Below are 72,089 nucleotides of genomic sequence, written 5' to 3'. Positions count from 1 at the left end.
ATACCTTCTTTAGCTTTGTCTAGAATAAACAAATGCACAGATCTAAAGATGTATATGTGTTTACTTTTTAGAACATATGAAAAAACCTGGTATTTAAATTAAATTAATTTTAATAGTGAATATGGCTAATAATATATGTAACTTCTGGCCTAACAATAGTCCCATAGGTGATAATAGAAGAAAAATAGAGGCAAATGTGATGAAAGAAATATACATGACTCCCTTCCAGTTGCTTTTATAGAATTTGATGAAATGAACAGTTCCCCATACGGCCAATTAAAACTGCTGAAGCTTTCAGAAAAATCGCACAAATCATCTTGCACCTACCTTTCGATTTTGGTCTGCACTATTATATTCTTCACAAAATCTCCAGCAATAATCAAATTTTCGTCTTACTGAGAAAAGAAATTTTGCAAGAAGCGGCTCATCTTTCATTTGATGCATGGACTCTATTTCAAGTGTGTGCTCAGTCTCTAGAGAAATCCAACGGCTACTCACCACAGTATCTAACTCTTTCCTTTGTGCCAGTCACCAACGTTCATTTTTTAAATTAAACTTTGTTTCCTTCACATTTTGTACTGTGCAATACGTGCTGGAGAATAAACATTCAATTTTCAACACCATCATTATTATTCTTACCTAACAGTAGAATTTCTACCTAAGAGTAGAAATTACATGAACTTTGACATAAGACAGACTGTGGTTAGAATCCCAAGATCACTGATTCAATATATGACCTTGAGAAAAATTACCGAGTCTGTTTCATTGCCCGTAATATAAGAATAATACTTCACTGGCAAATTTACTGTTAAAATTAGATGTAGTGCATTTAGAAAGTACCTCGCCTCACCAAATAATACAAAGGTTTACTTTAAAGTAGGAAGTTCTCAGTCTCTCTTGCTAACCTCTGTCTTTCTGCGCAGATGTCTTTATTACCTTATTACCGTTTTAATAATCCTAGGAAGGCCTCCATCAATTACTTAACCTCATTCTTCACTCTCCACGTTATCACTGATACATTTGCCACCTCTGCTGCTTTCATTCCCACCAGGTGGATCCTATGAGAACTGGAGTCAGCTCCAGAATTTCTATATAGAAGGAACAATGATCTGGTAAGGAGACATCAGGAAAATTGTCTAAAAGCTGAATTTGCACAACAAGGACACTATTTTCAGTGTAAGTAGAGGGATTTTTGCATTGATGATGGTCCTTACAAGCAAAGCAAGGACCTTGTTTTCACACGTGTTATTTGTTTTAGAGACAGTTTTTCAGGAGGCTGATGTACATACAAAGGGACCTAAAAATCCCCCTCCTTACATTGTGCCCCACCATCACGAGCCCATCATCAACCACTAGCCTCTGTGACATTTGTCAAAATTGCATTCTTAGATCACATTTGTATCTATACTCTGAACCCTCTTCTTTTCTCATAACCTATTTCCTCTTCCATGTTCATGACTATCCTAAGAGATTAGAAAAGTTATAAACTGTTCATTTCCCATCATCTAATTTTGACCAAAATTTCAGTTTTCTTGAATCCCTAAAGCTGCAAATATACTGGCTAATCCTGGAGCCAGAGCACCTGTGCTCAGGCAAGGTGGGACTTTGGAAAAGTTCCTTATCCCCAGTTCCTTCATCTGTAAAATGAAGGTAACAGTGGTAATCCTCCCATAGGATTGTTGCAAGGACTAAATAAGTTAATAATGTAAAGTTCGGAAGTTGGTGAATATGTAAAGGTTAGTTATTATTAACCTTCAACTAAGTTAAAATGGTACCATCTTATGTATACGCAGCATTCATAAGGCACTTACCTATAAGCAACTGCCACATAATCAGGTCCTTCAGATATTTGGTAATTAAGTCCCACTGAATAGTGTCTTGAACTGATTTTTTCCCCTTTTGATCTGTAGCACACTGTCATTTTTTACCACTCATTCTACATATATTTATTGGGTCCTAACTGTGTGCTACACTCTGTGCTGGAAGCTGAGACTAGAACGGTGAATAAAAAGATATTTCCCCTTGTGTTGCTTTGGTACCATGGCGGGGGGAACACCACCATCCCGATAATCATAACAAATAGAGACACACAGAAAAACAAATAGAAAACATTAACTATGAAAAATGGTACAAGGTGAGGCACATGATGCCGTAAGAAGGCCAATTTGCCAAAAATCAATTTGCAGAAAGTCAATTTTCCAAATGACTGATTCACTGAATTCCCTGACAGACGATTCACTGAACGCAAGTTTGCCAAAGGCCAATTTCTAGAAAATCAATTTGATGAAAAGTAGTTTGCCAAATCATCGTTTCACCAAATGACCAATTCGCTGAATTACGGAGAAGTTTTTGAAGTCTTCATTTCACTGAAGTTTCAGTGCAGCCCTTGCATGACAGCTCTCCAGTTCCAAATTTGAGTCTATCTGGGCTGATTACCAGCTCGTGCTTTCACATTCCTGGTGCCAGCCCCTTCTCTAATGCCCAGTGATCTCATGTAAGCAAATGGGGGGCTTCTCTTTAAATGCGTTTTGCTGCCTTCAGACTTAAGCTTCTGCCTGCCTCTACCTCTTCCAGAAAGGCAGCTGCAGGGAACCATCCTAGGCCAGGAAGATGAACCAGTCATCTGCAAACTGGCTTTTGCGAGACTTGCTCCTAGCAAATCGGTCATTCATGGAACTGACTCTCATTTAACTGTTTCTCAGAGAAATTACCAAGAGGCTATGCCTTGAGAGGCTGTAACCGGGGAATCGTAGACAGCTAAAGGAAGGCTGCATGGAGCAAAAAATAACTGATGTCAGAAGGATAACTTTACAAACACCCAAACAAAAGGGAGAGGAAACAAAGGAAACAGAAAATCAGAAACTATTTGGAAGGAAAAAGCACCAGAATTACACCAGTTTGCAAAATGGCCAGAGTGGCTAGGATACGGGGAACAAGGGGGAGCATGGTGTGAATTGAGGCTAGAAAGATATCTGGGAGCTAAACCATGTTGTGCCTCACGGACCTTATTAAGAACAAAGATCCCTTATGTTGGCAAATTGAATTTAAATTAAAAAAAAAAAGAATGAAAATCCTAATATATTTTAGGTGGATTATGACAAGATAAGGTTTTCATTTTGAAAGATCCTTTTGCAAGGGGTGCACAGACCATATTTTAAGAGTGTGATGGCACAGGCTGTGTTCTCAGCTGGAAATTCATTATTGCAATAGTCCAGGAGAGCGGAGATAGTACTCAGACTAGTAGGCAGAGCAAAGTGGAGTAAAATAAGTCACTGACAGAGGTTTTTACAACGTAGAAACAACAGAACTCATCATGGAATATTGGATATGGGGATAAAGAAGGGGAAATACCGTGAACAACTCCTAGATTTCTACTTTGCAGAAGAAACGATACCGCCATTCCTAGGAAAAAAACTAGACGAGGTTTGTGTGATATTCCCAATGTATGGCTATACTTGTGTATATTTTATTTATCTATATGAATATCTTCTGCAAGTATTAAGAAATTAAGTGTAAAAAAAGAAATTAAATGTGAATTTGGTTGAGGATTTTTATGCAATATAGTGCCTCATGCATGTGGGTATTCAATAAACCACAATCTTTGATCCAGGCTCCCTCATTTACTAGTTGGTTGACTTTATGCAACTAACTTAAACTCATTGTCCCTTAATTTCTTCATCCTTAAAATAGGAATAGCACTAGTGCCTGCCTGGGAAGGAACTAGCTAGCACTGTTCCTGTAATCCTCTCTCTCCCTTCACAACAGGGGGGGGGGCCCAGAACAGAAGGAAGTTACCCAATATGATCTCCTTATGAATATGCTAATGACAAAACTGGCAAACTCATTAATTATGCCAAATCATCATTTTACCAAACGATGCTAATGAGAGTCCTTGTTACAGACTGAACTGTGTCCAGGTTAAAGATTAATCTCTAATATAACTATAGTAGAAGACAAGGCCTATAAAAAAAGACAATAAAGATTAAATCACATCGTCAAGGTGGGCCTTAATCCAGTAGGCCTGGCATCCTTGTAAGAAGCCGAGACACACACACACAAAAATTTTTTTTAATTAAATAAAAAAAAATAAAAAAAAAATAAATATATATATATATATATATATATATATAAAAAGAACAGGAGACACAAAAGCAATGTCTGCATCTTTCCATACTGCACACGGGAAGACCACGTGAGGACCCAGTGAGAAGGCTACTACCTACAAACCAGGAACAGAGACCTCGTTGGAAACAAATCCTGATGGCACCTTCATCTTGGACTTTTAGCCTCTAACTCTGAGAAAATAAATTCCTGTCAAGCCACCCAGTCTGTGGTATTTTGTTATGGTGGTTCTAGCAGACTAATACAGTCCTTATTTATGAGAAGCCTTTAGGAGCATGTACGCCATCTGTTTTGATTGCTTATGGTAGATGAATCTAGAATCTAGGGATTTAGGGGTCAGGTACCAACAACTATCTAAGCATGATATGGATATGTGTCATTACTGAAAAAGCTACCTTTTGTGTAAATAATGCAGCAATTTGCATTATTTATTTAGAGACTTCATATGTTAATCTCTGCCCAAGTGATTTCTGATGCAGCAAGAAAGGACATGGAGACCTGTGTTGGTGGTCCCAGACCTCTCCTGTTAAGCCTGTGCTTCAAGATTACTTGTAATAAATATTAGTAATGCTTGATAAAGCTTGATATAATCAATGCTTGATTGATAATGCTTGATGCTTAAAGAGTAAGATCTCTGTTTCTTGAGTGTCTGATCTGATAATGCAATTCTTTGTGTTGAGATCACTCAGAGAATTGTAGTGAGGATTAAAGGAGTCAGTGCTTGTGAAAATGTAGGGCCAAGTCCATAGAAAATACTAAGTATTGTTATTATTATTATATTGTGATCCTAAGGAATAGTAAGAAGCTATCATTAGGGGAAGCCCGGGTGGCTCAGAGGCTTAGCGCTGCCTTCAGCCCAGGGCCTGATTCTGGAGACCCAGGATCGAGACCTAGGATCGAGACCCACATCGGGCTCCCTGCATGGGGCCTGCTTCTCCCTCTGCCTGTGTCTCTGCCTCTCTCTCTCTCTCTCTGTCTGTCTCTCATGAATAAATAAATAAAATCTTAAAAAAATCTTTATTAAAAAAAAGAAGCGGGATCCCTGGGTGGCGCAGCGGTTTGGCGCCTGCCTTTGGCCCAGGGCGCGATCCTGGAGACCCGGGATCGAATCCCACGTCGGGCTCCCGGTGCATGGAGCCTGCTTCTCCCTCCGCCTGTGTCTCTGCCTCTCTCTCTCTCTCTGTGACTATCATAAATAAATAAAAAATTTAAAAAAAAAAAAATAAAATAAAAAAATAAAAAATAAAAAAAAGAAGCTATCATTAATAGAGTGAATATTATGTGATACCACTTGAACTAAATGCCTTCCATGGATTATCTCATTTATTCATCCATAAAGCCCTAAGTTCTCTATTACCATCATATAAGAGGCCTGAAATGTCAAGATTAATTTTTCCAAGGTCATATAGCCAGTAAATTGTAACACTAGGTTTTAAACTCAGACACTAACTGCTCAGATGAGCTTTTATAATAACAGTGCTTCGCTATACTATCCTATCTCTGAAACCCCTTTGGAATATCTGTCTAGATGCTATTTTAGTATGATGAAAGTGTATTTATTAACTAGCACCAAAATGGCCATAAAATATTAATGCAGTTCTAAATAAATGTGATTTCCATCCAGGGAGTTACTAACATTAGGAATAATTTTTTTAAATAATAAACTATTATTTTGACTCCATTTCTCAAAATGCAATGAGCCTTTGATATCCCACTGAGCATAACCTTCCCCCTACCCCATGGTACCCCAAAAAGATACATGGGCTGGTCAATTCTGAAACAATAAAATGAGTTTTAAGAAAATTAACAAGAGGTTTAGTGAGTTTATTTTTCCTGTGTTCACAGATAACGCAAGCTATTTTATCTCCTTGTTGCTTTCTCATATACAATAGGGATAAGCAAAGAAAAAGGAGAGATATAAGTGAACTCTATCAACTTTGTTAATAGCAGTAATAGATCAACATATATGACTAAAATATTATTTTGGAGGATAAAAGAGTATGGATTTGATTTGAAATTATATTTAGAAATGACATAGACAGTCCACAACCTTTATTACATAAATGATAGTTATAAAGTATAGGCACTCAATTTTGTCTTATCCCATTTTATTCATTAAGGACATTCATTTTTTTAAAATAAAACACCTGTAGATTGGATATTGAATCCTATTTCCATGGATTTTTACCAACCCACATAATACTGGGAATAAAATGATTAAACAATAATTATCCTGGAACTGACGCAGGTAACTGAAAGGAGATTATTTAATAATACTCATCAGGAAGCATTATGGTAGCCATGTTTCTGCCCTTTGTGGTCCTGTTTTCAGTCTGGGTATTAAAGAAGAAGGAATTTTTCCTACCAAAGGGAGCAGACCATGGCCTTTGTCATTGCAGAGAACAGGGTAAAGAAAACAAAGTGTACCAACGGTCATTGTAGGAAAAGGCCATATTTCAAGTGAGGTCTAGGAACTTCAGATGCATAGGAAAAGAAATTTCTGCAAATAATAAAGGCTTTGATAACGCCAAAAAATGCCATCATTCCATGGAAGATTTGCATGGAAACTTCAAAAAGAATATTTAGGAAGACTAGGAGGAAAATAAATTTAGATTGGACCACAACAGAAAAGAATGCTCATTAAGAAATGGAAATTGACATCAATATTCCATTTGTGAAGAATTTATACTTAATTTTATATACATATACATATGTCAACTGCACATGAAAATGCATATTTATTGTTTTAAAAAATCCTAATGTATATTTATTGTTTTAAGAAATCCTAATTTCTTTCCCTAAGCATTGTTAGAAAGAGATACCATAACTAAAAGGACCTATTGGGAGAGGTGATCCGCCACAGGTAGTTAGCACCGTGCACATTCTTACAGAGTGTGCCAAGAATGCAAAGCCCTAACCACTCTTGGCCTAGGCCATTTCTCAAGTTTGCATTTAAAGTGAGCGATCTTGAGAAGCAGGGTAATGCCCTCATCCAAAGAGCAGGCTTGCTTCTTGCTTGCTATAAAAACAGTGGATTCCCACGTTTGGCGTTCATTCCTGGTAACAAAACCAACTGCAACTAGGCCCTCTGTATCACCCCGTGTGAATGAGGGGCAAAGGGATCTGATGCAAATATACTGACGCTCATGCATTGATGAAACGGTACCAGGCTAACTTACTAGTTTGCAAGCATGGTAAAATCAAGTCACAGAACCAACAAATGCTGCTTCATCTGTAATAAAGATTCCAGGGCCCAGAAGAGACAAATAAGAAACAGCACCTTTCATAATGTGATTTTTAATGGATTTTATTTTTTAGAGCCGTTTTAGGTTTACAGAGAAATTCCCCAGAAAGTTTAAAATTTTCATATGCCCCCAACCTTCAATTTTATTATTAAAAACTTGCGTTCATGTTGTACACTTGTTACAACTGACAAATATTAGTACTTTATTATAATAACTAAAGCATAGTTTACATAAGGGTTTACTCTGTTGTACATTCTGTGGGTTTAACAAATGCATAATAGACCCATCATTACAGTATCACATAAAATAGTTTGCCATAAAAATCCCTCTGCTCTATCTTTTCATCTCTTCCTTCCCGTAACCTCTGGCATATGTTGATGTTTTTACTCTCTCCTTAGTTTTGTCTTTTCCAGAATGTCATATAGTTGAGGTCATAAAATATGTAGCTTTTGCAGACTGGCTTCTTTCACTTAGCAACATGCATTTTAGGTTCCTCCATGTTTTTTCATGGCTTGATAGTTCATTTCTTTTTAACTTCATTGCCTTGTGGTGAGAGAAGATACTTACATAATATCTATCTTTTCTAAATTATTGAGACTTAACATGTCACCTAATATATGGCCAATCTTGGAAGATGTCCCATGTACACTTGAGAAAAATATGTATGCTGTTGTTGGGTAGAATGTTCTATGTATGTCTGTTAGATCTACATAGTGCATTGCATTCTTTAGGTCTTCCTTCCTTACTTATCTTGTTTGTTCTATCCATTATGGAGAGCATATGGAAGTTTTTCAAATGTTGTTATAGAACTGTATTTCTCCATTATGTTTTCCAGTTTTATGGAGGCAAAATTGACATATTGTGTAAGGTGTACAAAATTATGATTTAATATACATATATGTGCAAAATGATTACCACGTAAGTTTAGTTTTTTGTTTTGGGGGAGGGTATGAGCCCGGGGGTAGGGTGGGGGTTCAGAGCAAAAGGGAGAATCTTAAGCAGGCTCCATACTCAGCATGGAGCCCAATGCAGGGGAGCTGAAGTCCAGAGTCAGTCACTCAACTGACTGACCGCCCAGGTGCCCCAGGTAGTTTTAACATTCAGCATTTCACATAGTTACAATTTCTTCTCTTGTGATGAGGACTTTTAAGACTTATTCTCTTAGATGGAGCGCCTGGGTGTCTAAGTCGGTTTAAGCATCTGACTCTTGGTTTTGGCTCAGTTATGATCTCGGGGTTGTGGAACCGAGCCCCAGGTCAGGCTCTGCTGAGCATGGAGTCTACTTGGGATTCTCTCTCTCCCTCTGCCCCTCCCTCTGCTCACACTCTAAATCAATCTATCAATCTTTTAAAAAAAGATTTACTCTCTCAGCAACTTTCAAATACACAATACAGTAATGTTAACCAGTTACCATGCTGTACATTCCATTCCCCAAACTTGTCTTCTAACTGGAGTTTGTACCTTTTGACCACTTTCAGCTATTTTCCCTGCCCTTATCCCTTGCTTCTGGCAACTATTGAATTGTTCTCTATTTCGGAGTTTTGTGTTTTTTTAAGATTAAAAAAATACATACAAGTTGAATCATATTTATCTTTCTCTACCTGATATCCCACTTAGCATATTTCTCCCTTTAATTCATATATTTTGCTAATGTCATTGAGTGTGTAAATGTTTATAATTGTTATATCTTCTTGATGTATTGAACCTTTTTTACAAATGCATAATTTCTTCATCTCTTGTAAGCTTTTTTGGTTTAATGTCTATTTTGTCTGATATTAGTGTAAACCATCTCTGCTCTCTTTTGGTTACTATTTTCATGGAGTGTCTTCTTCTGTTCCTTCAATTTAACCTACTTGTGTCTCCGAATCTAAAGTGAGTCTCTGTTACACAGCATATACTTGGATCATATGTTTTTATTCATTCTGTCAATCTCTATTTTCTGATTATTTACACATAAAATAATTATTAACAAAATAATAATTACTTAATTCTGTCCTTTTTTCCAGCTTTATTAAGATATAATTGGCATATAACATTGCGAAAGTTTAAGGTATACAATGTGATCATTTGATACATATATATATTGTGAAATATGTAATACAATATTAGTCAACACACCCTTCATATCACACAATTAACATTTTGTTGCTGTTGTTAGGGCGTCAACATTAAAGCTCTACTCTTTATCTACATAATATTTCTTTAAAGTTTTTATTTAAATTCCGTTTAGTTAACATACACTAAGGTTTCAAACAAGGAATTTAGTGATTCATCAGTTTCATGCAACACCCAATGCTCATCACAAGTATCCTCCTTAATACCCATTTTCCCAACTCTCTCTCCACATTTTCTTTTAGCTCTTTGAGCAACTTTAAGATAATTTTTTAAAGATCATTGTGTAATATGCGGTGTCTGATAGCTTAGTCTGTTGAGTATCCCACTCTTGATCTCAGCTCAGGTCTTGATCTCAGGGTTGTGACTTCAAGCTCTGTTTTGGATTACACATTGGGTGTGGAACTTACTTTTAAAAAAATTCAACACCAATAAAAAAATAAATTTATAAATAAAAAAAAGAAAGAAAACCCAAAAGACTCCACCCAAAGATTGCTAGAACTCATTAAAAAAAAAAAAATTGTGTAGTAGATCTGCCATTAGATGTTTTTAAGGGCAGTTTCTGTTGATTTTCTTTTAATGAGCCATTTCCTGTACCTTTGCATGCATTGTGATTTTTTAATTAAAAAGTAGATATTTGTATCTACTGGAAATCAGATTCTCCTCCTTCCTGAGTCTCTATTATCTCATGATACTGTTTTTGGTTGTTGTGACGGTTGTTGTTGCTGCTGTAGGCTATCTCTGTGCCAGAATCAGCTGCAGGTGTAAAATTAAGATCATCCAGGTCTTTTCAGAGACTTTCTCTGAACATGTACAGTCCCATTCTAAATTTCCCCATATGTGAAATTGTTTTCTAATGTCCTAGTCTTTAACGTCTAGTTCCCAAAAGTGAGAGAAAGAAAAAAATTAAGGGGAGAGGAAAAAGGTGTTGACTCTTTGAATCCTCTGGAAGTTACTTCAGCCTGGAGGGAAGGGGGATTGTAACAATGGGAGGAGGTATAATAGACACCTGCATCTCTGTGATCAGACCTTGAGATTTGGAGGACAGGGTCTATTTTTGCCCCGTTTGGTTCCTGCAAGCTACGTGCAAACTGCTACAGGAACACGTGCACAGCTGCTTGCCACAGCAGCTGGTAGTGGGGGATTGGTAGTTACTACTGAAATTGACCAAAATTACCTGCGATTTGCCATCCAAGATATCCCCTGGAATTTACAAGACTTCAATAGATTCCAGAGTTCCAAAATAGTTGCAGCAGGCAGATTCTGCAAGTGTAATTGTTATCTCAATGGGGAGACAGCTTCCTGGTGCTTCCCCACCATCCTGTGAGAATCCTCCATAAGGTGTTTTTAATATTTAATAATTTTATTAATTTTTCCCACAAAAAAGTACCTCCAACAATGTTACATTAAAAACCTAACATTTAATGTATTTCATTTCAACTTTATTATTATGTATCTTTTGTGTATTTATTTCTCTAATTCTTGAAAGTATACAATTAGATATGAATGTAATTTTGTTACCTGGTTCTATATCAGATGTTATTCGAGATTGGCCCTTGGTAGCTTTGATTATGTTAGTGATGTATTTCAATCATAACAGTTCTATTAAATAATTTCATGAGATATGTATTTTTGCCATGTGATAAAAGTGTAGTTGCTTGGCTATTTCATTATGCCATAGTGGTACTTAAGTGACATTAGCAATACGAGTTTTTTTTTTTAAAAATCGGTTTTCAAAAGGTTATATCACTCTTACTTCTAGGATAGGATTGGCTTTGATTAGTTCCTGGGACAATGTATCTCAGTAGTTGTATAACTACAAAATAGTCACTGAAAGAATAAGTGTGATATTCAGGGTAGAAAATCACAGAGATAGAGAGATACAAAAGTACCCATGAGAGGGTTCTTCCTGCAAGAATAACGATATCTATTTTTTCCTGGTAAATCATAATTTTTGTCTAACAGATCACTCCTGAGTAAAATATGAACAGAGGAAAATAATTTTGTTGTTAAATTACTAAAATGGGGATATACTTCTAACCACATAAATAATAGAAACGACTTTCAATAATTTAAAAATTCATATGTCAAAGCAAATTACACGTTAAGGCTAGTTGCACTGGTAACTCTCACTGAGGCTCACTAAAGCATGACTCCTGAGCTACAAGAGTCAAGTGTACATTCTTTTTCATACAGTTTAGACAGGGTAAAGCATATGTTACTTTATAAAGTATTGTTAAAACACTGTGAGCTCCTTAAGGGTAAATAGATAAGATGATAAAAATTTTATAAAAGGAACACGTCTGTAGAGAGAAAGTGAGGAGAATAGAAAGAGACTGATGACATAAGGATATAATTGATGAAGCAAAGTATCACTAAAAGGTGAGAAGAGATGGAAGGCAAGCATCAGAATTAACAAAAAGAGGACATTTTTCTTTTCTGAGATTAGAAGAAAGGTGGAAAATATGTAAAAATTTAAAACTTTTTCCCAATGAACAGGAAAAGTAATAGAATCGATGTGATAGTCCTCAATCTTTCCAATAAAGAAAGAGGAATATTATAAAAGAAAAGCAGGGTGAGGGTCCTTGGGCACTGGAGGAATATGAAATATTTAGAGATGAACATAAAACTTGTTTAAAGCAAGGAGTACACCTATTTCATGAGTGGATAACATGAACCAGAAATGTAATAGATTAGCCCAGTTTCCTGACTTACTCAATAATATTTCAGCAATCAGGGAGTAACAAAATTTAATTATAGGGTTGGCCCAGCATTTGAAGCCAACTAATAAAAATTTAACTAAAATAATACCTGCAGCCTGTGACTACTGAGTCTTTGAAATTTCTTCCCTCTCTGTAAGGAAGATCCTTTATTAACCATACAATAACCTATAGGGAGTTAAAGCTACTGTGGTACATATCACTGGAAGAATAAAAAAACTCTGGAGTAGAACAAATGAATCATCTGAATAATTGGAATCTGCATCTGCTGTAAGCTAAATTGAGTAGATTGGTTAATTTATCCTTGTGATTCATCACTTCCAGATGATTTGACCAAAACCAAAATATGGAATTATGAGATATATTACACAGAAAATGTTTTGGTTGTATAAATACAATTGCACTGACTTTAGAAGCGACATTAAAAGGAGACAGGTTTTCTTTGGCTTTGGAAGAATATACTTAAAGATTACATTCAAAGTTCTTACTACAAGCTTAGAAAAAAGTGCCTCGCTATCCTTTATCTCAAACACACCAATAAACAAGCAAAGCAAACAAAAACTCTAGCCTGCACAACCATCCAACCCCTCTCTTTTCATGGCCCCTTTGTAATACAGTAACTCTGTAATGAGCACTTGCACCTATATTATGGACTCATGAATAATAAATGTATTTAACAATCCATTAGCTGTTTTCTTCAATGCTTTTATTCCCCAAAAGCTACCACAACCCCCAGGTTTCTGAGCTTTCTAAACCAATCCAAGATCTAGACACTGATAGTTGAGAAAGCATGTATCTTTCATTAACCTCAACCCCCCCTCCATCTTCCTCACAAAGACAAATGACAACCAAAACCACACCCTTTACTTTTCAGACAGAAGGGAAGGAAGGAAGGAAGGAAGGAAGGAAGGAAGGAAGGAAGGAAGGAAGGAGAGAGAGGGAAAGAGAGGAGAAGGGAAGGGAAAAGAGGAGAGGGGAGGAGGGGATCTGGTTTGAAGTGTCCAAGGATATGGTTCAGTAAAATCCTACATTCCTATTTTTCCTCAGCCAAACCACCAACTAATAAAAGAGGGGAAAAAGTAAGTAAGTAAATAAATAAATAAATAAATAAATAAATAAATAAATAAATGGAATGAAATATTTGTTGTGTGCTATTACGTGTCAAACACTTTATGTACACTGGATTGTTTAATACATAGACCATTTCTGGGAATAAGATGGTACTCTCCTCCTTTTGCAGATGAAAAATCTGAGGACCATAAAAGAGGGGGTAGAGTCACTCCATTTCAGTCTGTTTTGAAAAATAGCAGTATTTTTTCTTCACTAATCTATAACTAAAAGCAAAAAGTATATACAACATATTAAAAAACAGGAAGATAACTTGCCCTGCTTTGTTCTCAATTCTCTGGTCCTTTGTTTGCCACCACTTAGAGCGAGAAGGGATACTTCAAATAAACACTCTGGATTGCTCTTCACATGAAAGTGCTTTACGGCTAAATCTGCCTCAAGTACCATCTTCCTAAAATACAAATATTTTTTTCTACATTGGAGTCTATAACAGACTGTTTTATCTAAGAGATAAAGCTAGCTGGTAAGAAAAAGTATGTATAAAGCCTCAGAAATAAGGTGATGAAATATTATTTAAAATACTTAATAATCTACAGATTGACAATGCACATTATCGTAAGAAAACTTATATACATTTATATACGTGTGTGTGTACGTCTATGTATATATTCCAGTTACAGCAAAGGAAGCTAAGATACAGAATTCCTAAAGATTCATAATACCACTGATGAATTTATTTCCTGTCCAATCTCTCTTTAAAAATATGTATTTTTGTCAAATGAGCATATCCCCAAAAGGATCTTTACTAAAATCAAGATTAATTCTTTAATAATTATTGAATGCTGAATCCTGGGAGATACTGTGCTGATTACTGGGTTAGTAGCAGGAATAAAGATAAATATGATCCCTGCCCTCCTGGAACTTACCTCCCCGTGTAGAAGAAGACATTCAAGGATTACAGAAAAAATCATTATAACTGTGATGAGGGCTCAAGAGAGATACAGGATGCTCTGAGAATATTTTATAGTACAGCATTAAAGATCCTATCTAAATAATAGAGAAGTTTGTCGCAACCAGAAGTCATTATTTCTGTAACACATTCAAAAATCGAATAGGATAATTTCTCAGAAAAAGTTTAAGAAAGAAAGTTCAACCTAAGCCAAGCCCTAGGCTTTGTACCTTGCATAATTTATTTAATTTACTTTTACCACAAAATTACAAGGTACCTATTGACAGATCTTGGTTTCATTCTCTAATTTGCCATGCCACCGTGTGTCTTGCACACTAATTATCAGGACAGAAACTTAAAAAATAACCTAAACAGTATGTGAAAAAGTTCTCAGTACTGCTTTCCATCTAAATCGTCAAAACCCGTACACAAACATTGCACAGTTATCCGTTCCAGCTCTCTTCCTGTCTCTGCAAACATGCGTTACCAGACAGTACAAAGACCACAATCACAAAATAAATAAGACTACGACGATGGCCCAGCGCCCTGCTCTCCTGCTCCCCACCTCCTTCCAGCCTACAGCACCCTGTGGTTAATTCCTCTCTCTGAGCAAGGCAATACCTCCGTTGTCCCCACCCAGAAAATTGCTCCTCTGTCAGCATCCAACAGCAGCAGTGGTAGTTCTGAGTTCTGCTATAAATAAGCGAAGAGGAGACACACAAGTCGAGTCTTAAGGTAAGTGGGTTGACCAAAACAAGAAACAGACAAAATTTAATATTCCCACCCACTGTTTTTTCCTGTATTATTTGTGGATGATTCTAGGCAGCAGAGAGGGAACTGTAATAGTTTTCATGTCCCTATAAATATTTGTCCATTTTTAGGGCCATTTTTGGAGTCCCCCCTACCATTTCTTTATTTTGAATTCATGTTCAGCCAGTTATGAGTGCTTTAATCTTTGGAGATTTTTAAAAAATCAAATTTCAAGTTTAAGATTTTGTTTGAATGTAACAATAGATAAAATGTCTATAAATCAACAAGATGCTACTGTTATACACTCTTCTCAGGTAAGAGGGGGAAATTATTGCTTAGCTTTTGAGAAAAATCCCCTTATGATAATGAAAACCTTTGAGATAGCAGCAATAATTGCCATATGATGTAAATTGAAGGCAATGATTAATAAGCCTTGATTACCTTCAAGGTCTTCGGATCCCTCCATAACCTCATATACCACTCTGTACCCTTCAGAGGAAGACGTTTTGCCAACAGGCATTTCACTCATGAGTAATCTAAGCCCAAGTTTGTCCTTGAATAGGCGCTAAGGTTGTACATTTCATTGTAACTTCAATTCTGAACTAAAAGCTTTTATCAAAGACTTTCATCAAGATTAATCTCAGAATGCCTTTTATGCCTGTTGATTTTAGTTGTCACAAAAAGCCAAAGTAAACTCTAATCTTCAAGACTCTAATTCCCATAAGGCTCTGAATATCCCTTTTTGACTACATTTCTTATCCCTATCTGACACCTGCAATATTTCTATTGGGCCTTTTGAGACTCAATCATCAGCAAAATGGCCTTCTCTGAACATTCTCCTCACTTCCTGCTTTAAAACCTGATCAAGCCTTCAGCCCTCTTCTCTGCAGCTCAAAGTCCAGACTCCACTACTAGGAGGCCCGGAGGTGGACAAGATGACATTCTTGTTTTTTGTTACTCCTTCCATACCATTCTTCCTCCCTCCTCCATAGACACATTCCATTTAAATTTCATAACATTGAACTACAGCATTAATTCCGGTTTCCTTGCTGCACTGCTCCAACAATCTTGTCTTCCTCCATCCAATTCCTTGAAGATTTTAGTCCCTAACTCCCCAACACTGTCTCAAACCCTATTCCTGTCATAACTTTCAGTTGACCTCAACGTCCACATAGATGATCGACCCAATGCATTGTCATTCGATGCCCTGACCTTCTCTCTTCCAATGATTTTATCCTCGAGAGAATCTATAATTCATTGGTTCTAAAATCGGTGTCCATCGAAAGATGAATGGATAAAGAAGATGTGGTCTATGTATACAATGGAATATTCCTCAGCCATTAGAAACGACAAATACCCACCATTTGCTTCAACATGGATGGAACTGGAAAGTATTATGCTGAGTGAAGTAAGTCAATTGGAGAAGGACAAACATTGTATGTTCTTATTCATTTGGGGAATATAAATAATAGTGAAAGGGAATAGAAAGGAAGGGAGAAGAAATGTGTGGGAAATATCAGAAAGGGAGACAGAACATAAAGACTCCTAACTCTGGGAAACGAACTAGGGGTGGTGGAAGGGGAGGAGGGTGGGGGGTGGGGGTGAATGGGTGACGGGCACTGAGGTGGGCACTTGATGGGATGAGCACTGGGTGTTATTCTGTACGTTGGCAAATTGAACACCAATAAAAAATAAATTTATTTAAAAAAAATAGAAACTACAAATACCCACCATTTGCTTCGATGTGGATGGAACTGGAGGGTATTATGCTGAGTGAAATGAGTCAATCAGAGAAGGACAAACATTATATGTTCTCATTCATTTGGGGAATATAAACAATAGTGAAAGGGAATAAAGGGGAAAGGAGGAAAAATGAGTGGGAAATATCAGAAAGGGAGACAGCACATGAGAGACTCCTAACTCTAGGAAACGAACTAGGGGTGGTGGAAGGGGAGGAGGGCGGGGGGTGGGGGTGACTGGGTGACGGGCACTGGGGGGGGGCACTTGATGGGATGAGCACTGGGTGTTATATGTTGGCAAATTGAATACCAATAAAAAATAAATTTATTAAAAAATAAAATAATAAAATAAAATCTATTGTCTCTCACCCTTTCATATCTTAATTTCTATCCTTAAGTTGTGTGATCAATCATAATCACCTCCTTGCGTATACCCTGAACTCTCCTGCCCTTCTCTTGCCTCCTGTGTTTGGCTAAACCACAATCTTATTTATGTCCAATTCTCTGCCTATTCCATGCTCGCATCTGTGCGTGTAAACATGGCTGGGGAAAATAAGTAAGTAAATTGACTGGTCTTATTTACATTTATGATCTCTAATTTCAAATGGGACCTCAATGCTGTCTAGGAATCATTCTGTATTTCCATCCTCCTAAACAACTATTACATAGCTCCAACTCTCTCCTAAAATTTCCAACTTTTTAAGTCTTACTTTCAACTGATGACCTTGCTTTCTATTTTAAAATAGAAGCAAACAGACAAGAACTTCTACAAACTCTCACAACCACGTTCACCCACCTACCTGCAACTGCTATCTTACTACGGAGTGAATTCCTTCATGCTCCTAGCAAAGAGGAATCTCTCCATTTGTATACTAGGTTTTTTTTCCCCATCTAGCCCAGGGCATTGTCTTGGCAATTTTTCCTTCTCTCCCCAATATCAATAATTTTCCCTCTTTCCTAGATTTTTTTTCCATTTGCTAACAAATATGCTTTTTCTTTTCTTAAAACTTTTACTTGATCCTGCTTCATTCACTTCATAGCTACCACATTTTTTCCCTTCTCTTTAGCAAATCTCCTTGAAAAAGTTGTTTATACTTGCTGTCACCACTTTTCTTTCCCATTTCCTCTTGAAAACTATTAAAGCTATCAAGCTCTAATACTCACCACCGCATCCAACCACTCATCTTAATGTTATTAAATCCAGGAGACAATTCTCAATCTTTATCATATTAGGTCAGTTAGCAATTTGTGATGCAGCTAATTGTTTTCTTCACATGATTTCCAGGATACCACATTCTCTTGGTTTTCTTCCTATACACTATAGCTTCTTCATAATCTCTTTTATTGTTTCCTTCTTGTCTCCAGATATCTTAATGTTGGAGCATCCAGTTCAGAGGGATTTCTCTTCTTCTAACTATACTAATTCCTTAAGCAATTTCAATTATCCCACAATAAGCAAATTAGAAATGCCAAACCTGCCTCCTCGCTTTAATGCAAAAGAAGGGATTTAAAGGCTTAGGGAGACTGGAATGTTAAAGTGGACTTGTCATTTAATATCAACTTATCCATACTGGGAGGGTCCATAGCACATATTTCTTACTATTGTGAGAAATAAACTTGAGAAGGGAACCCCAGCATCTTTGCAACGTTCAGTGATTGCTCTTCTCTATAGGCTAGACCTTACAATGCGGACTGGTCACCAAATTAGAGAACTAAAATGCAATGAAAGTAAATGGACCCCAAGGTAGCACGAGTCAAGTGGCAGCCCTCAACTGCCAAAGTCAAGGTGTGGTTACCATAATGGATAGCAGAGTCGAAGCAGTCATCAGAATGGTCTGATTTACATCGACATATGGCATTGGCTAGTCAATCAGTGTTCCTAGTAGCGTAGAATAGAAATAGATGGGAAGTCTATTAAATTCTCACTTTATCTATAAATAGGAAGGTTCTAGGTCATAAAAACAGTCATGGCCCCTCAATTAGTTCTCAGAGGTGAGCCAGTTTTTAGATTCAGAACCCCCCTGAACGAAAGAGAGGCTGTGTACCCTTGAGGAAGAACCCCAGTACACTGGCAAAAATTTATACTGTTGGGGATCCCTGCGTGGCTCAGCGGTTTGGCGCCTGCCTTTGGCCCAGGGTGTGATCCCAGAGTACTGGGATCGAGTCCTGCGTTGGGCTCCCTGCATGGAGCCTGCTTCTCCCTCTGCATGTCTCTGCCTCTCTCTCTCCTCTCTCTATGACTATCATGAATAAATAATAATAAAAAAAATCTTAAAAAAATTATACCGTTAATCTTTCTCCCAGCCTTCCTCAAAGTGACCTACAGGCTTTAGTCAGGGTTAACTGCATGGTGGGAAAAAGAGAAAATCAGTTTTCAGAGACTACTCAACACCGACTTAGAATTGACGCCAATTCAGAAGATCCAAAGCATCACCGTGATCTACCAGCCAGAGTAGGAGTTTATGAAGGTCAAGAGATCAACAGAATTTTAGGTCAACTCTGTGTCCCGGTGAGCCCAGTGGGTCTCCTACCCCCTTCTGTGGTTATTTTTCCAGTTGCAGAATCCATAACTGGGAGAGATATAGTGGTGAGACATTTGCATGTCAGAGAGGAGGGAAATAAATATGCCAAATACTCACTCCTACGTCAGTGAGTTCCAGGGGTCCAGAGGTACGGGTCATGTCTAAAGACGCCTTCTAAGGTAAAGAATGCCTTGCTGCATCTGGCCCCTTGTGCAATCAGAAAGGCAGAAGCTCTGGGGGCCTCCTTGGATTGGGGAGGCAACGTTCTCTTCATGCGGGCGTTTTAATCCATCATTTATTGCGTGACCTGAAAAGCTGCTAGTTTCGACTGGAGCCTCGAACAGAAGGCTCTACCAAACGTCCCGGTGGCCGTGCAAGCAGCTCTGCCCTGTGCCATATGATCCATCCAATGAGCTTGGAAGGTCAGTGGCAGATGCTGTTTGGAGCCTCTGGCAAGTCCCTGGAAGCGAACACGAGCCCTTAGGATGTTAAAGCTAAACTCTGCCATCTTCACAAATACTCTCCTGAAAAACAGCTCCTGGCCCAGAACGGGGCTTAGTCAAGACTGGACGTCCACCCAGGATGCCCGGGGCCCGAGTCGCGCACCATAAACTGGCTGCTATCTGACCCGCCCAGACACAATGTGGCAGGGCCCGCAGTGCTCCACCCCGGGGAAGGCGGCAGGTACGGGAGTGGCTCAGGCACAGGGCACCAAGGGCCCACGGCCCTCTTCGCCACACTGCCTCCTCTCCCAGCCGCACCCAGGGCCCCATCGGTGTTTCCCACAAGTAGCCGCCAGAGGAAAATTCTGGCCTGATTTACAGGTGGTTTGGGACACTATGCAGACACTACCCAGAAGTGCTGCAGCACTACACTCACCTTTTCTGGAACATCCCTGAAGGACAGTGTTGAGAAACCCTCCCAGTGGGCAGAACTTCGAGCAGTGCTCCTAACTGTTCACTTTGCTTGGAAGGAGAAGCGGCCAGAATATGACTACACACTGATTTATAGACTGGCCACTCTCTCCCCAGCCACCCGACATTGCCCAAGGGGCTCATGAACAAAGTCGCCGTGGTTACAGGGATGGAGGTAATCACGGGCTCAGCTACACAGACCCCACCTCCCAAGACTGACCTGCTGGGCCACTGCTGGGTGTCCAATCTGTCAACAGAGAAGACAGCGCTAAGCCCTGTGACGGCACCAATCCCTGAGGTGGTAGCCAGCTCCCAGGGGGCACACGGATTACACTGGACTGTGTCCACCATGCGAGAGGCAGAGTTTTGTGCTTACTGGAACACCTTCCCTAGATGTGGGTTTTCCTTCTCTGCATACAATGCTTCTGCCCAAACTACCATCTGTGAACTTGCAAACTACCTCACCCACCATCACGGGGTGCTACGTAGCATTGCTGCTGGTCAAGGAACTCATTTCACAGCAACGGACCCGGCTCATGGGATTCCCTTGTCCGAACTTGTTCCCCACCCTCGGTTCTGAAGCAGCTGGCCTCAGAGAGCGGTGGAACAGCCTTTGGAAGGCTCAGTCACACTGCCAACTGGTCGACAACGTGCAGGGCTACAGCAAAGCTCTCCGGAAGGCGGTGTGTTCTCTGAATCGACACCTGACATGTAGCGCTGTGTCTCTCATAGCCAGGATTCGGAGTCTAGAAATCACGGGGTAGGAGTGGCACCACTATCCCCCCCCCCCCCCCCCAGTGATCTACTAGTAAAATTTTTGTTCCCTCGTACTGATACCTAATGCTCTGCTAGTTTAGGAGTCTTGGATCCAAATAGAGGAACGCTTCCACCAGGAAACACAACGATTCCACTGAACTAAGAGTTAGGAATGCCACCAGGCCACATCGGACAACTCCTATCTGTGAATCAACAGGTGAAGAAAATAGATGCTGTGCTGGCTCTGCTGACTGATCCTGACATCAGGGAGAAATCAGACTGCTAGTCTACACTAGAAATAAGGAATATGCTCTGTCTAGAATATCAGAAATACTTTAAGGCATTGAAGTATTACCAGCTATAACCACGTGACCAGTTACAGAAATGAGGACTATTAATTATAAGTACTTTTTCCTGATTTTGTTACATTTGTGTGTGTAATATGCTTGCATGGTATGTACAACAGTATTTGCTTAGCATATATATTAATACATGCAGCAGATATTTTTTTCTTTCCTCTTATTCCCTTATGTAACATAAGATGGTGCAAGTATTGTTGATTAAAAAATTGTTAATTTGACACTATTTGGCATTTATTTATTTAAAAGATTGTGTCTATTTATCCATGAGAGACACAGAGAGGAGAGGCAGAGACACAGGCAGAGGGAGAAGCAGGTTCCGCACAGAGAGCCCGACGCGGGACTCAATCCCGGGACCCCAGGATCACTCTCTGGGCTAAAGGCGGATGCTCAACCACTGAGCCGCCCAGGCGCCCCACTATTTGGTATTTAAATTACAGGATAAAAAGAAGAGAAAGCATCATTCAAGAACTTTACCTCCTCTTCTGGGGAAGCAGGGAAACGGCGTTTCAGGATCTCTGGTAAAATTATCATTTTCCTTATTTGGAGATTACATATGGTTTAAGGATCTCCTTAAAGAGTGGGTTCCAAATTCACAAGGGCTAGACCTGTGTAGTTAATTTGTATCACCTTGACTGAGCCACCGAGTGCCCAGATATTTGATTAAATAGTATTCTCTGGTGTGTCTGTAAAGACATTTCTGGATGAAATTAATATTCGATTCACTTAACTGTGTAAAGCAAATTGCTCCACCGAGTGTGGGTGAGCCTCACCCAATCCAATAAAAGCCTGAATAGAAGAAAAAGGCAGAATAAGAGAGAATTCATTGTCTCCGCCTGCCTTCAGACTCAAGACTAGAACTATAGCGTGGACTCTCCTGGAACCCTGGATTACCGGCTGTAGATGCTAGTGCTTCTCAGTTTCCGTAACTATGTGAGCTAATTCCTTATAATAAACCGCACGTGGTTCTGTTTCTATTAGTGTGAAACACACTAATAAACTATAAAACTATTTCATCACCACAAAAATCACCCTCATGCCATCCCTTTGGAGTCGTACCCACCCTCCTCTTCCCCAACCCCACCATCCCTAACTTCTAGCAACCGCTAGTCTGTTCATCACAATTTTTTCATTTTGAGAATGTTTATATATATAGAGAGAATCACATTATATAGAACCTTTGAGATTGGCTTTTGTCACTTAACATAATGTCCTTAAGACCCATCCAAGTGATGTCTATCAAGAGTTTGTTCCTTTTTATTTTGATTAGTATTCCAGTCTGGATGTACTACAATTTGATTAGTCATACACCTACTGACAAACACTGTGGTTGTTTCTAGTTGTTGTCTATTACGAATACTATGTTTGTAGGAACATTTGTGTAGAAGTTTTTGTATGAACACAGTTCTCATTTCTCTGCAATAAAAACCCAGTTTTACGGCTCAGTCACAAAGTAGTTGCGTATTTAATTTCTAGGAAACTGCTAAATAATTTTCCAGAGTAGCTGGATGATTTTGCATTCCTACCAGCATGTGTAAGAGATCCAGTCTCTGCATCCTTGCCAGCATTAGTGTAGTCACTATTTTTTTATTTTCACTGTCCTAGTAGGTGTGTAGTGATACCTCGTGGTCTTAATTTGTATTTCTCCAGTGACGACTGCTGTTGGACCTCTTTGCTTCTGCTTATTTGCCATCTGTATATACACTCTTCAGTGAAATGTATTCATGCTTTTTGCTTATTTTTTTTCCTTTTGCTTTTTAATTGGATTAATTTTTTTATTCCCCATTTTCTAAAAACTTTTTACTGTGGTAAAACATACATAAAATTTATCATTTAAGTGTATACTTCGACATGAAGTACATTCATAATGTTGTGAAATCACCACCACTGCCCAATTCCAAACACTTTTATCCTCCCAAACGGAAATCCTGTACCCACCCATTAAACAGTAACTTCCAAGTTCCTCTTTCCCCTAACCTCTGGTAACTTCTATTCAACCGTCTTTGAATTTGACTTTTCTCGGTACCTCCTATCGTTTAATTTTTATTCTTTGGTGTCTGGCTTATTTCACTTAGCATAGTATTTTCAAGGTTGATCCATGTTGTAATATTTCACTCCTTTTAAAGGCTGAATAATATTTTTATCTAGATATGCCTTATTTTGTTTATGCACTCATATATTAATGTATATTTGAGCTTTCCACCTTTTGGATATTATGAATAATGCTGCTATAAACACTGGTGATCAAGTATCTGAGTCTCTGTTTTCAATTCTTTGGGGCGTATACCTAAAAGTGGAATTGCTAGATTGATCACATCATAATTCTATGTTTAACTTGAACAGTCATCAAATTGTTTCCAAAGCAGCTACGTCATTTTACATTCTCATTAGCAATGCACAATTTCTACATATCCTCACCAACTCTGGTTATCTTCCTCTTTTTAAATAATAGCCATCCTAATGGGTATAAAGTGGTATCTCATTGCAGTTTTGACTTGCAGCTCCCTACTGGCTAGTGATGTTCAGCATCTTCTCCTGTGCTTACTGGCCATTTGTATATCCATGATCTTCTTTGCAGGCATATCTATTCACATCCTTTGCCCATATTTTTTTATTTGAGAGAGAAAGAAAAAAAAAAAAAAAACACAAGCGGGGGGAGGGGCAGAGGAAGAGGGAGAAGCAGACTCCCTGCAGAGCAGGAAGGCCTACACGGGCTTGATCTCAGGACCCCTGAGACTTGTAACCCACTGACCCACCCAGGTGCCCCTCCTTTGCCCATTTTTGAATTGGGTTATTTTTGAGTTTGTAGTTCTTTATATATTCTGGATTTTAATCACTTATCAGACGCAAGCTTTGCAAATATTTTCTCGTTCCACATTTAGTCTTGCCATTCTCTTGATAGTGTCACTGGATACTTAAAAGCCTTTTACTGTTGAATCCTGAGAGTTCTTTATTCTAGGTCTAAGTTTTTTGTCAGATATGTGGTTTACAAATACTTCCAGTCTGTAGCTTTTCTTTTCTTAAATGGGTCCTTCATTGCTGAAGTTTTTAATTTTGATGAAGCCCAATTTATTGATTTGCTTTTAGTATCAGGTCAAAGTACTCTTGCCAAGCCTTAGATCCCAAATATTTTTTCCTATATCTTCTAAAATTGTTATGATTTTATGTTTTACATTTAAATCTATGATCCATTTTGAGTTAATTTTGTATAAGGTGTGAGGTTTAAGTCAAGGTTTTTTTCTTTGTCTATAAATATCCAATTGCTCCAGCACCGTTCATGGACAACTCTATCCTTTCTCCATTGAATGGCTTTTGCATCTTTGCCAAAATCCAATTGAGCATACTTGTGTCTGTTTCTGGGTAGTCTAACCAGTTCCACTGATCTATGTGTCTATCCCTCTGCCAGCACCGCATTGTGTTGATTACTGTAACATATAAGTTATTAAATTTGAGTAGAGTGATTCTACCAATTTCTTTTTAATATTCCAGTTTGCCTTTCCATATAAATTTTAGAATACTCATGTATCTACAAAAACAAACAAACAAAAAACTTTGCTGAGATTATGAGAGAAACTGTTTCTGACATGCAGTTTGGGAATAATTAATATCTTTACTATGGGTTTTCCAATCCATGAACACAATATGTATCTTCATATATTTATATTTTCTCTGATTTCTTTCATCTGTGTTTTGTCGATTTCACTACAAGTCCTACCTATGTTTATACCTAAGATTGTTTTGTTGTGATTGTAAATAGTATTACATTTTTTATTTTGGTTTCCATGTGTTCATTGCTAGTATATTAAAGTATAATCGATTTTTGTCTATTATTTTGTATCCTGAGACCTTGCTGAACTCAGTTTTCTAGAAGTTATTTTGTTGACTTCTTGGAATTTTTAAAATAATTTCTTCATTTAGTTAAAACAAATTACAAAAATCTCATTTGTTTGATAAATTAATAGATTGTTTACTTTGTGCCAGATACTGTTCTAACTACTAGATATGGAGGTTACCAAGAAAATTAGGGTTTCTTGACCATGTCATGGAGCTTAGATTCTAAAGGAAAGATAAGGACTGCAATCAAATTGTCTTCATATCAGTGCCATCAAATAGGCATTAACACTCTCTTATATATGGTAGACTCAGCTGGAGACAGCGTTCTGCCCCAGGAATCACAATGCAAGTTACTATCCTTTCTAGGAGGCATCCTACTAACCCACCTCACACTTCCTCAGACCATCTCCCTGTAATTAAATAACAATTCTTAACTATGGTTAAGTACTATAAAGAAAAAAACAAGAGTAACACAATAGAACAGTACATCATCTAGAACTGACTCTGTGAGGAAGTGACTTTTTTTTAATCTTCTCATCCCTTTTTTAATTTAAATTCAATTAATTAACATGTATTACTAGTTTCAGAGGTAGAGTCAGTGATTCATCATCAGTCTTCTATAAAACACTCAGTGCTCATTACATCATGTATCCTCCTTAATGTCCATCACCCAGTTACCCCATCCACCACCCATCTGCCCTCCAGAAACCCTACTTACTTCCTTTCAAAGTCTCTTATGGTGGCACCCGGGTGTTTCAGTGGTTGAGCATCTGCCTTTGGTCCAGGAGGTGACCCCCAGGTCCTGGGAGCAAGTCCCACATCAGGCTCCCTGCATGGAGCCTGCTTCTCCCTCTGCCCGTGTCTCTGCCTCTCTCTCTCTCTCTGTCTCTCATGAATAAATAAAATCTTTAAAAAAAAGTACATGAACATAAACGGCATAAAGTGATTATTAGTAATTATTCACAAGATGATTAATCACAGGTTTTTCTAATCTCCACAATGAGTTTGCTTTTGATTCTAGAGGGAGATATAAATATCCCAGGAACGATCTCCTGCGGAAAGAGAACTTCATCGTGATGCTATGCAGTTGGCCAACTCTTTCCTCTCTGCCTATCACAAACGCATATTTTTCACCTGACAGCTATTTACTTAACCTGTCATGCTTCCATCACCTTATCTATAAAACATAGTCACTAATGTCTACTTCCAAAGTCTGTTTTGAGAACTAAGGATAACTATAACTATATTGAGATAACTATATATAACTATATTGAGACCCAGGTAAATAGAGGGTATTTAATAAATTATAATTCCCTATCATGAGTTTTTTCCTTTTCACCCCCATCACTTAGATCCCACTTCTAGATATTTATAAAACCATTTAATTCATGACTAGGGTCTTAGGGGAAATTTTTTTACAAAATTTTAAAGCCTATAGCAATAGCACCTATTAATTCAATGATTAGTGGCATAACACACTTTAACAAAACCTCTCCATAGACTTCCGAAAATATTTTAAGATATTGAACAAGAACATGGTACTGTATGTGACTTTTAGTTGTGGCACAACATCAATTATGTAAAGTTACGCACTTTCAAATGAAATCTTGTAACAGAAGAGCATATTGTGCACATTTTTGTACCAATGGCAAAATCGGAAAACATGCTTTGAGTATTTTAGCATAGAAAGTAGGAAATGTTTTAATTCAGGCATCTATCACTCAAGAAGTACTTTAAGAATACTGAGTCATGGTGCTTTGGAAGCTACACTATGTGTATCACGCAGACTGAGAACAACTTGCACCACGTTCTCTCAGACATCTTACAACACTGAATTTCTCAAGACATAATATTAACAGAAAGAAATATTATTGATTGAAAGTAACGTGTTAGGCTTTTAACTAACCAAGATCTTCGTCCTGCCCGTCTCAGAGCAGTTACCCTACTGCTGTTACTCAGCAACCTTCAGAGATCTTCCCAATCTCCGGCCCCTCAACCCCGGTCCCACCATTCATTCCTCCTCGGTACTTTCTACAGCATCGTCTTCCGGTGGGACACCAGTCCCAGGAAAAGTCCAACTTTTCTCTGTAGTTTTACTATGTGAAAAGTTCCAGAGCTATCCCTGTGCTCCGGCATGATGTCTTTTAGAGCCACCAAATGCCTTTTTTCTCTTTTGCCTCCAATTTCTTGCCGCAAAACTCGGTCTCAAGCTTCCTCTGCTCAGCTCCATGTTGAACACATCCGGGTGCTCACTGTGTCAATCGGCAGAAGCAAAACAGTATGTAGCAAAGTAAACCCCTTACAATGTTCTTTTTTTAAAAAAAGATTTTACGTATTTATTCATGAGAGACACAGAGAGGGAGAGGCAGAGACCCAGGCAGGGGGAGAAGCAGGCTCCATGCGGTGACCTGATGCGGGACTCGATCCCGAGACTCCAGGATCACGCCCTGGGCCGAAGGCAGCGCTCAACCGCTGAGCCCCCCGGGCTGCCCTGGCTCATTTTTCTCTTGGAAAATGTTTCTATCTATTCTCTCTCAAACCATCTCAGTTTTATCATTATCACGGGCCATTTACGCCTAATTTCACAACTATCCTGGCCAAACCTCCACGGGGCTGTAATCACGCAACTTTTTTCCCAATTTACAGGCCTCTGGTTAAAGTCCGCCCTCTCAGTGTAAATGTTTGGAAGGGACTTGAAAGAACCAGCGCGACGACTGCGGCTGTCCACCGCACCGCCCTCAGGGACGCCCTCAGGGACGCTGGAGACTCCCCCAGAGACGCCTCCAGAGACGCCCCCACAGACTCTGTCAGAGACGCCTCCAGAGACGCCCCCACAGACTCTGTCAGAGACGCCTCCAGAGACGCCCGAAACGCCCCCAGACTTCTCACTCCCTCAGAGACGCCCCGAGATTCCCTCAGAGACGTCCCCAGAGATTCCTTCAGAGACACCCCCAGAGTCTCCCTCAGAGACGCCCCGAGATTCCCTCAGAGACGTCCCCAGAGATTCCTTCAGAGACACCCCCAGCGACTCCCTCAGAGACGCCCCGAGATTCCCTCAGAGACGCCCCCAGAGACTCCCTCAGAGACGCGCCCCAGACGCCGCCGCGTAGCACCGGGGGCGCGGCGGCGTCAGGGAGCCGGGTCTGCGGGTCTGCGGGTCGGTTCACCCGCCACCGCGGTCCGTCGAGCCCGCGCGCCCCCGCGCCGGGCCTGAGCACACCCGCCGGGTCGCTAACCGCCGCCGCGCATCCCGCGCTTCCGGCGGCCGCGACCCCCGCTCACGCCCGGCGGGGACAGGAGGCGGCGGACGCCCGGCAGGCGGGCGGGCAGGGACCGCGGGGCACCGAGACGAGGCGGCAGCCCGGAGCGCCCCCGCCCGCCCCCGTCGCCCTCCCGCCCGGGCCCCGGCTCCGAGACCTGACCCGCCCGAGCGGCCCGAGCCCCAGGCTCCCGCGGGCGCACCGCCGAGCGGCGTCCCCAGGCCCGCCAGGCCCCCAGCTCCGCTCTGCCCGCCCGCACGCCGCTTGCGCCCCTCCCCCGACGCTCGTCTCCCGCTTCCGGAACTTCGGCACCTCCGGGCCCCGGAGTCAGCTGACCTGACGGACCCGCGGCGGCCGGAGGACGCGAGCCCGGGGCCCCTGTGACCCCACACGCGACCCCGGTGACGCGGGCGGCGCCGCGCGACTCCATTGGAAGCGGCCGCGGCTGCGCGGTGGAGCAGAGGCGGGCGGGGCGGGGCCGAGCCGGAGGGGGCGGGGCCTAGCCCGGAGGGGCGGGGCCTAGCCCGGAGGGGCGGGGCCTGGTGTAACCTGGGCGGGGCGGGGCGGGGTGGGTACCCCGGGAGGAGGAGCGCGGAGGGAGGAGGCGGGCTCGGGGGCCGGGGCCCGGGGGGCGGGGCTCTCGAGCGGCCTCCGTCCCTCACTTCCGGGTCGCGGACGTCTGGATCCGGGTCACGGGCGTCCGCCCGCCCGTCGTCTCCGGGGCTGACCCGGCCGCTTCGGTGACAGCGGCTGGTGACTCGGCGGAGGCCGGTTGGGTCCTGCGGCCGCTGCGCTCGGCCGCCCCGTCCGCCCGCGACGCCGGGCGCGTCCTCCGCCTGCGGCGCGCTCGGGCCCGGCCGGCCGCCGCCGGGGTCCTCCTGGGCGTGCCGTCGGCGCCGATGCTGAGGGGGGCGCGGGCGCGGGGCGGCGGCGGAGCCCCAGGTCGCCGGGCCCCGCCGGCCGCTCGATGCGGCTGCTGAGGCGGCGGCGGCGGTGCCCCGTCCCGCTGCCGCCGCGCTCCGGCCGCGCCTGCGCCGCCGCCCGCGGGCCCCCGCGCCCCGCGACCATGGACAAGATCCTGGAGGGGCTGGTGAGCTCCTCGCACCCGCTGCCCCTGAAGCGCGTGATCGTGCGCAAGGTGGTGGAGTCGGCCGAGCTGTGGCTGGACGGCGCGCAGTGCGCGGCCATGTTCGGGCTGACCACGCGGCTCATCCTGGAGGGCCCCGACCCGTTCCGGCGGCAGGTGGGCCGCCAGGTGCTGGAGGCCTACGCGCGCTACCACCGGCCGGAGTTCGAGGCCTTCTTCAGCCGGCCGTTCGTGCAGGGGCTGCTGCGGCAGGGCTACGGCTCGCTGGGCGGGCAGGACGTGGCCATCCTGGACTACATCCACAACGGCCTGCGGCTGCTCAGGAGCTGCCCGTCGGTGCTGGACCTGTTCGGGCTGCTGCGGCTCGAGGTGCCGCGGATGCTGTGCGAGCGGCCGGGGCCGCCGTTGTGCGCCCGCCTCAGCGACCTGCTGGGCGACTTCGCGCAGTGCATCCCGCGGGGGCAGCCGGCCGTCGCCTTCTGCCAGCAGCTGGTGCGGACCATGGGCCACTTCCAGTGCGCGTCCACGCAGGAGCGGGAGCTGCGCGAGTACGTGTCCCAGGTGACGCGGGTGGGCGGCCTGCTGCAGAGCATCTGGAAGGCCGAGCCCAGCGCGCTGCTGCCCTCCCTGCAGGAGGTCTTCGCCAGCCTGTCGGCCACAGGTAGGCGCCGTCCCGGGCTGCGCGTGGGGCTGCTCGGCCCGAGGCCTTGGGGAGCGCGGGGTTAGGGCCCTCACCCCGTCGGGGCAGCCCGAGGCCTTGGGGAGCGCGGGGTTAGGGCCCTCACCCCGTCGGGGCGGCCCGAGGCCTTGGGGAGCGCGGGGTTAGGGTCCTCACCCCGTCGGGGCGGCCCGAGGCCTTGGGGAGCGCGGGGTTAGCGCCGTCACCCCGTCGGGGCGGCCCGAGGTGCCTTGGGGAGCACGGAGTTAGGGCCCTCACCCCGTTGGGGCGGCCCGAGGCGCCTTGGGGAGCGAGGGGTTAGTGCCGTCACCCCGTCGGGGCGGCCCGAGGTGCCTTGGGGAGCGCGGGGTTAGGGTCCTCACCCCGTCGGGGCGGCCCGAGGTGCCTTGGGGAGCGCGGTGTTCCGGCCCTCACCCCGTCGGGGCGCCCGAGGCCTTGGGGAGCGCGGGGTTAGGGCCCTGACCCCATCGGGGCAGCCCGAGGCCTTGGGGAGCGCGGGGTTAGGGTCCTCACCCCGTCGGGGCGGCCCGAGGCCTTGGGGAGCGCGGTGTTCCGGCCCTCACCCCGTCGGGGCGCCCGAGGCCTTGGGGAGCGCGGGGTTAGGGCCCTGACCCCATCGGGGCAGCCCGAGGCCTTGGGGAGCGCGGGGTTAGGGTCCTCACCCCGTCGGGGCGGCCCGAGGCCTTGGGGAGCGCGGTGTTCCGGCCCTCACCCCGTCGGGGCGCCCGAGGCCTTGGGGAGCGCGGGGTTAGGGCCCTGACCCCATCGGGGCAGCCCGAGGCCTTGGGGAGCGCGGGGTTAGGGTCCTCACCCCGTCGGGGCGGCCCGAGGCCTTGGGGAGCGCGGGGTTAGGGCCCTGACCCCGTCCGGGCGGCCCGAGGCGCCTTGGGGAGCGACGTGTTCCGGCCCTCACCCCGTCAGGGTGGCCCGAGGCCTTGGGGAGCGCGGGGTTAGGGCAGTCACCCCGTCTGGCGCTCAGTGAGCCTTAGGGAGCATGGATGTTCGTGCCCTCACCCCGTTGGCTGTGCTGAAGCGCCTTGGGGAGCTCGGATGTTAGGGTCGTCACCCCGTCGGGGTGGCCCGAGGCCTTGGGGAGCACGGATGTTCGCACCTTCACCCCGTCAGCTGCCCTGAAGCTCCTTGGGGAGCACGGATGTTAGGGCCGTCACCCCGTCGGGGTGGCCCAAGGCCTTGCGGAGCACGGATGTTAGCACCTTCACCCCGTCGGCTGCCCTGAAGCTCCATAGGGAGCACGGTGTTAGCACCCTCACCCCGTCGGGCGCCCCGTGCACCTTAGGGAGCACGGATGTTAGTGCGTCATCCCGTGGGCCGCCCTGAAGCACCTTAGGGAGCACGGTGTTAGCACCCTCACCCCGTCGGCCGCCCCGTGCACCGTAGGGAGCACGGTGTTAGCGCGTCACCCCGTCGGGGGCCCGCAGCCGCGAGCAACGGCAGCAGTAAGCGGCTTGGTGCCGCGCAGCAGAGCGCGTAGGCCCCGAGGACCCTGGCCGCCCGTCTGGCCGCCCGTCCGCCCTCCGCCGCCGGGGGGGACGCGGGGTGCAGGGGGGACACGGGCGGGGGTGACGGGGCGGTGACGGCTGGGGTACGACCTCGCCCGGCGGCCGCCCCTCGGGATGTGCGGAGGACTCCGACCTGCACCCCGGTGCCTGCTGGACCCCGAGCTGTGGGCGTGGAGGCGGAGAAACGCCCAGAGCTGCGCCTGCTCCGCCTGGTGACCGTCGCCCGCGGCCGTCTGGAGCTAGATCTGCGAGCGGGTCCTGACCTTGGGAGCCAGGAGTAGGGCTGGGGGCAAGCGCTGTGCGGTCTGCTGCGCCCAGTGTGTGTAGGAAGATCCACCAGCCGTGTGTCCTCACATCTGACGGGGTTTTAAATTGTGATTTTTCTTGTGTTCCCTGTGTTGCTCGAACTTTAGATTCCCCCAGAACTTTTTCAGCAGTAGCAGTAAAGGTGCTTGCCTTGAGTTTGCTTGATGATTATATAGTTTAAGAAAAGTTCCCTCAAAATTAACCTTAATTTCTACTTCTTTCAGAGATTTTTGAGGGAGCCTTAGAGCAATGTGCTGCTACTGTAATTACTAGTCATCAGTTACTATGGAAGGTCTGAAGTGGGGATTTATAGGATACCTTGAATGTGCTTTCTAACTACTGACTTACAAATGAGTATTTTAACACAACAGTGACTTAATATTAAATAATGCAAGAAAATAAAGTCGTTTATGGACTAAATACAGTGAGAGTGAACAACAGCTTTCATATTCCAGCAGTGTTCTCTATAATGAACCATCATTGCTACCCACCCTTCAACTCATTTCTGCAATTTAATGTTGCTTGTATGTTAGAGTCTACCCAACTGTTGCTGCAAGTACTTTTTTTTTCTTTTTGTAAATTATTGTTTCTTTCTAAATAATTCACTTCAACTTTCTTGCCATATTCCTTTTTGTTTTTAATTAAAAAAACAGATACATCATTTGAACCTTCTGTAGCACTGGCAAGCCTCGTGCAGCATATTCCTCTTCAGATGATTACGGTTCTCATCAGGAGCCTAACTACGGATCCAAATGTAAAAGATGCAAGCATGACCCAAGCTCTTTGCAGGTACTTCTTCATGACACTATAGATGGTTTTGTAGATTTGGGAGGAGGAGCTATGTTGCGGTATTTTGTGAGTAATGAAAAACTTAGTTGTTTAAAACTGAAATCATAGAATCAAATACATATTCTCCAAATTAATGGGAATGAATTATTTGCCTTACTATATAGGTTTGACAGGCATCCTAGTAATTCAAAGTCCATTTTTAGTTCGGCTTTTTTTAATTCAAAAAATATATATATGTATACACTTACTGTACAGTAAGGAGTTGGTTGGATTATCAATATATTTAATTTCCTTAGTCATTATGGTTCCTTGCAACTTGTTTTCTTCTGTCGAGGTTTTTTGTTTTTTTAAGCTAAGTACATACTTTTACTTTCTCTTTCAACCAGAATCCCTGGATAATAAATTCTGCCTTTGTCTGTTTAAAATATGCTTTTTCTTCCTTGTTTTTCAGTAGATGATTTGGTAAGATACAGAATTCTAATTTGGTAGTCATTTTCTCTTAGCATTTTGAAAATAATACCACATTGCTTGCTGGCATTTATTGTTGCTGATATAGAGTCTGCTGTCAATCCAACTGTCATTACTTTGGGAGTAGTTAAGCTTTTCTGGTAATATTTATGTCTCTCCTTGATGTTTTTCAGTTAATTGTTATATTTCTGGGCATAAACAATATCATTTATCATTCTCAGCATTTTCATGTTTTTTTTTTTAATTCACTTGTTCATTTATTCAAAATCTATTTACGGGGGATCCCTGGGTGGCTCAGTGGTTTAGTGCCTGCCTTTGGCCCAGGGTGTGACACCGGAGTCCCGGGATCGAGTCCCACATCGGGCTCCCTGCATGGGGTCTGCTTCTCCCTCTGCCGGTGTCTCTGCCTCTCTATCTCATGAATAAATAAAATCTTTAAAAAATAAATAAATAAATAAATAAATAAATAAATAAATAAATAAATAAAATGTAAATGAACAATGAAAACTTTACATAAAGACTTGGAAATTTAACCACATAAGAATTGATAAAATGGTAAGAATACAGGGAAAAGGAAAAATAAAACGATAGGCTATATGAAGAAAATCCTAACAACATGGTGTCACAGGATTTCTAGAATTTTAGAACTATGAATACAAAGATATCAAGAAGATGAAAACAAAAATACAGATCACTAAATACGACAAGGAGGTCACCATACATTGAAAAGTAACAGAGATAGAGGCCATACAGCAGGAACAGCATTTATATAGATTTTTCTCCAATATATAAAGCATGTTCACATATCTGTGGAAGTCAGAATGAGCAAAAAGAAATCGAAAGTAATAGTTACAGCTAAATTGATTCAGTAAATTTAAGAGCACAAGGAAAAAAGGAAAGCCAGAAGGGTCTTTTTAAACACTAGACAAAACAGAGGAAAAGGTGAAAAAAATCCAAGTCAGGCAGAGAGAGACGCAGGCTCCATGGAGGGAGCCCGATGTGGGACTCGATCCTGGAACCCCGGGGTCATGCCCTGAGCCGAAGACAGATGTTCAACCACTGAGCCACCCAGGTGTCCCTGTTCATTTACTTTTAATTTTAAGAAACACTCATATCAGGGCACCTGGGTGGTTGAGCCTCCAGCTCAGGTGTGATGTCAGGGTTGTGAGTTCAAGCCCCACATTGGGCTCCATTCTGGGTGTGGAGTGAAGGAAGGAAGGAAGGAAGGAAGGAAGGAAGGAGGGAAGGAGGGAGGGAGGGAAAAGAAAAAAAGAGAAAAAGAGAGAAAGAAAGAAAAAGAAAAGAAAGGAAGAGAGAGAGAGAGAGAGAAAGAAAGAAAGAAAGAAAAAGAAAGAAAGAAAGAAAGACCCATAGTTTAGCTGGAGTATTTATTCTTCTATTGCAAATGTAATCAAACAGGATAATGTTTGTTTTTATCATACTCCCACCTTCTACTTCACCATAATATATGTTTCCTTACACATAGCACTTACATGCTTGAACTGTTATTTTTTGTAATTCAAAAAATGCAAATACCATATCAGCAACAGGTAAGTAACATTAAAGTATGAAATTGGCCAGATGCAACTGAAATAACAAGGAATGGGGTACACAAGCACCTTCTAAAAAAGAAAACTGATCCTTAACTCCAGTTTTTTTCTTGCCACAAAGAAGTTTGAATTCAGTATTGTTTCTTTTTTCAAAAGAAGCCAGTTTTTTATGTAAAATTTTCCAATTTGTAAAACAGTGGAACAAGGTAAACTTGAGGCTAGATCTAGTCATGAAGGTACCATCTAAAAGTGAAAATTGGTTTTATTCTATACAAGTTAAGAATAAATCTATTATTTTGTCTCCTTTATAATATTGCCAATTTTAATGTTAAGATTTTCAAGTTGCATTCTGTTTTTTAGTTCTAGAAAGAAATGGTTTCATTAACTCAACAAATTTGAACTCCTTCTCAGTGCCAAGCCCTGTACAAAGTACTGGGGATCCAAAAAAAAAAAAAAAAAAACAAAGTACTGGGGATCCAAAGATTAAAGATTAAAAAGGAAAAAAAAAAAAAAAGATCATTGCTCTTAAGCTCCTGGTCTAATAGAGGAAAGAAAATTTCAAAGTGCATAAATTATAACTAGCTAAATGTCTTTTAAATAGTAAGAAATTAACACAATATATCAAGGTTAAGTTCTGTGAAATTCGTGTAGTGACCAATACATGGTGAACAATATTAATGTAGTTAACTCTAAAATAACTCATCTTACAATGCCTGTGCCTGAAAGGATTTGGATATGTGCAAGTTAAATCAAATTGAAGCAGAACTGGAATATAATTAAAGAGAAGCTAAAAGCATAACATTTATATGCCAGCAGAGCTTAGTGCAAACACCAGTACTGCTGTTTATTAATTGTGTAACTGTTGACAAATTTCCTAACTTTTCTTACCAATTTGAAAGCAGAAATTGTAACTACTGTTATGTTTTCAGCACTTAACGAAGTAGTTGTTATATAATGGGCACTCAAATATTTGTCGAGTGAACAGCTCCTAAGGCATGTTACTTCTGACTTAAAGTTTTTTTAGGATGATCAGGAGATTGAGTACATTTGGGATAAGGTAAAGGGTAAAGGCTTATGAGATGGGAAGCTAGAAATGGGGAGGAGAGGAAAAAGCTGATGGGTGATTAGGTATCATGAAGAAACATAGCCAAGTGGAATTTTCTACTCTGCTCTTAGACCTACGGCCCTGTGTTCTACAGGGTATAGTTTCTTTCTACACTGGTGGTATCATTCCCCTAGGAGCAGAGCCCACAGAGCCAAGGAGATGTGCTCACATATACTCCTTCTCTGAACCGCATCTTTTTTTGTATCCATATTTGTACTTTAAAAATATGCAGCATTGGGACGCCTGGGTGGCTCAGCGGTTGGCGTCTGCCCCTGGCTCAGTGTGATCCGGGGTCTCGGGATCGAGTTCCATGTCGGGCTCCCTGCATGGAGCCTGCTTCTCCCTCTGCCTGTGTCTCTGCCTTTCTCTCTCTGTGTCTCTCATGAATAAATAAATAAAATAAAATCTTTAAAAAAAAAATGCAGTATGTCCTAACATGATTTGTTTTTTAAACAAGAACAATTTTTAAAAGTCTTACTGGCACTTTTTTTTTTCCTTTAATTGAATAGTATCTCAGATCTTTCTGTGTTAGATCCGCACAGATAGATTCATAAAGATCCAACTCATTCTTTAAAATTCTACATAATGTTCCATAGTATATTTAGCCCTTATTTTTTTTTAAAGACCTCACTTATTTATTCATGAGAGACACAGAGAGAGGCAAAGACATCGTGAGAGCAAGCTCCCCATGGGGAGCCTGATGGGGAGCTCAATCCCAGGACCCCAGGATCACAACCTGAGCCAAAGGGAGACGCTCAACCACTGAGCCACTCAGATGTCCCTAGCCATTCCCTTATTGATAGGTATTTAGATTGTTTGCATTTTTCCAAATCCTAAAGATAGTGCTACAGTGAACTTATTATTCATACACAAATGCAAGTGTCTCTCTACTCCACATATGTAGAGTGTCTACAAACTTTTATGAAAATCAGCTTAAGAACAGTTGGAATATGTGGAACAGCTGTCAGAGACTATTTTGATGATTTATGACCGAAATTGTTTGAAGAAGGCACCCAGAAAAACAAGAAGGGAAATAAGATATGTGTGGGGAACACTGGGAACATACAGATAACTTGTAGTTAACATGCATTTGGACTTTGAGCCACTCTTAGTATCTGATGGAACGTGTAATCTTAAGAGCAAAAGCTTTAAAAAAGATAACACTCCAGTGTTAATATAGTTATAATCATTGTGAAAATAACTATATCAGTTTTGAAGTCAGTTTTTTTAACATGTTAGTTGCGCTTTTGGTCATATGTTTTTGTACTTAGTATTTATGTTTGACATTTTCTCCAATTATCTATTTATTGTCACTTACGTTGATATTTGGTAGAAAAGAGGTATTCATAATGAGTATTTCCAATGTCCTATATTAACTCATATAGTCTTCAAATCAGCCATGTAAAATAAACGTGTTTATTTATAATCTACAGATGAGGATACTGAGACACAGAGGTTAAGTAACTTACATAGGTATTAGGGACCCCAACTAAAAAATGGTAAGTTGAGATTTTGAAACCAGATCACTCTTGATTTTAAAACCTTTTCCCCCCTACTACTATTTTCTTATGTAATCCCCAAACTTGGATTATTGGATCAAGTAATACGAACATTTGACCCAAATACTTTCCAAAAGAGTTGTACCACTCTTCATTGTGATTGATATTTAACATTGAGGACAGGCTCCATCAGACCTCATATTACTTTGTTTTTATTTCTATTAAACTGTGTTGATACTCAAGAAGAACACTCACTAATTCAATATGAGGCCGTTTAGAGTATTTATAAATCAAGTGCCCCTTGATCTATTTAAAGCATCCTTTTTTTGTCTTGGTGTAGTAGGATATTGAAAGGGAGAAAAGACCTATTTCACAATTCAAAATATAGTCTTTTTTAACAGTGCATTTCATATTTAGACTGCAGTCACCATTTTGTTTCTAATAGCTATATTTGAACTGCCCTTTTTAGAGTAAATTTGCCTAATGAATTCTAGATACCACTATGTAGCATCAAATTAAAACCGCATTTATGGGGAATGACAACGTTATCAGAAATTCTGTTTCTTGTAATATCTTATGTAAGAAAATATCGGCTTACAAGATTGGAAACTCTTTGAGTTCAAGCATCTGTTATACTCAGTTCTGCATCTTGAACAGGGCTTTTCCTCAAGCAAGCTCAGTAAAGATGGAGTCACAGAGAGTGGTTCTCTATTATAACTCTTGTTATTCCCCACTAAAAAATGTTGAAAATATTTTCAAGACTGATAGTTTTGGTTTTCAATTTTCAGAATGATTGACTGGCTCTCCTGGCCCTTGGCTCAGCATGTGGATACGTGGGTGATTGCACTCCTAAAAGGACTGGCAGCTGTCCAGAAGTTTACTATTTTGATAGATGTTACTTTACTGAAAATAGAACTGGTAAGTGGGAGTATAAAAATCTCTTAGAATGAATGGTCTTAATCTTTTTATCTTTGGGTAGTCCCCTAATAAAGAATCTAATGTTGAATATATTCTTGGTTTTGAATAATAATTTTAAAATAGAATTTTAGTAAAATGGTATTTAGTGTCGGTAATTAAAATAATTTTGCTATTTTTTAGTATCTAATATGAAAGCATATCCCTCCCATTACCTCTTAAATCCAACTAATCAAGGTTTTACCACCATTTTTCTACTAAAACTGTCTTTGATACCAGAGCTTTCCAGTGTTGCTGAACTCCAGAGTTATTTCGCAGGCCTCCTCTCATTTGACCTATCAGCAGCATTTGACACAGTTGATCAATGCCTCTTGAAACACTTGCCTCACTTACTTTTTGTCCTACTTCTCTTGGTTTTTGTCCTAGTTCCCTGGCACCTTAGTTTCTCTTAGCGGATCTAACTTTAGAGAGCTTTAGAGTTTCATTTTTGAGCCATTTTCTACTCAATCCATACTCACAGCATATGTGTCCACTTCTTTAAATAAGTTTCTAAGTTAATGACTGCCAGGTATATATTTCTTACTCATTATTTGCCCATGAACTCCATATTCTGTTCTCTTAGATATCTGCCAGGCTTACTTTTATTTCCTTCCATTTTTTTTATAGTCAGATGTCACCTTTTATATGACACGTTTTTTGAATACCCTAATTAATAGCAGACCCCTTTGCTACTCAGCAGCCCCTTTTCTTTGTACCCTGTTTTCATAGTACTTCTCTCCATATTGCTTTTCATTGTCTACCCACCCTGGAGACAGTAAGCCCTATCAAGTCAGAGATTTTTTTTTTTTTAATCTGCTTCTATCCTCTGCCCAGAACAATGCCAAGCAATAGTAGGTTCTCAATCAGTGTTAAGTGAATCAAATGAAGTGTGGGCCAATGAACAATCACTTTGTAAGCAAGGTTTGATGGGTTTTTATTTGATAAAGGGGTTTTGAGAGTTGTTTAGGCCACTTGATCTCTCATGTTGTTATTCCCCAACTTTCTTTCCCAAAGTTTTTTTTTTTTTTCTTTCCCTAAGTTTAATAACATGTTATGATAAAACTTTTCAGTAAGTCACATAATCCGTGACTTCAGATAGTCACATAATATTTTTGGTCCAAGGAAAGTAATCACTGATTGGATTTATGTTTCCCCTACAAACTCTTAATGTGGATGTCTTGTCTTTTTTGAAGGTTTTTAATCGACTTTGGTTTCCTCTTGTGAGACCTGGTGCTCTTGCAGTTCTTTCTCACATGCTGCTCAGTTTTCAGCATTCTCCAGAGGCGTTTCATCTGGTAAGTTAGGGCACAAGCTTTCTACCCTGAAAACCTTTGTGTTAAAATTTTAGTTTAATATGGAGTCACATTTGTATATAGTGAAAAGATTTTAGGTTAGTCCTGAATCTCTTTTCTTATAACTTTATGATTTCTTAGAAAACTGAGGTGATAGGGTTTCCCTCCAAAGAGTATATTTTCAGAATATTTTGAGTCTCCCCAAAACTGTTCCGCTTGCAACCACTCAGCAATTGAAAGTTATTGCTCTACATGAGAGATGTCACACGTTAGCGTCACTGATGGTTATCTGTTGCACATGTGAACAATGTAGAAGAAAAATGCTTTAGAATTTCAGAAACGTGGAAATAGCAAGTAGTTTTGTAGCCCCAGTATTAATGCTTCATCTGTCCCAACTCATAGCCTACAAATCCTGTTGATTCCACCTTTATTTTTTTTATTCCACCTTTAAAATATATTCAGAACCCTACCACTTTTAATGAGCTACATCACTGATTTTGATTTGATTTGATTTCAGTTCTTTTGATTATCATTCATTACAAGCAGAAATGACAAAATGTTATTTTGAGAATCTGCCCATTTATCTATCTCGTGCATCACAGGAAAGCAGTTCTTTATGTCATTATTTGCTTCCTCCAGGGTCTGATCCTCAGTTTTACAGGACTAGAACCTCATTACACCCACGATATAAATATCTTGGGAATGCTGACCCCATACAAGCAAATTCAAGGGAGATTGATGAAGAAGGGCTGAATTCTAGTTGTTGATTATTTGCCAGAAATATAACTAGTTTCAAAAACCATATACATACGTAGGCTCCTCAGTGCCTCACTGCCACTGAAGGAAAGTCTGCAGTCTTTGTAGAAAGTAATCCTTGTCAACAAGTAATTATATATTGTCACTTAGAATGAAGTATTCTGAGAATTTCTACCGTTAATTGCGTAATTGGTGATCTTGACCATTAGCCAGTAATATCTGTTACACAGAACTCAAAACTTGAGCTGAGATAGCACGTGTAGCAGCCACGTCTAACGAGGTAAATAAAGAACATCAGTTATTTGTGTCTGTCTTCAGGCACAATCATGTATAGGCCATTTGAGAAAAGGGTTATAATCAGAATTTCTAGGAAGGAGATTCTCTAATATAACTTACTCATCCATTCTAATGTTTATTGTTCTTCATACTGAGGACATTTCTTAATCTCTGATTAATCATTTTTCTGATTAGAGTCATTTACTCTAAATCTCTTTCTTTGCTCACAGTTTTTTAAAAGAAGATATCTCCATATGTTATATTGTTTTTTTTCTGAAAAAGTTAGAATAAAAATGGTTGACTTTGAAATATTTTCTTATTGAAATATTGATATGAAATCATTTATTTAAGGATTAGTTAGATCTGAAATTGAAAATTGTCATCTGGTTTAGTAAATTCTAAAAACTAAAATCTAATCATTCCCTACCTACTGTGCATAGCCTGACTGGCTACTCAACTAAATGAACGTGGGCATCTAGTACTGCACTGGTCACGCGGTAGTTAAGTCAACAATAACTCTCACTCAGTGAAGGACTCAGGCTTAGACGTTGTTAAGTATGAGCAGCAATTTGGAATCACCAACATCGTTATTCATTATATGCTTACAGCATTTTAGAGCAAACCAAGATTGATGTTACAGTGAGTGTTATTATAGACAAAATCGCTTTTCATATGCTTTTTATAAGTGGAAAGAAATTTATTTTAAACAAAGGAAAGGGATCCCTGGGTGGCGCAGCGGTTTAGCGCCTGCCTTTAGCCCAGGGCGCGATCCTGGAGACCCGGGATCGAATCCCATGTCGGGCTCCCGGTGCATGGAGCCCGCTTCTCCCTCTGCCTGTGTCTCTGCCTCTCTCTCTCTCTCTCTCTGTGACTATCATAAATAAATTTTAAAAAAATAAATAAATAAATAAATAAACAAAGGAAAAATATCAAAGTTTCTGATAAGTTATACACATTTTCTCAAATAGTAACTTAAGTTTAATGAGTATTACAGGAATGTCTACAAATATTTAGATTTGCTTTTTCCAAAAAAAAAAAAAAGAAACTTTCAAACATTTAGAAGGTAATTATAGCCTCTTGGACATAATATCTATATATCCGTGAAGAACTTAGTGTCATTTCTATGTCAGTGTTAATTTTGACCACATGAGATACAGTACTAGACAGCTCTATTATTACCTAATGCAAAGACCAAATCTATGCTAGGGAAGCTTTTGGAAGATTTTGAATTGTCAATTAAGTAATCATTTTTAAAAATTATTTTCTCTTCTCTTCCATTTCTCTTTTCACCTGTGAAGAAACAGAATAACTTTGCATTTCTGATTATTTTAGCAAGAAAGGTATCTGGTAAATATGGCCTTATGGGCAAAATTATAATTCAGCTTTGCTTAGAAATGGAAAGATGAAAGCAGTAGGGTGAACTGATTAGGAACCAATGGTTTCATGATCAAATTAATACCTTTGATGGAGGTAACATTAAAGAAGGTAGTGCAGAAGCTAAAATGTGACCTTAAGGCCTGAAGCATAGAATCAGAGCAAAATAGCAGTGTTAATTTAAGAATATGATTGTTCTTTCTAGGAGGAAGGAAAGGGAGTTGATTGTGATGTTTCTATAATTGTTGTTATTGCCGTTTGGTGATAAGACCATAGAGTAATAACTTCATTTTTATCACAAGTTAGCAACCAAAACTAAATGTTCTACAAATAGAACATAATATTATATTGCAGGCCTTTTACATATGAAGTGTAAATGTATATTATTAGATTATGATTAATGGTTAGTGGGAACAAGGATACCACTGTATTAATGGCATGAACCAATTCTGCAAAACAGAGTTTATCTTGTTAATCTCTTGAATTTGTGATGACTCTGCATTGACTTTAGTCTAATTTTTTTTAAAGATTTTATTTATTTATTCATGCGAGACAGAGAGAGAGGCAGAGACACAGGCAGAGGGAGAAGCAGGCTCACTGCGGGGAGCCCGATGTAGGACTCAATCCCAGGACCCTGGGATCACGACCTAAGCCAAAACACTCAACTACTGAGCCCACCCAGACATCCCAACTTTAATCTAATTTTATAATGAAGGGACACTGTTGTGCTTATTATCAATACTAAGTTTTCTGCCTGATTTTGAACAATGAACATTTTAGATTTCCCTTTTATTTTTAACTCCAGTGTCTTAAAAATAATAGAAATTTCTGATTCCCTTTGTTTATAGAACCATCTCTCTTTGGAGGTGGGGAATTGGAATCATTAGTAAGGATAACCACACTAACATAAGACATCTTCCCTATAATTATCAAAAAGAACGTGATCCTATAGTCTGAGCTGTAATTTTAGTTACTTTAGTTACTTTCTTGAAGTGGACTTGAATGTGCAAAGTATGTAGTTTCTTTTCAAGTGAAAAATCTAAAACTCACACTAGATGGAGCTCTTAAGCTAAATCTAGGTTTATCTTTTTTAAAGTTTGTTCCTGTTGAACAATCTGATATAATAGTCCTAACATTTTTCAACTTAAATCATTTTTTTAGAGTGGCAGAAATGACTAAGACTTCTATTTTGCATCTTAGTTTGTGTTTTAGATGGAGTGTAAGGATGAGGAGAGAGGAGGAATTAAAATTTTATATGACATTGAAATCGACTTACTATGATATCCTAGAAGTTTTAACTCCTAACTCTTTTAGAAAAAGACTGTGACTAAACATACAGAAAGGTACTTGCTGATCATGTAACATTTGCATTCCATTTGTAGGCTAGAGAATTTGTTGCCAATTTGTATACATTGAGAAATGTTTGTCTTTTTTCTCTTCAGATTGTTCCTCATGTAGTTAATTTGGTTCACTCCTTCAAAAGTGATGGTCTGCCTTCCAGTACAGCCTTCTTAGTGCAGTTAACAGAATTGATACACTGTATGATGTATCATTATTCTGGATTTCCAGATCTCTATGAACCTATTTTGGAAGCAATAAAGGTATGATGATAGTTGGACCAGTATCTCTACAGCCACGGACCATGATGTGATGAATGTAATGAAACATTTCTATACCTAGGTGTTCAATTTACTATTCTATGCTAATATGCTTGTTATTTGAAAAATTTAATTGGAATCATGATTCATTAATGTTTAGGGAGTAATCTCTTACTTGCTATAACCTAAATTATTAACCATATTTCTTAAGTTCTACAGTGCCATCAGTTATAAGGCATATCTTCAGATTTATAACAGCTTGTGGGGAAATATGTTTAAAAAGAAATGCTACATTAAGTGAATACATACATCACCATCGTATCCCAGTATCAGAAGTGTTAAAATATTTAGGAACATCTTAGAATCAAGAAAAGGCAGTTTAATAAAATACTTGACTTTGTTTCCTTACCAGTTTCTATTCCATTTTTGCTATAGACTGTTCATGAATTTCCATATTTTGTAGAATCTTGAGTTCTTTGTGAACTTACCCTGTTTTTCAACTTTATATAGATATTAGATCTAAGAAGGCACTGGTTCTGTTTGTCTCAAAGGATGGATCACAACATACACACTTTTCTCTTAAACTTACTGAGTAATCAAGGTGTCACAAAAGAATTGGAGAATTTGCCTCAGGCAAACCTAATCAGGAGTTATTAGAAATCAGTTCTATTAATAGTGTTCCTTTTTGAGATCTGAAAAAGTCTCATCTTTATTACTTCTGTATCTGAAATGAATACAGAGCTTATTCTTTTTTCTATATAGCTAGCTAAATTAAACTGATTTTGGTCGAACCCAAAACACAAGACTGTTGAGCAATTAATGTATACCACTAGTATGACACTTTGACACTTCAGAAGTGAATGGTTTTATGTGTAGGAGCTTTTTATCATGGATTTAATAGTAATGTTAATCTCTTCCTACAGTCCACAGATGAAACTTCTTGCTGTTAATTGCCATTTTTCAGTGCTTTACATCCTGAGAATTCTGGTAATGAAATAGGCTCAGAATAAGCAGGGTTTTCACTCAGTCCAAGGGCAACACTCTTCTATTAGTTGTCAACAACAACAAGAAAAATAAGAGATTAAAATTCCTTCAGAAAATGCTTTTCTAAGGTCTAAGTACCAGATGGTAATAGCAGTCTAAAAAAAAGGCTTAACAATGTTACTTTCATTATTCTCCATTCATGCTTGAAATCACTTAGATTTAAAATTGTATTTCAAATGTCACAGAGCAGATAAAAGAATCTGTGTCTTCTAATAATTTTCTATACTGTTAAACACAAGATTGAGTTTTATTTTTCGAAGTTAAAGCTATTTTTGTACTTAGGTGCTTTCATTTTTCATCCTCTGATTACTTTGAGCTTTTTTTTTCTAAGGGTTAATGTTGAGTAAATATTAGTAGCGAATGAAGAGGAAATTTTTTTACTTTCACTAGAAAATTTGAAAGCAAATTGTTTAAGTTAATCAATTGTATGATAATTTAAGTCCTTATTCTACTGCCTTTGAGTAACTGCACTGCAGTACACTCTCTGATGTCAAAGATTTATTTCGAAACGTTTTACTGGCAAATTGGAAACAAATAGCTCAAATGTGACTTGAATTCCTGGTTCTTGAATATTTCTCAATTTGATAAACTATACTTTTAGGGCATATTTATTTTTTAGGAGATAATTATTTTTGCCATGTAATATAATGTAACTTTTCTGATGACTGGTCAAGTACTAGGGGTGATTCCAAAACTAAGTAGAAGAAAAGAAAGGTTAAATGTCAGTGGAGGAATCTTCTTTATGGTGTTAATTTAATTAAAAAAATAGTTTATATTTTTAACCTATTTCTCCTCTTGATGATGTGCAGGATTTCCCTAAGCCCAGTGAAGAGAAGATTAAATTGATTCTCAATCAAAGTGCCTGGACTTCTCAATCCAATTCTTTGGCCTCTTGCTTGTCTAGACTTTCTGGAAAATCTGAAACGGGGAAAACTGGTCTTATTAATCTAGGAAACACATGTTATATGAACAGTGTTATACAAGCATTATTTATGGCTACAGAGTAAGTTTAAATTTGAACCTTTTTTTTTTAACTGTAGAGATTGATGCATACTGATGAAATATAACCTGGTGAGATTGTCTTCACATTAATTTTTTATTAATGTAGAAATAATATTTTTATATAATTGTCTTATTAAGAAATAAAAGTGCTTAGGAACTGTTAAGATGTTAACTTATATAAATTCTACTTATTATATATATTATATATAATATATGTATAATATATATATATTGCATTGATAATCTTTTTTAATTATTCTGGCTTGATATTTATTAAAAAGTGAACTTATTTGAAAGAATTTAAGTGTCCTCAAGTACTAATTTATTATTTTATAAGAGTATGGTTTTTTTTTTACCTATATATCTTTTAAGGGATTTATGTTTAGTTTTTTCTACTTGTAGATATTTTACTGTTTATCAGATTGATAACTTCTTTGTTACTTTTATTTTTTTTTTAATTTTTTTTTTTTAATTATTTATTTATGATAGTCACAGAGAGAGAGAGAGAGGCAGAGACACAGGCAGAGGGAGAAGCAGGCTCCATGCACCGGGAGCCCGACGTGGGACTCGATCCCGGGTCTCCAGGATCATGTCCTGGGCCAAAGGCAGTGCCAAACCACTGAGCCACCCAGGCTGCCCCTATATTTGAGAATTTTAATTTTTTTTAAATGTGTACACTTAGATACAAGTAATACTAAGCATGAAACTAAATTCAAATCTATATCTCACCACCAGAGGTCATCTAGTTCAGCTATCTCATTTTACAGATGATAGTGAAAGAAGAGACCCAAAGCAATTGTAACTAGCAACAGCAATTCAAAGAACCATCTTATTGATTAAGCCAATGATACTACCTAAGAATAGGCACATAGCATATTTTATTTCTTTGGTAATATGCGAATTCTTTGTGGTTTAAAAAAAATAAATTTAGAAGTATATAAAATAAAAACTCAGACATAAAATTGTTTTTTTAATCAGACATTTCCATTCCTAAAAGTAACTTGTTAACAGTTTTGTGTGCATTATTTCAGATCATTCCTTTATAGTTATAAGATTTTATCTAAGGACGCCTGGGTGGCTCAGTACTTGAGCGTCTGCCTTTGGCTCAGGTTGTGATCCCAGGGTCCGGGGATGGAGTCCCACATCGGGCTCCCTGTGGGGAGCCTGCTTCCCCTTCTGTGTCTTTGCTTCTCTGTGTCTCTCATGAATAAATAAATAAAATCTTTAAAACAATAAAATGAAGTGAAAAATGTACATGTATATGTATGTACATGTATACAAAAATCACTATGCTTTTTTTCAGTTTCAGGAGACAAGTATTATCTTTAAATCTAAATGGGTGCAATTCATTAATGAAAAAATTACAGCATCTTTTTGCCTTTTTGGCTCATACACAGGTGAGTGAATGGTATGTACATGTTAACTTCATGGACACTACTGTTTAAACTTCACATTATACCAAACTTGGTGAATCTGTTTTAAATAATTATATTTGACACAGTACAACAGATTCACTTAGATATACTAAAGAGATCCTGCCTAAGATCAGGATATGGTCTAAGTTTTTTATTTCTTCCTCCTGTTTTCCATTCTTATAGATGAACATTATGCTAATCGTTTGTTCTAATTATAGATGAAATCTGACTTTCTATCCAGTAAATAAGCTTCTTCATGAAGAAGTCTTTAATAGTTTATAAATATGAAATTGATAGATTTTTCACAGTAATAAGTAATTTTGTGGCACATTGGCTTCTTTTTTTTCCTGTTTCTAGTATAAACACCCTCTCTTTATGACCAAAATTTTAAGCTCTAGAATGTAATGGATAAACAACTTTGTATTTTCTAGGGCTTAAAATTTTATGATGATCTTTTATGTCCATAAATTCATCCAAGGAAATGAATTTCTGCTACTGGCAAGAAAGTCACACATAGTAAACATTCATTCAAGAGACATTTATTGAGAAACACAATATGGAGTCTGATAAGTATTCAAAGGGGAGAGGAATCCTTATGCTCAAGGAACTCTAAGTTTTGAGCAATACATATGAATAATATATATATCATTTATAAATAATATATACTGTTTTCAGGTTTTCTGATTGTCTTACATTTACAGAGTTCTAAAGTTCAGAAAAGGTAGTTTTAGGATTGGTGGGATTGAGTTGATAAGAATGCCTTGTTTCCTGTCTATGAGCTGTGAAATAGATCAAGTATAACTTCTTAAGTGGAAAAAAACTAAACTAACATATGAGTGATGGCCTATGAGTAGTAATATACTCAAAGAGATTAATTTTATTTTTCTCTTTCTGAGGGAAATGTGTTCACAAAATAAACACCTCAGGACCAAGGGAGATGAAATCTCTTCCCTCCTACTGGCAAACGTTAATTTTCTAGTAAATTGACATCCGTTCTTGCTTTATCACTAGTCCATATTTACCATATAGTCTCTATATATGTATCTGTGTGTATAAGTAGATATAAATACATTATATAGAGATATTACCTTATTAAATCAGAGCTGTTAGAAAAAAATTATAGGAGGGTTCCATGCTCCCAAGAAAAGAAAGGAATTCACAAGAGAACATAATGAAAGTTGTCACAGTTGAGACCCTCTCTGATAGCAAGCCAACAAGGATTGTTTTAGGTAGGTAGATTTCCCTATATAATTGAGAAGACGTTTTTCTTATAATTGAGAAAGCTAACGTTTATTGAGGATTAAAACTGGCCTAGCTTTGGTGCTGTTTACATGTATTATTAATCCTCAAAAACAATTTATGTGTAATAAGGTATAGTATCCCCCATTTTACATATTGAAGAAACTGGGTTTATGTTACCTACTTTTCATGGTCATACAAACAAATGGCAAATTGGAGTGTGAACCAAATGACTCTAGAGCTCATGATCAACCAGTATCCTAAAGTGCCTTCCTTCAAAATTCTATCAACACCTCTCTTGATGAAATTTTTCTTAACTAAGGATTCTGTTACATACCACAAATATTCAAAATGTCAGGAGAATTCCAAATTTTCAAGTTATAATCACATCTTTTCAGATGCCTTCTCAGTTCCTTTTTGTTGTCACAAAATCTAGGATTCAAACCAAGATTGCTTCAAAATCAATGAGCAACCACTTCACTAAGCCTCTTCCATACCAAAAAGGTAAAATCAGCAAGGACCCTAATGATACACTTACATTCTGTGCATTTATGGACTATGTACCTAGTCAAAGAAATTTTCACCTAAAGTAGGTATGCATGGCCCTATAGAGTACTCCCCGTATTACTTTATCCAAAATATATATTCACTAACATGTCTTTTTCAGATTTTGTTTTTCAAAAAATTATGGATGCAAGCACATGACTGTCCTAGAGGGATAGTGCCAGTAATATGATATTAAGTGTTCGAGAGACCTGGGTTCTAGTGTGACTCCCTCTGGCACTAATTTATCTGTATGACCTTGGGTATGTCACATGTTTCTCTAGTTGTTAATTCTTATCTGCATAATGAGAAGTTATAACTGAAGATTACCTAAATTTATTTCTAATTTTATCTGCATCATTTTTGGCACTTTGTAGTAGGGTTAAACGCAATGTAATTTTAAGTTCTCTTTATTAAATATTGGATATTAAGATTTCGGTTATTTAATTCATAGTGTGAGAATCACTTCCTTATATTTTCTGTACTGATATCAAGAGAGAAGCATATGCCCCTCGGGTGTTCTTTGAGGCTTCCAGACCTCCATGGTTTACCCCCAGATCACAGCAAGACTGCTCTGAATACCTCAGGTTTCTACTAGACAGGTAAAAAGTATTTTGAAAGTTATGATTTGTTTTCTTTCATAACAGATTATTTCTATAGCATATTGTTTTTGCCTTTAAAAACATATTTCAAGTGTTAACCTTTAAAATACCTTGCATTTTCTGTATATATTTAAGTGTTCTTTTGTTTTTAATTGGCTTCTTTTTTGGTTTTCTTACTTTGGACCAGCTGTTCTCAGAGTGTGGTACAAAGACCTCCTAGGGGTTCCTAAAACATTTTCAATGGTCTCTCTTTTCTATCTATATATCTGTGTATATGTAATTGAGACAGATTTTCTTCATATGTTTCATCCAGAAAAACATACCACAATATATTAAACACAGAGCAGCTATGAGGATCCAGCTGTATTCTATTAAGCCAGATACTTAAAATATTTGCAAAATGTAAAACAATGACATTCTTCTCACTAAATGTTTTAGTTTTAGAAAATATAACTTCATAATGAATATTATGAACATTAACATGTAATTGGTTTATTTTTGTTTTTAGATGTATTATTTTATTACTATTATTCTCAATTTTTGAATATAGTAAATACTGATGGATATAGCCACATGAATGAAGGCTGTTGGGTTCCTCAATTTTCTTCATTTACTTTAAGAGTATAAGGGTATCCTGAGACCAAAAAATTTAATAGTTGCTCCTTTAGACCACTTTGTAACTAGATGAGTTTGGTATATTTTATTGTCTCTTTGCCACTTACTTAATAAAACCTTTATCTTCTTCTCTAGATCTTTGCCTCCCTGCTGTTACATGAATGACTAGTAAGGTTACTTGAACTTAACATGTGCAATCTTCCTTTGATTCAGCTAAGGACGTGTTGGGTGACTTCTTTGTACCAGGCTTGTCTGAGATGTGAGGCAAAGATAATATAACATAATTAATGAGCATATATCACTTACTATCATGTAATAAGTGCTATAAAATAGTATGGAGAAAGTATGAGGCTATAGGATAGTGATAGCCCCTAACTTCTAGTCCTCATTCTTACATTATTCCATATTCCTCTTGATTAAAGGAGGATAAACTTGATTTTTTAAATTAAGCATTCTATTTGATAAAAGTAATTTGGCTACTCATATAAGCCACCAATATTTTTATTTTTATGTATAAACCACCAGTATTTTTAAATAGCAATGACATTGAAATGTAAGTGAAACAGCTGTATAATGATATACTCTCCTGCAGGCTACATGAAGAAGAAAAGATCTTGAAAGTTCAGTCCTCACACAAGCCTTCTGAAAGTCTGGGGTGCAATGAAACTTCTTTACAGGAAGTAGCCAGTAAGGCAGCTGTACTAACAGAGAACCCTTGCACAAGTGATGGTGAGAAGACTTTAATAGAAACAATGTTTGGAGGAAAACTACGAACTCACATACGTTGTTTGAACTGCAGGAGTACCTCACAAAAAGTAGAAGCCTTTACAGATCTTTCACTGGCCTTTTGTCCTTCCTCTTCTGTTGAAAACTTGTGTTTTCAAGATCCAGCATCATCGCCCAACACACAAGACGGTGGTCTAACGCAAGCCAATGCACCTGGTCCTGCAGAAGAACCAGCAATAGCTGCCTTTATTTGTGACTCAGCTATGAATGAGAGAATGTTAGGCAGTCCTCCTGATGAATTTTGCTGTACTGAAAACAATGAATCTAGCAAGATTCTTGTTAATAAAGATGTACCTCAGAAGCCAGGAGGTGGAAGCACACCTTCAGTAACTGACTTACTAAATTATTTTTTGGCTCCAGAGATTCTTACTGGCGACAACCAGTATTATTGTGAAAACTGTGCCTCTTTGCAGAATGCCGAGAAAACTATGCAAATCACAGAGGAGCCTGAGTACCTTATTCTTACTCTCCTGAGATTTTCATATGATCAGAAGTATCATGTGAGAAGAAAAATTTTAGACAATGTGTCACTGCCACTGGTTTTGGAGTTGCCAGTTAAAAGAACTACTTCTTTCTCTTCTTTGTCAGAAAGTTGGTCTATAGATGTTGACTTCACTGATATTAGTGAGAACCTAGCTAAAAAATTAAAGCCTTCTGGAACTGAAGAAGCTTGCTGCTCCAGATTAGTGCCGTATCTATTAAATTCCGTTGTCGTTCACTCTGGTGTATCATCTGAAAGTGGGCATTACTATTCTTATGCCAGAAACATCACAGGTACAGAGTCTTCATACCAGATGTGCCATCAGTCTGAAACTCTGGCATTAGCGTCCTCCCAGAGTCATTTACTAGGGAGAAATAGTCCCAATGCAGTGATTGAACAGGATTTAGAAACTAAGGAAATGTCAAAAGAATGGTTTTTATTTAATGACAGCAGAGTGACATTTACTTCATTTCAGTCAGTCCAGAAAATTACGAGTAGGTTTCCAAAGGACACCGCTTATGTGCTTTTGTATAAAAAACAGAATAGCACTAATGCTTTAAGTGGTAACAGTTCAACCAGTGGACTCTGGGTTAATGGAGACCCACCGCTACAGAAAGAACTTATGGATGCTATAACAAAAGACAATAAACTGTATTTACAGGTAAGTTGGAAATAGAGGTTTCATCGTTTGCAGAAAATATTTAAACAATTGACAGTGGTCAAATGAGTGCCCTAATTTTGAAATCCAACCTCTGCATTTTCAAAGAATTTACAGAATAGCAATTCTGAAATTGGAGTCTGGGTTTATGTAAAAAGGGTTCAGCCTATATAAATTGTCTTACTTTCTAATGTTAGGAATTAATTATGAAAAGTTGCAGTTAGATGCAATAGAAAATATCTCACTTGTTCTTAATTACAAAAGATGTAAAAAAACAAAACAAAAAAAAATTACAAAAGATGTGATTATAAAATCATTCCATACAGAAATATAGGAAACATAATAACGAAGTATCTTCCCTCTCCTCTTTAGTCCCACCTATCAGGAGAAACAACTGCTGAATTTACTGTTTATTCCATTTAGACTATTTCATAAATATTTTAAGGGCATTTATTAACATTCAAGTGGATAAGATAAAGGGCATTGAAAGGTACAATATGTAAAAAAAAAAAAAAAAGGATATTTGTATCCTGTAAGGACCCATGCAATAAAATCAAGGTAATAATAGAAAAATTAGTAAATAAAAGCCATGGAACAAAGGTTTCATATGAGCTGCATTTACTTACAAAAATACTTATTGCAAGGAGTTAGTGATTTTATTATTTAAAAGTTAATAAAGATCTTGCTGCAAGTACTTTTCTCTGAGATCTGCCATCTTGCCAACAGCATAACGACGAACACTAAATTGTAATGAAATTGTAGGTGTTATTAATTGGGTGGTCCAAGTGATTTTATGAGTTTACATAAGTAAGTCCTAAAAGTTTTGTGTTTGAAAATCACAAAGCTGAAAGAGAGAGAGTAAAAGGAAAAAAAAAAAAATGGTTCACTCTAGTACTGATTTTTTAAAAGGAAGTCTTCTCAAAAGTTTTCAAATTTACTGTATTAAAAATATTCAGGGATCCCTGGGTGGCACAGTGGTTTGGCGCCTGCCTTTGGCCCAGGGCGCGATCCTGGAGACCCGGGATCGAATCCCACATCGGGCTCCCGGTGCATGGAGCCTGCTTCTCCCTCCGCCTGTGTCTCTGCCTCTCTCTCTCTCTCTTTGACTATCATAAATAAATTAAAAAAAAATTAAAAAAAAATATTCAGATAATGATACATGACAGCTTGGTAAAAGCGTATGGCAATATTCTAGAGTAACACAAAAATAATATATTTTACAGAAAAAAATTAAAGACAATATTTATTAAACATGATTTACCAGCAAAGATCCTTACATCCACTCAGAAGGCTTATGATCAAGGCAATAAGATGTATTCAACTGTATCCTTCTTGCTAGATACTAAATAAGCACCAGATATTAATCAGGGTCCTTGAAGGTGAGAGGAGGAATATGGGCAGGAGGTTGAAACAGAAACTTTCTGTGATATAGATAGAAAATAAGGTCCAGGACAACTTGACTTGCAGAAATAGGCAGATTATTATTTATGTATCGATGATTGGGCTAAATAGTCTATTTACCAGAGGAGAGATGTGAGTTTTACAATGATGAGGAACTACTTACTCTATTTGTGATTGGATTGCCAAAAGCTCTTATAACCATAACTACTTTATTACAGCCTACCTCTAAATGATTTTCTTTTTCTTACTATTTACTCCATTACAAGATATACAATATCTGAGTGTGATGAGCCATTCTTTTCATTATTGTTTTAAGGCCCCCTGTCACTATAATGGAAACCATTATGTACTTTGTTAATTCAGTTTTTCAGTATTTACAGTTCTAAATTCCATCTGAAGTCTCAGATTGGCAAGTTGTTTAATGTAAAAAATACATTGCCAAATTTAAATTAAGATATTTATGTTCCTGTATTAAGATGGGATAGTAAAGCTTATTACCAAAGTGCCTTTTTAAAGCAAATTATCATAAATATTCCGTTCTTACTAAAAAACTTAAATGTATTTATACATTAAATTATTTTTTAAATACAATAATGTAATCGGTTTATGTTGAGGTTTGAATTGTGATGGTTCTCACATGATCTGAGTTGTACTGGTATTTTAAGTTCGTGTTAAGGGACTATTGAATACATGGAACACATATGTGTGTTTTTGTTCTTTTTTTGTTTTTACATTTTTGAGATATTAGTTCAAAATTGTGTTCATTCCATAGTAATAATGCTTTAAAACAGATTGCTGTGTCAAGAATACACCTTTAATTTTAAAATACAGCTTTATACTTATCTATAAAACAACTGCAAAAATTTAATCAGATCTTAATAAAAGTAAGGGGTGTGGAGTGAACATTTTGAGTTCCTTTGCTCCTGAGGAGTACTGTAAATGAATTTACCATCATGGTTCATATCAGGGTAGCTACTTTCTTTTTTAATTCTTGGAAGTTCACCTTGTATAATTTTAACAAGCTGCTTCTGGGATTCCACTTTTAAATTTTACTAAAATCACATCTCGATTGACATGTGTTGGAAAGAAACTGTTGCTCTTCTTAGTGTTGGTGAGATTGGTGGTTTTGAAAAGTGGACAAAAAATCCTATGTGACCAAACCATTTTCTGCTGTGTATCATAGCCTGACATATAGGATAGCAGAGCAGATGCGGATCTCCAAGTAAATTTTGGGAAGGGATTTTTTTTTCTTCATTTATTTCTTTCACTTCAGTCCAACTTGCATAAGAATAAGAAGAATCTCTATTATCTTAGTGTCTGGACTCCAAAAATTATGCTTTTAGTTAGGATCCGGTGAGAGAAAGGTGGTACAGATAGATCACACGTCAACTACAAACAGGGCTTTTGTCCTTTCTTGTTCAGTTTCTTTTCTTTGTTTCTGTGGAGGAGGTGGTAGTTTGATGTCTTAATAGTTTTCTTTATTGTTCATACAGAAGAGTACACATGATATATGTGTTGTTTAAAGAAAAATAAAAGATGGATTAATTTAATGTTAACGTATATCCTTGAATAAGAGATCTAATCTAAAAATTCTCAAGTTATTTGTCCCAAAGCAACAACAACCAGGCCTATAAGTCCACCACTGAAATAATTAATTTTAATATTTGATATTAATTGGGCATGTAAATTATATACACGATGAGAATCATAATTTTGACATTATACACAATGCTCTCATCTATATTAAAAGAAGTCAAGCAAAAAGCAGTCTTCCCTGCTTCAGTCCATTAAGCTTATCTTCTGAAAATAGGATATCAGACATTTCTGTCTGTCACCATATATTTATTTAAGTAGATGAAAAGCAAAGAAAGAATATTCCTTTCTTGGGAAGCCCTCTCTTAAAGTACAATACAGTTTTCACGAGTCTCAGAAGCAGTGGGGTTAATTTTGTATTGTGTGTCCTTTAACACTCCTTCTCAGGGGAATTACTTTATAACAAAATTTGCCATATCTTTTGGGAGCAGAACTTCTTGAACTCTACCTTGCATATTCAGTTTTATTTATTTCATTAGAGAATATGATTTATACCTGAAATGAGATCTTAGGTACAGAGTCATATTTTCATTGCTTGTTTGGATAGTTTAATAGATCAAAGAACTAGAGCAATGAGAATTTTGTTTCTTATTTTAGTGTCTATTTCTTACATTCATACCTATAGCTTTTATCTTCTATCTGTAAAACTAAAAATTTTATTTTCTGTTTTAATTCTTAATTTTACAGATTAAAACATAGATTGTGTCTTTAAAGAAACTATACAAAAGAACCTGCACAATAAATTTTTAAAAATTTTTTGAGAAATATCTTGCAAATTAAGTTTTAAAAGCTTCTCTAAGCCCTGCCCAAGACTGGTTAATTAGGCCATTCTGTTACAAGGATTTCTTATCTAAGGTCACATTCAGCTATAAAAATAAGTGATTCTTGATCATTTTTTTGTATGGGCAATTGCACAGCTGTCGCTGTATGTTACTGAGAAATAAGGTGTTTATAATGTGAGAAAAATAGATGTCCAAGCAGGCCTGCTTTTTTACTCCATAGTAAAAATTGAGCATCTTGTGAAGAGAAGAGAATAGTTAGCTAAAAATATTTAGTTAGAAATTATAAAATAACACTACCTTGTCAGGTGGAACAAAATAACTGTTCTTTTTAGTTGAACCTTTGAAATAGTATAGTTTTTATGATTACTGTTAAGGGTATTTTTAAAGTTCTTCAGGATGATGACGCCTAACAAGTTAAAAGTAGCTTTTAGACCTAATTGACACTGACTTCATTTGAAAGTTATAGAGCCTTTCCCAGAAAAATGAGCATATGCTCGAGTATTTTGTATTTTCTTCCAACGTGATTGTACCAGTTTTAGAATGCCAATTTGACACCTTGCCAAATGAATTTGCCATTATTTATTTACAGTTGCTCCTCCTGAAGCTAATAGCTGATAGTGTTCTAATCTAAGATTATTAATATTTATTGAGCACCTAATATGTGTCTGGCACATAGACAAATATGACTGGTTCCTGATACAAAAGTTCTGATAATCTGGTGGGGAAGAGTTACAAGTAATACAGTAAGGAGATAGGCTCCATTTTCCTTAGCAATGTTATTGAAATCTTACTTGTATTTATTGAGAAGTTTCTAAGGAAAGGGTAGGCAACATTCAGCCTTCTTTCATTATTGATACCTTTTACTATATCACCCACTTACACAATATTCCCACCTGATAGAGTAGATAATCCATCGTCATAGACTTTAAATTCTGCATTCTGTGTATTAGAAAGAAAATCTATTCCTATGTGTGTCTGTGAGTATTCACAATAATATTTCTGTAGAGGAATTTTAGGATGTGGAGCTTCAGGGTTCTCATCTGCAAACTGAGAGTTGAAACAGAGCGGCCTGTAAGATCTGTTATTCAGTGTAGTTGCACCAGGATTTTGCACTCTATCTTACCTGTTCCATCTGTGATTATGCACTTTAGTAAGATCGGTAAGGATTAGTATAGTCAGTATTTTTTAGATTACGGAGATTTGAGGGATGCTTATTAAGGGTTAAGTCAGTTTTAAAATATTTATATAGATGATATAGTCATCCATTGTATTTAGGGTTTTAATTGTATAAAAATTCTTTTTAATTTTAGGAACAAGAGTTGAATGCTCGAGCCCGGGCCCTTCAAGCTGCATCTGCCTCCTGTTCATTTCGGCCCAATGGATTTGATGACAATGACCCACCAGGAAGCTGTGGACCAACTGGTGGAGGGGGTGGAGGAGGATTTAATACAGTTGGCAGACTCGTATTTTGATCCTGAAAAATCCAAAATGCACTGGTCACAAAACATCTAATACTATGACTGTTAAAATGTCAGACTGTAGCAAATATCATACCTATCTTTAATTTTTCTTTTCATTAGGCCCTTTATACTTTAAGAAAAGACATTCAGTGCTTGTTTTTATTTTCCTGACAATACATTTATTAACAAATGCATCATGGGAAAAAAAAAAAAAAACTACCTCTTAAAATTCCACTTGCTCTTACGGTTTGAGATGCTTGACCAAAAATTTTCAGAGGAAAATATGTACCTGGTCCCTAATTAAGCTGCATTAAATTTAGCAGAGACATTTAAATGGTCTCATTCTCAGTTTTATTAAACAAAAAATATACTTAGCATCTTTTATAAAAGAATTGATGCTTAGAAATTATGGAAATATTGCTTAAGAAGAAAAAAAAATCCTTTATTTCTTGCATAGTAGCCCATTATTAAATTCAAATCTTTTAAAATGCTAAAGAGAATACAGTCTCTAATGAAGGCAATAACAGAATTTATCAAGCTATAGTACTTTTCAGGTTTTTGTTTAGTGCTGTCTTCAGCATCATTGTATCTGCGTTTCAAGTACAAATGTTTTAAAAAAGGATTATTTATACATATATGCTGAACTGATTTTAAGAAAGGTGCATGATCCTGTAGGAACAACGTTTTTACCTAAAAATTGCTAACTTTGTAGTATTTCTAATTGTTTAAGGATTTTCAAATTCTATTTCAGGGAGTATATCTTCTGTGTGTTTTGAAGGAGGTGTGTTCTATATGTGCCTTGCAGTACTGTAATTCAAAAATAGGAACCTTTGGCTGCGGAAAAGTTTTTAAAAAATGAAATGTTAGGAAGTAATTTTTGTGCTAACATTAAAATTATAACTTTTTGAAAGATACTAGATTTTCCTGAAGTAAAATCCGATGGTTCTAAATCAATAAGTGCGATAGATTATTTTTAAATCATAGAAGAATTCAGAGGAAATGAACCTAGGCAAGTAAAAGATCTTTTTTGTTTGTTACTTAATCCTCAGATTATTAAACGTCAATTGCATATTTTTTAGATTGTACATTTGGGTTTTTTTTTTTTTTTTCATTTGAATCTTGTGCTTTGCACAGTTGTTTCTGTTTCATAGTTTCAGATAAAATGGTGAAGTGTCAGGCCCTGCCATCCCACATTTTCTTTTACCAGGGAGTGGGAAACAAATCAGTCCTCCTGGATCTTGATTGTACACTTTCAGGAGTTATCCCAGTTGTCCCTTTTCCTAGAGGTTTTAACTTATCTCTGGTTGTACATTGTTCTGAAATCGATCTCCTGTTTATTTTGAAAACATTTTAAGGAAAGAGTGTTCTTTGGTGATTTGGAGTTTATCTTTTTCCCAAGCTCTTAATGGTGTTGGTTAAAAGCAGAACTCCTCATGTGCATTCCAAATGTCCCACTCCTAACCTGTTTCCAGTCGCTGGGAAGATTAGGAAAACTGACTGGATTAAAGCTAAAAATTCTTTGCAGAATTGATTGAAATTTGTCTTTTCTATAAATGAATGAAACAGATTTTTATCACTGTCCTTTCTGTGGGCTTCCTCTTGTCTTAATAGTGAATTCCTAAGCTACCCTATTTGTTCAGTTATCCACTGGCTAGTAATTTATTATAGGATTATATCAGTGTTAGCATTTATTGAAATTGGTAAAGTCACTTAATACTTGATACATTAATATTGGGCTCAGCTGCTTTGGGGAACTTTCTTTAAAGAAAAAAAAAGATTTTATTATTTATTCATGATAGAGAGAGAGAGAATGAGAGACGCAGAGACACAGGAGGAGGGAGAAGAAGGCTCCACGCAGGGAGCCCGACATGGGACTTGATCCCTTGATCCCCGGGTCTCCAGGATCACGCCCTGGGCCTAAGGCAGTGCCAAACCACTGAGCCACCGGGGCTGCCCTGGGGAACTTTCTTAAAGACAGACCTACACACCGTTTTATCTATGAATACCATATCATTGAAGGACTTTATGCGTCAAGGTAACACATACTGAATTTTCAAAATGATAAAAATGAAATTCTAGCTATAGGATAATACTGGGACTATTCAGATGATAATTTTATACCAGTACCAAAGACATGAAATTAAAGGCATCCTTTTAAGATTAAAACTATAATAACATTAATCATTTGCTGAATTTAGAGTATATCTACAGAATACTTGAAATTGAAACTGGAATAGCCAGAGGCTCCATTCCCCATACTCCTAACCCTTGTGCTTTCCTCTGCCTCTTGCACATTCTGTAAGGTCTGAGTCTGCTAGAGTACTATTTGCTGCTTCTCTTTAGTTCATTCCAAAGTAATCATTTCAAATGAAGCTGCTCAGTCAGAGATGCTCAAAAGAGCACGTTAGGCCTCACCACTAACGAAGATGAAAAACTGGAAATCTAGGTCTGTTCTTTTCAAAGACCTTTATTGACACATTGTGAAAAATAGATTTTTTCTTTCTTATGCAAATAAATAATATATATAATATGGTCAGTCATGCAAGCCCTTGTAATCCATTTCACTAAGCAGGTGCCTGTGCACCTCTGACTCATGACATTTGCGTAGCTCAACTTGGAGAACAGAATCTAATTCGTTCTTTGCTCAAGCTTCTTCCCACCACCTCTCTTCCAGCTGAATAATCAGAAACAGCAACATTGGTCTTGAGATCCCTGATTTTTTGTCTCCCTACCTTAAGGCTCCACAAGAAACCTTTGGGTAGAAATCAAGATTTCCTCATGATAGCTAGAGGTATTGGGGGGAGGAGTCCTTGTAACAGATTCAAAAAAGCCTATTGTTAACTCACATCTAGAAAGAACAAAACATATTTCAAAACTAAGTTTAAAGCTGAAATCTGTAATGTTCCTTCTCAATTAGTTCTCTTTATGATAATGTTATTTACAAAGTCACTGTCTTTTCATATGCTACCTCTTTAAAGACTTTGGCTAACCTCTCATAAGAGGAGCTGATTGCTTCTTGTGTGTGCAGCACAGTTGAAGGAAAAAAATTGGTATAGTCTGTCCAGTACACAGATACTGATGGAAATCACCATTTTGATGTTGTGTACTTCATTGCAGTTCTTAGTTCTCAGTATATCTTTTTCCTGTGATTGTGCACTTCACATACTCTATTCAAAGGGAGCTTTTTAAGTGACTATTTCAGAGGAAATAATACTGTACATTTACGTATGGTATCTTTCTCATATGAATGCTATACTTTCTCTGTCCTTTTGTCCTCTGCTTTTTTTCTAGTGAATGTAGATTTCTAGAAGTATTGCTGAAATAAAGGACAAGTTATTCAGTTATTCACATTTTATAAAAACTTACCAGGAAGTGTTAACTGACTTCTATTAACGCAGTAACATCATCCGGGAGAGTAAGGCTGAACCTTGGGTAATGTAATCTGAGACCTTATAGTGCAGCAGTTAGGAAATTTAAATTAAAAAATCTTCTCAATAAGGCTGAAAAAAATCTAAGCTGCTCCATATGTGTACATTCTTTAGCATTTACCAATCTGTCATGTACCATCATAGTGTTAGTCTTACTTTGTTTTACTAAGTTAATTTTCTTACAGAGTTCTTTTTAGGAGTGAGTGAATCTCAAAATGAATAGGGGATTAAAAAAAAACAAAGATTTAAAGTAAAGTACTTAAAAAAAAAAACTATCTTGTAAAGAAATTGCAGTTTCCCCTTATAAGAAATTGCTATAGAAATAATTTCTAAAGAAATAAAGATTTTTATAAAAGCAACAACCTGACTTTTACAGATTCAGAGAGATTTGTTATGTAAAAACCTGTAGCCACAATGTTATATAACTAGTGTGGATTTGACATTAAAAATAGAATCTAAGAAGTCAGCCAAGTGTGTTGCCAGCATTCATCAGTGTCAGTTATGGCCTGCAGTTGTTTTTCTCTTAATAGATCTCATGTTTTCATATTTTGCTTTGTGTGCTAGACACACACACATGCACACACACGCACGCACTTTAATTTCAGAGGGATGAAAAAGTCTTCACTAGCTAGATCAACAGTTTTCAACTTTGCAGTCATGTTAAAATCACTCAGAGAGTTTATAAAAATAGCAGTATATCCAGGCTTCACCCCAAACCAATTAAGTTATGTGGGGACTGGGCATCAATTTTTTTTTTTTTAAGTTCCTCATGTAATTTTGATGTGCAACATTGGTTGAGAATTTCTGGGCTAGGAAAGGACTTTTTTCTAGGGGTTTCATCCAAGAGCACTAACATATTGACTGTCTACCATGTGCTGGAGACTGGTTGATTTTTATAGATCTTTTTCCTCATACCTTTGCTCTCACCCCATTACAGATCAATAAATAAAGTCATATTAAGAAACTTACCCAAAATCATGCAACTAAAAATTAAAAATTGAGATTTTTTAAAAATCTGAATTGAGATTTTAATCCAAGCCTTAAGAACTCCAAAGTCAGTACTCTAACAGAGAGGTAGTAACAGGTGGGAGAAAAATGTGACCTAAAGACTTACGCAAATTATGTATTAATAAAGTCTTGCAATAAATTTTATGAAATAAAATCTCTATAATATTTCACTTCTCTTTGCCCTTCAGATATGATTCCAAAAAATAAAGTGAGATCTGTTTTATTAAAACTTTTGCAGATAATGATCTAAATGGTAGAGGAACATGGTTCTTAGCAAACTCATTTCCTAGACCAGTTTAATTGTTTCTTGCCTAATTTCTTTCATTTTTCCCTTTCTGTCCTTCCTCAGTCATATTAGATCTTACATCGTGTACTCTAGGCTTTTGTATATGCAGGTCTTAGTAGAACATACCATTCCCCTTACTCCTCCTTCTGCTCACCTTTCACTGTACTCTAGTCTCCTCATACTACACTCCCAAACTGGTTAGTGTCTTATTTTATCCTGAACTGTGTCTTACTACTTCTACCTGAAAAAGTCATGGCTTTAGTAGTGGAGCGAAATTAGCCCTAGAGTAAAGGCTGATCATTTACAAAGATTGAAAGCAAGCCTTGATCAAACTCCTCTGTGAGTAATTGTAGTACAAACTCCAATATTTTTTATTTATTTATTTATTTTTTTAACTCCAGTATTTTTTAAAGGAGCACAACAAACCTAGCATTTAAGAAAGTAAAATTCCAGCATCTGTTAAAAATAGCAGGCATTCAGAGGAGGAAAATATATCCAGGGGAAAAACAATACAAATAGATTCAAAAATTATGAAATGGAATTGACAAACTAGGAGCTTAAAAGAATGTAAAGAAAAACATGAACACAATTAAGAAAGAATTGGAAAATTCAAAAAGCTCCATCCTAGCAGAATAATATGAAGTCACACGATGACATCATAATCAAATTACTTTAAAATAATAACAAAGAAATTCTTAAAAGCAGCCAAAGAAAAAGAACACATATAGGTCAGCAAACTGTATACAACCCTCCAGCCAAATCGATCTGGCCGCCAAGTTTTTCATAGTTTTATAGAAACACTGCCCCGTCTGTTTGTTCACCTGTTATCTGCGGCTGTTTTCACACTACAAAGTCAGAGTTGAGTAGTTGTGACAGCAACCGTAGGGCCCGCAAAGCCAAAAGTATTTACAAGAATGCTTTATAAAAAAGTGACCCCAGAAAAAAACAAGGTAAAGTCTTATAAGAAGATATGCAAGCCAGAAGGCAATGGAATGACTTAGATCTAAAAAGTGCAAAAGTAGGGAGGGGGGGGGGGGGGAATGCAGAAGGAAAAAAAATTGTGAAACTGTGAGTATCCACTGTATCAGTAAAATGTCATTCGAAAAGATGTTCATAGACAAAAGCAAGAATTTTTCCTTGAATATTTGTACTATGTAATATGTTAAAGAATTCTTCAGGCTGAGGGAAAAATGGTACCAGATGGAAACTTGGATCCACATAAACGAATGAAAAGTACTGGGAACAGATTTGGCACCATTGACTCAATTTACACAATATACAGGAGAGGAGGGACAGCTTTGGAAAACCTCAAGACTCACGCTGTGCCCATGAGCAGCAGTTTGGGTCTCCTGCTGCATCCACCTCTGGCACACGCCCGAGGCAAGAGACTCACGTGCACACCTGGCCTACAGGGGTTTGGCAAACTACCCTGTGAGAGCCAGCCACTTACTTACACAGAAAATCCAAAATAAGAATATTACATAACATACATAAGCTTTTAGAATTTAAAAGTAAGTTTAGCAAGTTCCCTGAATATAAAACAATATATAAAATTCAAGTGTATGTCTATACGTCAGGAGCAAGTATTAGAAGATATAGTTTAATAATGATATATACAGTAATATAAAAAAATCCATTTTTTAGAAACCAAACAATAGATATATAAGACCTCTGTAAAGATTACAAAACATTTAGGAAATGAGAGATGACCCAAATAAATCATGGCTGAGAAAGCTCAATATTACAAATAGCTAATTTGTCTCAACTGATGGATAGAATCAATGCAGTCCCAATCTTGGGATTCTTTTTTTTTTTTTTTTTTTTAATTGAGAAGCTGACTCTAAAATAGAAATGGAAAACTTACAAAAAACAGCCAAGATTCTTGAAAATGAACAAGTTAGGATAACTTTGTAAGACAAGACTTATTATAAAGCTAAAATAAATATAGAGTGGGCTAATCTGTTCAGAAGAAAGAATGCAGACGTAGACCTGAAATTATATGCACATATGATTTATGACAAAAGTAAGATGACCTAAACTAAAAAGATAAAACTAATACAGATTATAATATGTTCAAAACCTAGGAATATGGAAAGATTTCTTAAATAGAATTCAGAAAGCCTTTGTCATGAAAAAAAAACAATTATAAAATGGATAAAATAAAATGAAAAACTTATGCTCATCGAAAACACCGTTAAGAATGAAAAAAGGAAAAAAAAAAAAATGAATGAAAAAAGAAGGGCCCCTGGATGGCTCAGTGGTTGAACATCTCCCTTTGGCTCAGGGTGTGACCCCCCGGTCCTGGGATCGAGTCCCACATCGGGCTCCCTGCATGGAGCCTGCTTCTCCCTCTGCCTATGTCTCTGCCTCTCTCTCTCTCTGTGTCTCTCATGAGTAAATAAATAAAATGTCTAAAAAAAGAAGAAGAAGCAGCTACTGCAAGAGCCCTAGTGATGAATGATGGGTTCAAACTAAGAGCGTTGCAGAAAATTGGAGAGGATGAAAATGAATTATTTACCTATATCTAAACTGAGTATTTTAAAATTTAAATTAAAATGTCAGTTTCTCAGGTGCATTAACCACATTTTAAGTGGTCAATGGCCCCATGTGGCCATAATGGACATGATTTAGTGGTGGTAAAACTACATTTTGTAATTGTATGCCTTGTTCCCAACCTGGATACCCATTATCTGGATAACCTTTTAAAAAATTAAATACCTATCTATTCTCTAATTATGAAATAAATGAAAATACTTAAGAAAATGACTCCGGGTACCCATCTTCCTGGAAATTTCAGACTGATTTCTACTTAGAAAATGAACCCTATATGACCCCTAAGAGAGGAACTTACGGCAATATTAATGAATTCCCAATTATTAAGGCTACAGAGCAATAGACTTATTTTAATGCTGCTTCTGTTGACCACTTAGTGACCGCTCTGCCCATGGCTATGAGAAAGGAAATAGCTCGTAATGCTCGCTTGCCTCTTAGAACATCTCTTTTTTTTTTTTTTTTTTTTTTTTTTTTTTTTTTTTTTTTAGAACATCTCTTTTCAAGTGCATTTTTATTTCTTAGGCTTGGGGTTATACTCTGTCCACTTGCTAGCCCTGATCCTAGTTTCTTTAAGTGGACAATAGCAGGGGTGAATATTTTTCAGGATATCTGCTTTATGGTTTGTGCTCCTAACAATATCAAAATCACAACATTCCAGTAGAGAGCACTACCGCCATCTAATTTCTCTGGGGTGATCTATATATACTTCCACCAAGTCCAAGGCACGTGTTTATAAATACTACTCATGCTGTATTTTTAATAGCCTATATTTCCAGAGAACTTCATCGTTTTCAGGTGTGAAAGACAGGCTTGACCTTCATTTTGTTCCATCTGGAGCAGTTTGTTTTCACTGTCCAGAGTTAATGAGCAAAATACTGAAATCAGGTTCAAAACATGGAAAAGTAATTTGTGATGGTAACTGATAGTCACCTCCGTATGTCTCTGCTGAATAGTTTCTTGCCTTGAATAATGTCCACCCTCTTGGTTTTCAGTAATAGCAGAAGCAACAGCATAATCAAATTAGCCAACGATCAGAGCCAAGTTTATTACCCTCCTCACCCATAGCTAAGACGAGCACAAAAGTATTAGTAAAATAATAATGGTAACAATGCAAAACTTTCCTCACAGTCTCCACTGGCCTTCCTTATATCCTGACAAAATAATAATAAAGGAATCATTCCTAGCTAAACCAAGGATCTTGCTTTGGGAAGTGCTTGCTTAGAATATTCTATTTTGTCTTCAGCAAGGACACTGGCTGCCAAAATAAACAGGTCAGCAATTGTCTGAAACTGTTCCGAATACTCACTGTCCCTTGTTGGAACATCATGGTTGGACACTTGTGAGTATATAAAGTATGTAAGGGCTAAGTTTGTATTAAATACTAGAGACAAAATAATAGATTGGCTGCCAGCTGGCAAATAAATCATCTTCCCAGATCTATTACTGACTTGGAATAAGTGCCTTAAACAATCCATATCTCCATTTTCTAGGCAACCCGGCGTCAGTTAACAACACCCTGGTACATTGGAGACTTGGTGTGAAGAAAAAACAAGAGAGTTAATAGTGTCTTTTAATAAAGAGAATCTTCATTATAAAAAAAAAAAAGAAAAATCACAATTGGCGAGACTTCAGAGATCACCCTAGAGGCTCACGGTAGCCAGTGGCTTACCTTAGTCTCCACGGAATTTGAACAGGGCGGCCTGCGAGGACTTACATGACCAGCCTGAGTGTACTTGAGCATTGCTCTGCCCTTGGTGTCCTGTCTCCTCCCACTCATCTGAGAGATTTTAATTAGAAAGCAAAGTCCCCCCGAAAAAAATAGGCAACAGAAAAATGGAAATCCTACAGATCTGAATCATCTGTAGATGCAATAATCAGGCACTTGGAAGAGTGAGTTGGTTTTCTTCATCACTAGGAACATCTGGAACAAATGGAGGAGTGTTTCATGGTTGTCAAATAGCTTTAAACATCAATCATTAATGTATGGAGTTATTTGTAAACATTTTTCTCTGATTTTTAAGAGAGGAGTTCGCTTTTAATTTTCAGACTTCAAGTAAATTGGTGAATGTGAACTTTTTTTTTTTTTTTACCATTACAGGTTTTTAAAAATATATATTTAACACAATCCCCATCAAAGCAATGAGTACAGGAAGAAGGACTGTTTGTTTATTTGAAAATATGATTGTAAGTAGATTGAATTCCCTCTGAAGGACACCTACTTCATCTTTGCATCCCAGCGTTCACCACAGTACCTGACATTTAGTGGGTGGTTCAAAACCAAAGAGAAATATAAATGTGAGGCAAATGTTTCTTCAAAATTGTTTTTTCTGAGCTGGCTGTGTAAATGATAGTCCAGAAATAAAAAGTGCTAAAAAAAAAAAATCACAGATTGGAAAAAGTTAAAAACTACTCAATAATTATATTTAATTTTCTACCATTTATGAAATTTAATTATATTTTCTGCAAATGTCTTTATAATGTCTCTGGAGAAATACACAATAAACTGTTAGTATTAATGCTTCCAGGGAGAGAATGGGGGGACTACAGGTAGAAGGGAGACTTGTTTTAACAGTATATTTTTTTTTTACTTTTTGAATTTTTATCATGTGTATGTAATTCCATCTTTTCAACTGGTTCTTTAAAAATCACCATTTACCCGAGTAGACCATAGCCTAAATAAATTCTGATCATTGGCACAAAATGTTTTTAATTGGTAGTGCCTCTCCATTCTATGGATTTTTGGTTAGACCTTTTTTAAAGATTTATGTTTAGGGAGGCCGTAAGTGTGTTTACTATAGAGATGATTCTATTCTATCAGCCTTATGCTATCGGAAAAAATAATATGGTAGTGACTATAATAGTCTAAGCATAAATTGGCAAAAGGGTAGAATCAGGCTGGTGGTAGTAGAAAAAAGAAAGATGAATGAGGGAAACAAATTTTGGGGCCACTTTAAAATCAGCAGGGCCCATGAGCCTCTGAATTCTGATCTCCCAAAGCCTTCATCATTCTTTCGTGGTCTGAAAAAGTACATAATCTCTGAGGAGTTTGGATCTCACAAGATGGAACCCAAATCTAACTAAAGACCTCAGTTGTGTGAAGAAAAATACTCATAAAACTTGCAAATGTACCATTCAATGAGAATTCTCTCTCCTGCTGGCCTATATATAACTTATTTTTTAGACTGGAAAATTTCAAAGATATAAAATTTCAAAAATATAAAAAGATGTATAAAGAGCCTCCATGTACTTATCAACACTTCCCCTCTCCCGGGACTATTTCGAAGCAATCCCAGACTTCATTTTGTCTTTAAATGTTTCTATTTATTTCACTAAGTCCTAAGAATTCTTTTTAAAATAAATTTTTTTAAAGATTTTTATTTATTTATTCATGAGATACACAGAGAGAGAGGGAGAATCAAGCTCCCTGCGGGGAGCCCGATGCAGAACTCGATCCCCAGACCCAGGACCACGCCCTGAGCTGAAGGCAGATGCTCAACCACTGAGCCACCTAAACTCAAATCTAACCAAAAAAGCTTTCATATCTAAAAAATTAACAATTGTTTCTTAACATCATAAAATTGCAATCAATATCATTTGTCCTATTGTCTTAAATTTTTTTTATACGTTACTTAGAAATGTTTTGTCTTAGAATGTTTGTTTTTGTTTGAATCAGGATCCACATATGATTCATCTGTTACAGTGGATTTAGATATTCCTCTCAGACTTCTTAAGTCAATAGGTTTCCCTCTGCATCTCTCTTCCTTTTATTTTTCCTTGCAAATTTTTTGTTGATGTCATCATTGTTGGCTAAACCAGTTTCCCTGTTTTATAGTTTCCCGTAGAAAATCTCCCTCTGGGATTACCCAAATTACTGCAATAAGGAGTCCTTAGAATAGTTACTTACTATATGGTTATGCCTCTAACTTGATTCAGAGTTAGATTCATTTGTCTTTTTCTTAATTTCTTTTTTTGGGAATTGATTTTTAATTTATTTTCTTATTTTATAATAATGTAAAATATGCATGATTCCAAAATCAAAACCATAAAACAAGGTATATTCAAATATCAACTTCTACCCCTTTCCCCATTCAACTCCCTCCCCCATTAGTAACCTATTTTGTTTAATTTTATAGTTTATCCTGCTGGGGTTTTTTTAAAGCAAATATATATTAGATGAAGATGGATAGGTAGAGATAGATAGATGATAGATAGAAGCACACTTAGATAAATGGTAGCTCACTATCCATGACTTTATCCACCTTACTTTTTAAAAAGCATGTCCTGGAGATCACTCTGTAATATTACAGAGAGATAGTGTTTCCTCCCTTTTGGAACTAGAATCATCCCATCATGTGACCAGACAATGGTTCATTAGACTAGTCCGCATCGATGGGTATTGGGTTATTTGCCTACTGGTCTTTTAGAAGTGTTGACCCCTTGCACTCCTAAGGACCACAGAGGGCTCAGGGCCCCACCACTCCACACGAAGATCCAGACGGCAGTTCTTTGGACTCCCATCATTCCTTCTTAGATGCCCTCCATTTCTCAGCCTTCTCCTTCCTCTGTTAAGGGGAGGCTTTAACATCCTCTTTTTTTCTCCTACTCTTATCCTATTCTCCTGCATCATCTTCACCTCCACTTGGTGGGGGGGGGGGGGGCACAAATGTACTTGGCAATATTCTCCAAAACCTCATCTTTTCTTCTCCTTTCTCTCTTGGTGGAAGGTTGAAGGAGGTCTTTATTTTCCTTCAGAAACCTTGTTATTTTGACAAAATAAGTGGGTTGTAGGCAGCAGCATCAGAAAGAAAATCTCCTCAAAAAATGAAACTCTCATGTCCAGCACCAGCACTTCCTGGTTTCTGCGAACAGAAATCATTAAGCGTTCTCATGTCAAACATTTCTAGCCACAGCTGCTCAACACGCTCTGCAGTGCGATCCTCTCGTGATGCTGGGCAGGGACGGGGACCCGCAGCTCCCAGTCAGCCACGCACTCCCGGGGTGAACAACCCAAACACTTACAACCACTCTGTACACGTGCAACCCATTCTGCTTTCCACCCCAGTACAGTATTCAGCAAATTACATGAGATCTTCAGCACTATCATAAAACAATCTGTGTGTTAGAGGATTTTGCTCAACTGTGGGCTAATAGAAGTGTTCCGAGCATGTTTAAGGTAGGTTAGACTAAGCTATAATGTTTGGTAGTTTGGGTGTATTAAATGCATTTTTTCACTTATCAGGTGCTCAACTTATGATGGTTTCATCAGGACATAACCACATCCTGAGTCAAGGAAGATCTGTATTGGTGGGGGTGGCCCACCTCAGTCTGTTCACAGGGCCTGGGGGGTCCTCCCTTGATCCTCACTCTTGTTAGAATTTATACACGTGCAAGAAAAGAAAGCAAGGCTGCTGAGAATCCAAAAAACAGGACTGAGTGGCTGAGATAGCACCTCAGGCCCATGTCTCAGTGAACAAAATAAAAGTAAGTCTGCAGAAGAAGACTGAGGTGTGGCTTCTACCGTAGAGGTGATGTGGATTGGAGATAAACATTCAGGAGGATGACTTACAGTCTTGACCTGCATTTATTCCTCTCCTCCTACTTTAATCTTTCATCATCTCCTCCTCTCAGTTGGCTCAACTAAATCCAGGGGGATTAAGAAGGGGCAAAATAAGAACAAAAATAGGCCACAGTGAAGGTGAGGCACAGACCAAACCCTCACTCACCTCTTTCCCTCTATTGCTAGTCTTCCCAAGTTATTTTTATATTATTATGAGTCACTCTTTATAGATAAAGAGTACAAAGGGGTATAGAGTGAAAAGTAAAATTGTCCTGCCCCACCCTACACCCTACACAGGTTCAACTCACTAGAAACAATTATTAAGGGAAAAACTCCCTGATTTTTCCTTCCATGTGGGGATGTGTCAGTCCTGGCCTCTCTCCATTCCACCGGGGAATTTGTTTTTTAAATGGCTTAATCTAAGTGGTAAATTTGAGAAAGAGAAACCTGGGGCTGGAGACTCAGGGGGAAGCTGTGCTCTGCTGCTCGCCTGGATGTGGGCTCCGCCTGCTATGTGGGAAGAGCTACCCTGATCCAGCACTTTTATCACTGCAGGGATCAAGTTCCTCCTCCTGACATGCATTAAGCAAGCCTTTTAGCTCTCACAGCCACCATGTACTCCAGCTTGGCCTTTCTGAATAATAAAGTAACATTGGAATCTCCCATTGACCCTACCCCTAGCCTTATTCCCCAGTTTGTTCAGAAACTGGTTGTGAAAGAGGAATTCCATTGATTAGTTCTCTTCAGAGGCTCCAACGCCACTTACTTATGACTCTACTATTCGTAACTTTGAAACGTTAAAGAACTGTAGCTTCTATTTCTCTATTCACCTGGTTCGGATAGCATTTCTCAATCCCCCAATTTATAAAATGAGAAATTAGTTCCCCACGTTTTTGCTCCAACTCTCCAGCTCTACATTTAATGTTTATGCTATTGAAGTTTATAGTATTTTTATTTTATGTGTATTTACATACATGTACATACATGCAATTATAATTCAACGTTCTAAACTTTATCTTAAAGTCAAATTTCTGAAAACTAAAAAGCAATTATGTATATTTAAAATATAATTAAGGAAATACAAAAAATAAATAAATAAATAATAATTAAATAAATAAATAAAATATAATTATGGAAACGCTATTCTCAGCAGAACAAGTGAAAAAGTGAAACAGAAGCTTATGTCAATAAACATGTGCTCCTTGAAGGAACTTTTCCAAAGTTGAGATCAAATGAATATTCTTTTCTTATATTCCATCAATCAGTCATTATAATGCCACATTTTTTGTTTGCTTCATATTTAGACAATGAGTTTTCTAGAGATGATTGTTTTCTCCCGTTGTATTAGTCAGCTGAGGCTTCCATAACAAAACACCACAGGCTGGGTGACTTAAACAGCAGATATTTATTATCTCATATTTCGGATAGTACAGACTAGGTGTTAGCAGGGTTGGTTTCTGATAAGATCTCTCTTTCTGGCTTGTAGATGGCCACTTTCTCACTGTGCACTCACATGACCCTATCACTGGAGAGCTTTCTCTTCTTATGAAGACACCAGCCCTATAGGATTCGAGCCCCACCTTTATGGCTTCATTTAACCTTCATTGCCTCCCTAAATGTCCATTTCCAAACATAATTATATTGAGGATTAGAGTTTCAGTGAATGAATTTTGGAAGGATACAATCCAGTCTGTAACAGCCATGTTTGTTCAAAGCCTACACACTAAATACTAGATACACACTACACACTAAATAACTAGAATAGGTATTCCCCTATGCCCCGTAAATAGAGAAAAGTATCACTTACCAAATGTCTTGAAGCTAATCTGAGGATGCCCTAAAACTAAACCAGGGGCTTGTCTGCTCTGGAAAATATGTATAAAGTCATAAAGGCCAAATTACTCTCGTCCTTGGAGAAACCCAAATTCTTATTTAAATCCAAATCCTAGAGCTCCCCATTAAATGATCTAGGACCAGACAGTTGTTCTTGAAGACACTGAGGACTATGCCCTGTGCCCCAATCTCCTTTCTCC

General features: G+C 38.5%; 1 protein-coding gene across 1 annotated transcript; it reads left to right on the top strand.

Moving 5' to 3' along the window:
* The first annotated feature begins 29,124 nt into the window (after positions 1-29,124).
* USP38 (ubiquitin specific peptidase 38) lies at positions 29,125-58,791 on the top strand. Its single transcript, XM_025988304.2, has 10 exons — positions 29,125-30,098; positions 32,596-32,731; positions 38,142-38,271; positions 39,501-39,602; positions 43,448-43,606; positions 45,457-45,650; positions 46,953-47,046; positions 49,342-49,448; positions 50,656-51,991; positions 57,075-58,791. The coding sequence occupies exons 1-10, from the start codon at positions 29,318-29,320 to the stop codon at positions 57,234-57,236; spliced, it is 3,201 nt and encodes a 1,066-aa protein (XP_025844089.2). The 5' UTR covers positions 29,125-29,317; the 3' UTR covers positions 57,237-58,791.
* The last annotated feature ends 13,298 nt before the right edge of the window (positions 58,792-72,089 follow it).

Source organism: Vulpes vulpes, chromosome 4 (genome assembly GCF_048418805.1).
Source record: "Vulpes vulpes isolate BD-2025 chromosome 4, VulVul3, whole genome shotgun sequence".
In the NCBI taxonomy this organism is placed as follows: domain Eukaryota; kingdom Metazoa; phylum Chordata; class Mammalia; order Carnivora; family Canidae; genus Vulpes; species Vulpes vulpes.
This window is presented reverse-complemented; position numbering and strand designations above follow the sequence as displayed.

Coding starts and splice junctions, on each gene's coding strand:
- USP38 (XM_025988304.2), top strand. CDS start 29,318: ATGCGGCTGCTGAGGCGGCGGCGGCGGTGCCCCGTCCCGCTGCCGCCG. Junction 38,272..39,500: donor CTTTACTGAAAATAGAACTG/GTAAGTGGGAGT, acceptor TCTTTTTTGAAG/GTTTTTAATCGACTTTGGTT. Junction 47,047..49,341: donor CCTTTTTGGCTCATACACAG/GTGAGTGAATGG, acceptor ACTGATATCAAG/AGAGAAGCATATGCCCCTCG.